The sequence below is a fragment of the Tasmannia lanceolata genome, unplaced genomic scaffold (assembly GCF_043159265.1).
Source record: "Tasmannia lanceolata isolate RefF3 unplaced genomic scaffold, GAP_Taslan_0.1 ptg000004l, whole genome shotgun sequence".
Taxonomy (NCBI): Eukaryota; Viridiplantae; Streptophyta; class Magnoliopsida; order Canellales; family Winteraceae; genus Tasmannia; species Tasmannia lanceolata.
Genome location: NW_027518681.1, coordinates 229,398 through 301,486, shown reverse-complemented (window position 1 = coordinate 301,486; position 72,089 = coordinate 229,398). Strand labels below are relative to the sequence as shown.

Here is a 72,089-nt window from a genome sequence, read left to right as displayed (position 1 = left end):
CATGCTGTGAGGGGCATTCTTCTTTCGAGAGTTCCTTGGTAGAGCTCTCCATTCACGTGGATGATCCATAGAGACTGTGTTAGCGCGTGGGGGCACGTCCCCCACCGCCTCTCTCTCTCGGATCAGGGTCCACAGAGGGGTATTACTGAACTAGCAAAATAAGTACAAGTATTTATCTATGGATAAATTATTCTTTGAAAGGCCTGAACTACCAAATAAAAAGACATAAATCATTCTCAGAAGCATGGATCATCCCCCCCTTTGTTGCACACCAGTGAAAAATTTCTAAAAATCATCTTCAGTGCACTTGCACATTCTTCTTCCCCCAAAGCTGCGACAAAAGAAGGAAAGAACTAATCTTCTCCAATTGATGCAATAAGTCATTAAAACCCATGAGAAGGAGTCTCAGAAGCAATTAAAATAGCCGATCAAGTAAATCCCAATCCAGACAGGGCAGATACATGAAAGCAAAATTAGCAGAATCAGCAAAGCCATCAAAGCTCGATCCAGACAGGGCAGTTCACAGTCAAGCAATCCAGCAGAACCAGAAATATTACCGGTGCACTGAATGAACTTCAGATGTGGTTTCCTTGAAAATAATGTACCCTTGCACCAACAGAAAATTCAATAAAATTCAAGTTTATTTCGAAAACTTTTGCAAAATCAATTTGTGCATTTTTTCTCAACAGCAAGAAACAATCAGTCAAGTTAAGTCATTACAAGATTTTTAGGGATTAAGTACATCCAGGCTATTTTCAGCTGGTCATCTAGGCCAATCCTCTTTGATTCCCGTCTCGCTGACCCCCAGTCCAGCTGGCCCCCGTCTCATTAACAGACATGCCTTTTCCGCAGACAGGTCAATTTCGCAGACAAACCAAATTCCCTTTAGCTCCCGTCTCGCTGACCCCCAGTCCCGCTGGCCCCTCGTCTCTTTAACAGGCATGCCTTTTCCGCAGACAGGTCATTTTCGTAGACAAGCTATTTTCACCCGGTCATCTAGGCCAATCCTCTTTGATTCCTGTCTCGCTGACCCCCAGTCCCCCCGTCTCTTTAACAGACAGGCCTTTTCCGCAGACAGGTCAATTTCGCTGACAAGCTATTTTTACCCAGTCATCTAGGCCAACCCTCTTTGATTCCCATCTCGCTGACCCCCAGTCCCGCTGGCCCTCGTCTTTTTAACAGACAGGCCTTTTCTCCAGACAGGTCAATTTCGTAGACAAATCAAATTTTCTTTAGCTCCCATCTCGCTAATTCATTTTGACTCATCACCCACCTGCACCTCAAAATCTGACCTGAGTTGCATCCGCACCTGCACCTACCTGCACCTCAGAATCTGACCTGAGTTGCACACGCACCCATGTGCACCTCAAAATCTGACCTGAGTTGCACCCGCACCTGCCTGCACCTCAAAATTTGACCTGAGTTGCACCCGCACCCATGTGCACCTCAAAATTTGACCTGAGTTGCACCCGCACCTGCCTGCACCTCAAAATCTGACCTGAGTTGCACCCGCATCCACCTGCACCTCAAAATCTGATCTGAGTTGCACCCGCACCCACCTGCACCTCAAAATCTGACCTGAGTTGCACCCATCACCCATTTGCACTTCAAAATCTGACCTGAGTTGCACCCAAATCTTGATTCTCTATTCCGCTGGCCCCAGTCTTACCAGCCCCTTTCGACGGGTAGGCTACTCCCCCAGACAGGCTATTCTATTTCATCCTCATCCCGCCCACTCAATCACTGTATCATTGCTTCCGAGTGGACTATTCGTTCACGAAGACCGTATCATTGCTTCCGAGTGGACTGTTCGTTCACGAAGACCGTAGCTTCCGAGTGGGCTATCTGTCCACAAGGACCATATTCCAACCCCGAATGAAATCTTCGTTCATTCGGTCAAAACTTCATCACCTTCAACCACGCTTCTATCATTCCATCTTGCATTAAAAGCATGTTGCATAAAAAAAAGGGGGTAATAAAAGTCACAAAAATTCTGCATTAGCTTGCATTAAGATAATTTGCATTAGCTTGCATTAGGTTTAGGTTGCATTTATAGTCATGAATCCTTTGTTGGCTAAAGCTACACAAAATGATATTGTCCCTTTTGGCGTTGGCATTCGGTTACTATGTACCCTCTGCCAAAGAGGGGCATCTGTAGACACCCCCATTTTGCTTTGCTTTATCCAACAAAGAGTTCCATTAGTTTTCATCATGTTGGGTCAGTTTCATAGACAATTCCATTAATTTTCCTGCACTTTCGTTTCCCTCACTTTGTCCGCGGAAAATTCAATTATTAAGGGAGTGTTAATTCGGTCAACATTGGGGATCATTTGCAATAAAACAATTTGATTTCATCGTCCAAGTTTTTAAGTGGGACCCACTATATTTTTCGGAAAATTTGATTAAATGCGTTGGGATATTTGTCCACATTGAATGAGGCCCACCATATTAATTGTTGAAGTTTATTTCCAAGGATTTTTGGCCATTGGGAAAGAGGCCCGCCATTGTCAGAAATTTAGATTTCAAATGGGGTGTGACCAACTTGGTAGGAGGGATTAGTGTTTGAAGTTTTCTAATCTTAAGGGCACGATGAATTCGGTCTCGGTCATGTAAAATTGAGAGCCTCCAACAATTTGGACGTGTGGACTTTAGAGTTATTTCTCACTTGGAAATAAATTTCCCATGTGGAGACCTGCTGCTATGTTACCTCAAGGGTGCTGAACGATCCCATATGGGGAAGATGCTCTTTGTCTCAATCAATTGTATTAGTTGTTGCCTTCAAAGAAATTTCTAAAGCTCTTGTATGGACTAATTTCCATAATTACATTGCTTGAGAGGCTGGCTAATCGGAGGGATGTTCATGCGTTTCCTTAATTAGAGTTATTGCATTCGGCAACTTAGCTGAAACGACAATTGTTAATTCCTCCCAATGTTTTTTTTTTTTAGAAAGCTGCCAAATGGAAGGAGGAATTGCCAATTTCTTATGAACGGAAGCTATCCTCACATTGCATACGTGGTAATAACAATTAGGAATACTTCAACCAAGATAGCATGTTTGTGAATTTGAAGTGTTGCATAATAGAGGAAAGTCTGCTCAATCGGTGGAGGTACAAAAAAAAAGGGGACGAATCTGTCCACCCCTCTTTTGTGGGGTTTAGAAAGAGAACAGAGTTGGGAGATTTTTAGAAGCACCAAAAATGGCAACAATAGGTTATAAATACACCTCCTCAAGACTTTCCAAAAATAAAAAATTACTTGATCCCTTCTCCTTTACACGTTTTGGGTTGTTTCCACTTTCAAAAAAACTTGTTGCCAATCTTCCTTATAATCCCAAGATATGTGTAATCATCCCCACCCTCCAAAAGATTGCTTTTCTTCTCTTATATACAATTTGGGCAATAAATCTTCATTAAAGGAATACCCAAAATATGAGGTGAATCTTGGCCATCCAATTCCCATTATTGCAAATCTTTTAAAGACGGCAACTCATGCTAACCTTTACCAATACATGCCCCCAACAGAGAAAAGACATGGGGATCAATCTCTCTTTCCCATAGAGTCAGTCCAAGCTTCCCCTCCTTCAATCCCATATCATCCAATTCATCACCCCATACAACCCATGCTCTTATACCACATCCCATATTCCATCTCCATAGAAGTAGCTATAACCCAACAACCCATCCGTCTTGTTAAATCTTGGGGAAAGTGCGTAGCCCTCATCTATTTCAACTACGGCACCCATTCAAAGGCGATATCAATCATTCCGCAACGATCGACGGGAGCACATGGAGAAGGATCTGTATTAACCGTCTCGGAAGAGGTAGACCATCTAAAAGAATTAGAATTTTTGATAATTGCACCACAAAAAAATGGAAACGATGCAAGTCCTTTCAAAATCCATGCACTGTATGCATTACAAAGATTTGCTTATGAGATGTACATGTATTTGAATCGCCCAAACTCTTTTCAATGTGCACTAGGTCAATTCTGTATACACCGAGTGCACTTTAAGGGCTGTACATGAATACATCTCCAAGCCCTATGACATGCATATGAGCAATGCACATCAAAAAAATAATAATTAAGACCATACATTGTGCACTGATTCTAAGTGTTGTGCAAGCCTCTCCAACTTAACTGGACCCACTCGGGTCCAACTCAAGTCAACCCTACCTAACCCAACCTGGCTTGACTCAACCTAGCCCCGTCAAGCTCAACCCGGTCCGAGCCGCACCCCTAACCTGGACCCTACTCAGCCATGTCTTAGAACTCAGCCACTTCGGCTCACCTATAGAACTAACTCGACCCATGTAGCGCAGCCCATGTAGCCTAACTCATCTAGTGTAACCTAGGTAACCTTACCCATCATACTTATGCACAAACCACATGCCCCATTCACCATTAGCAGACCCCACCACAATAAGCCCACGGCCAAAATTCATACTCCATCACCCATATCTCATCACCCATGGTCATTACCCCCATCACTATATCCACACACACATACTCCCACCCTCCATCTCCATGTCCATGAGGCCATCAGCCAACTATTTTATTTCATGACCATTACAGCATGCAACCATCCCATAGCTTAATCATTCCAATCAGATATACCCATCATCTTATAACTACCATGCCATCATCTCTCAGCCATCCCATCTCATCCCTCATCACCCATTTAAATATTCAGTCCGCCACCTAGCTTAATCCCATGTCTCATCTCTCCTAGCTTAAGCTACATCCCATAACCGAACACCCACACCCCAGCCTAAGCACATTCATCATCTTCAATCCCCATGGCCATCATGCCCCATGCATCAACACCCATGCCTCATATCCACATCCCTTCAGATTTAATTCCATCCAGCCAGCCCACCTAAACCAACCGAGCCATGACACCCAAACCAACTTGGATCGGTCCAACCCGGAACCAACCCGGATCAATCCAAGTTAATCCAAGTCAACCCGGACGAACCCGGTCCCGCTTAATCCGATCGGTCCAACCCCAAGTCAGCCCTTACCCAAACCTACGGCCACCCTCAACTGGCCTACTCAGTCTAGCCTAGGACCCCACACTACTCGGCCTAGCCAAGGAACCCGGTTCAATCCGATGTAATCCGGTCCAACTCGGACCCAACCTTGCTTAACCCGGTTCAGTCCCCACTCGGTCTAACCCAAGCCTCGCCCAAGCCGAGTCTAACCCGAGCCGCACCCAACCAAACCCAAGTTACACCAAACCTAATCCCTCAACCTTAAACCAGCCGGACCCAATCCGGTCCAACCTGTTCAATCTAACCCCGACCCTGGATCAGCCCTGCAAGTCCCACCCTAAAACTGTACCCTAAACCCACACCCTAAGCCGCACCCCTACGCACACCTCAACCCGCAATTCGAACCCGCAGCCCGCACCCCGAACCCAAAACCCATAACCCGATCCCATTCCCTACCCATAGCCCATCACCCCCCCGCCATTTAATACATGTCCGTCAGCCCATGTCATTTAATACATAGCCATCAGCCCCCATGGAACACTTACCATAGCTACGACCAACCACTAACCATATACCATGACCATCCCATAATTAAATACCCATGCCTCATCAACTAACCATACCCCATATCCCATATTCCCATACTCTATATGCACTCATCCCATAGATGCCCAACTAGCTCTCCCATCATATACAGTTTAATAGCAATCCCCATCCGAGCCACCCAAACAGCACTCTCTCTTTCTCATCCTCACCTTGAACCCAATATTCATCCGAACCCAGGTCCCACCTATTTAGCCCCAACCAGACTACAACTCAACCCCAACCCGAGTCCAATTCGGACCCCAACCTAAACTTTAGCCAACCCGTGTCCAAACCGAATCAGCCCGGGTCCAACCCAAGCTAAACCACTTAACTTGACCCCAACTTGACTAACCCAACCTAACCTTTACCCGAAAGTAAACCGCCCCGCGATTAGCCCCACAACTCGCACCCTAACCCGCCTCCGCATCAGCCTCACAACACGCAACCAAGACCCGCACCAGAAACTGCAACCACAACCCGCACCCCTAACTCGCACCTTAAGCTGCACCCCTAGCTCGCACCCCAAGCCCGCATGATAACCTGCACCCCTAAAGCTTAATCCTCTACCCAGCCATCATAATCCAACACAACAGACCCCATTCTACCTAATCTCTTTGTAGCCTAAATCCAACAGTAATCAAACCCATGTCTATCATAGCCATGATACCAGAGCCGCTAACCATGTTCCATGACCATTCCTTAGTTAATACCTACACCTCATCAACTGACCTCAGACCCCTATCCTATTCACCCTACCATCATGCTCATGTTGCCATGTCCCATGCCACCATTTCCATGTAATATATAGCCATGCACCGTATGCATACATATTCATCAAATCCCTGTTGAGTCAACCCGGTCCAACCTGGACCGAACCCAAAGCGAACCCGATCCGGACCTTCCCAAGCCAACCCAGATCCAACCCGGGTCAACTTGAACCAAACCGCAATCCGAGTTCAACCCGGAACCGAACCACAACCCGGACATAACCCAATTCAGCCCCGACTCAACCCGAATTAACATGGTTCAGCCCAAGCTATCCCGTGTCCAACTTTGAACCGAACCAAGTCCAACCCGGAACCGAACTGCAACCCGGTCCAACTCGGACCTAACCTGGTTCAGCCCCGACTCAACCCAAACCTAACCTGGTTCAGCTCCGACTCAATCCGATCCATCCCGGTCCAAGCCAAGTCAACCCACACTCAACCCGAGCTACCTGATTCAACCAAAAAAAGCCTACCCAACCCAACTCCTAAGCCGAACCCCAAGCTAGCCACCACAACTCATTTCTCTCACCTCAAGCTCACAACATGTTCGGCCCACTCAAATCCGTCATCCACCTATAAGGCCCACCCTATCTTGTCCAATACTCCAAACATCCAAGGCTCATCCAGACTTTGATCCAAACAGTACATATCCTCCCATTCCCCCTATCCATAACACTACAGACATGAATACATTTATTCATAGCTCATGCCTCCCACCCATAACCCAACAGTACATGCACCCTCTTCATATACCCTACCATCCCATGGCCACCATATCCATGGTGTATCCACCCCACCTCATCCCACAGACCTCTCTTATATTCACCCCCATGGTCATCAATTCACATCCCTCATGTCCATCCCATACCCAAATCAATTTATACTCTACATCACTCGGCCATTCACGTTAATCCTATCCAACCACATCTTCTCCTAAATTCAACCCAAACAAGTCACTCTAGCAGAGTCACATAATTAAATCACCTAACCCATGTCACCCCAACCGAGTTGCATCCTTATGTCCAAACCCGTTAGCCAAAACTTCATCCATTTTTATTGACCCATTGATGATTCCTCTACGATTAGCTACTTCGAGGCTCGTTCCCAATTCAAAAATCCTTTTCAAAAATCTCATTCCCGAACCTGATTCCCAATTCCCAATCCCAGTCATGATCCAAACTCCCGTGGAACTACGTGTGGCTTGATCCCCACCATGGGGTACGTAGGCAACTTGGCACTCCCAAGTTCAGTCGCACATTTTCGCACATTTCTCCATCCTTCTCGTTCCCCTACACCCTTCCTCGTCTCTTTCATTCTCCTTTTCACCCTTTCCTTTTTCCCAAACCTTTTTGCATGCTAGATGTTTCTTTTTATATTCTAGTCGCATGAGTAATTGCATGTTTAGATTTCTTTGTTTGATAATTGTTCTCATCATACGCTAGAAATAATATGTTGCTTGCTTGTTATGCTTAGAATTCGCATGCTAGGTTATTTGTTTATGTTAGAATAATTGTTTGTATGCTTAGCTATTTGTGTTGTTGAAACTCTAAAGGAATTCGAAAATCTAAAAGAACCTAAGAACTCACCTTCATTGGAAAGTCATATTCCAAAATTTTAAATTCCAAGAACATAAATACCTTAGGTTCTAAAACTTAGAAATTGCACTCTAGGTTTCACAATAGAACTTTTAGGGCCCAAACTTCACAAAAATACTAAAAATGCAAATTAGGTCCATTGCATTAGATCTAGGTTCATATAGCATAGGTCACTTCACCTCAAATCAATTAATCAAATTCAACTCTAGTCAAATCTCACCAATTTCAAAATAATCACATAAGCACATAGGCATGTAGTTGCATGTAAGATGCACTCCAGGCCCGTATGAGTCTAAACTGTGAACAGCTAAACAATTAGAATGCACTTAGGTTAATAAAACTCACATTTACCCCTTTTTAATTAAAACTTAAACAACTAAAGCATTTAAAAGGTAAAGTCTGACTTTCGTCAGGTAAGATCGATGTTGTACACTTCGTGCAGTACCCTTCCGATCTCGTAACCATGTAACTTACCCAGAATTTAAATCATAGACCATATATACAGAGTTAATCATGGGTCCTAGATCCCTAATCTAGGTGGTGACTCTGGTCAGTTGCTTCTTTCGTGAAATTAGGACTTTTATCCTAAATTTATGGAAAAAGCAACCATATTCAAATCCAATGGACAAAGGCGCTATCATCACAAGACACACACCCTCGTGGGACCACCCCCTCGGGTCGGGATCCACAAGGAGTTTGTCCTTTCTTTTAGGAATATGTTCCATGATTCAAACCTGAATTCCCAAGATCTAGAGCTTAGCCTCAATATCCAACTCTAGAATTCGAAGGATGAGGAACAATGTAAGGGCAAAAATTCTAAACTCATATATGGATCTTGTCTAAGGAATTGAAATTAGAAGGAAACGCGGCTTCCTAATGTAATAATGGAAATTTACTATGAAAACACGACAAATATACTTAGAGATATAACTAAATATGGGCTTATTGTTGTTGTGACTACTCCTAAGATTTTTTTTCTACAATTCACAATCCAAAAATGGGGAAACATTTCTAAAGATCGAGTGTTATTTAACTCTGTTCTAGAAGAATGCATGCACTTTCTGTCGTAAAGGAAGAAGGAATACTCTTATACATTGAATTCTCTTGTACAATGTTCTGAATTTTATTGTACATGGAATTTTCTTATATATCTAATTGTATTGATTTGAGTGCATTATATAGGCCTCAAATTATGGGATATGGATAGTTTTAGTCGATGTGGGACTAAACATCATATAATATATATGTAAAACAGAATCCTGGACGACGTGGGGGCACCACATTGCACCTTTTCTATACCCAGTTTCCTTTTTCCATAGAATTCACGATTAGAAAAAGTAGCTATTTTTTTGCCTAAATATTCTACAGGAATAAATACATGCAAATTGGTAGGGTTTAAGAAAATGGAAACAAAAGAGTCCTCCAGCTGTGGGATTTTAGGAAATAGAAAGAAAAAAAAGTGATGATAGTATCCAGTTTCCATAGGGGTGAACCAACCTTTTGGCTATGTGTATTGTGTAACACCGAAATTAAGGCCCCCCAATTACAAACATGTTAGTGGAGGATATTTCTTAAGATTTAATTTAAGATTTTATCGCTAAGTTGCCATTTTAGTTGGTTTAGTATAAAAGGCCCGTGCACCGCACTAGTCCGCAACTAGTTCTACCTTAATTTCGAAATTGCATAATTTTGGAAAGTTTTTCTAGAGTTTCAACCAACTTTTGAAATTACAATTTGCAGTGATTAGAGTTTCTCACATGCAAGAGCTAGCCATGAAATGGCTTTCCGCGAATTGCACTTTTGTCAACTAAATATGGATCTTTGCTTCTTTTTCTTTTTTGAACAACCATTTGTATGGTCTTAATCAGATGGTTACGCTCATTGGCTCTAGCAAGACGGGATCTAAGCTGAAAAAAGCACGGGATCCTCTATCGTTACACGTGCTCAAGAGACAAAAAGAGAGCGCGTGCATCCCCACAAATCCAAAAGAAAAAGGGTAAAAATATCCAACTCCTTCTGTTATTCTCATCCCTTCTTATTTTTTGGCACAAGATCCCATTTTGAAGTGTTTTCCAAGAGTGATTGAGATTGTCATGTGGAGTGTGTAGCATGCCATAGAGAGATTATCTTGACTCTCTTGGTTTTCAGATCCCACACGGACAACTTTGAATTGTTAGCTGGATGGATAAGTAAAATACATTTCTAACATACATGCAACTTTATCTATTTCTTTAAATAATTCAAAAATGCTAATTAGTGGAACTATTTTCTATGAGGATCTGATTGGTTGTGTGGCATGGACTTGGAGAGTAGTGGAATAAGTAGTCAACATGGAGGAGACAAGCATTGGATTTGCCTGGAATTACCTCGAAGAATAGTCGTTGAAAGTTTTTGGTTGCACAACATAGGCTCGGAGAGTAGGGGAATAAGGAGGGGGTGTCATTACCAATGCAGTGAGAGAGAGAGAGAGAGAGCACTGCTCCCAAGAAATTTAAAGCGAAATTCCACCTTTTTGGGTGTTTTTGATTGCACAAAGCCAGGATAGTTTGGGGGTTTTACTTTGCATTTGGATGCCACATCAGCAAAATCTCTTGTTTGGTTGCCAATGCAGCATCGAAATCTCTGGATACTACAAGACAAGATTCATAGGTCATTATTGCATGTCTAGTGACATGGCATCCATGTCCCATCCTTATACCTTTCAAGCCATGTCTGGTGACATGGCATCCATCTCCCCTCCTTATAACTTCCAAGCCAAATTTCTCAAAAAAGGTGGATTTTGGCTTGGAGAATAATGCCTTTTCTCTCTCTTCCCTTTTTATACTAGTAATAACACCTCTCCCACTACTCTACAAGGTTGGCAACCAAGCACTACTTATCACTATTCTAGGAGGTAAATTCTAGGTAAATCCAATGTTTGTCTCCTCCCTATTGAGTAGTTATTGTTGGAGAAAATATGTCGGTGGTGATGGTGGGAAATAAAAAAGAAAGAGATGCTTCAAAGCACGCTGTCGCTTTCCTTAAGATATATTCTCCCCCACTAGTTAGTGTGCAAGGGGTATCACGAATTTGCCTCCAACATACAATGAAGCCCGATGTTATCTATATCTAATGTTTGTTGACGCTTTGCACTAAGCGGAAACAAACTCTAAATCACCTTTGGATAAGCAAGTATTTGAGACACCGGTTACTGTTTCTGCAGAAAATAGTACACTAGAATGGATTTGTGAAAAGAAAGCAAGGAACAAAGTTGATAAACTTCCAAGAGAGTAATTTTGGCTTTGGATTTTCTCATACTCAAGTCCCACAAGTGTAATTTTTGTATTTTATTTCAAAGGTTGTTATCTACTCTTTTAATGGAGTATTTGGCAACCTTTCTGTTTGATTTGCACCCCTGCAAGGGCACCTTTTAAAAGCAGGTTGAAATCTGGCCGTTAGATCGCACCAATCCACGTTTCTACAGTCCAGAGCAATCTTGGAGTGATTAGTGGATAATCCATTGGTAGGGTTTGACGGGATTAGTATCATGGACAGCTCTGTAGTTTTTTGACGGTCTAGATTGACCAAAAGTGTCTTTGATCTAATTCTCATTTTGTAATATATATATACCTGCTGCATCTTCTTTAAATAAATAGAAAATAAATAAATAAAGGTTACACAAAATGATAAATATGAAGTCTATAAGAAGGTTATTGATGTTGGCAGTGAGACTTCCGCACTTTTTACTTGCACTAATTTACCTTGTCTTTTATTTCCTAATTTGGTTTTACGAGATTTTTTTAAACGGATTTGCTAGCGTCCATCGCAAAAGGCATTTTGCGGAGCATCTTATTCATTTAATTCATCTGAGCTGGCTGCTCCCTCATGCAAAAGACTCTCTGCGAAATACCGTCTGCAATGGACGCCAGCAAATCTCTATTTTGAAATTGTGATACCATTGACAGCTGGTAAAATTGTACATGACAATGTGAGTTAGTGAAATTATCAGAACATGGTGTGCAAATTTCAGTAGGGCTACAACTCGAGCCGGGTAAAACCCGACCCGCATCGACCCGACCCGAAAATAGCCTGGGTCGGGTTCAGGTTTCATGGGTTTCGGGTCGAGCCGGGTTCAGCATTCAAAAGCCCGCATGAATCTCGGGTCGAGCCGGGTTTGAAGGGGCCCGACCCGACCCGACCCGACCCGAGTTACATAAGTTATAGTATGTACATTTTTTTCTATTGTTAGTTAAAAGTTAAAGGGATAATTACATTTACACCCCCTCTAGTTTCTGACACATCCACTTCCACCCCTATAGTTTAAAACGTGACAAATACACCTAGTTTCAATTTGTTTAAGGTAGGCCCCCTCAGCTGAAGGTTCGTCCATAGATTGAAGGGTTAGGATGATCCGATGGAGCTGATTTTTTTGGCACACCCTAACTATGTCAGGACCCATCAAATGAACGCTTTGGATCATCCAAACAATGTGGGCCCACATTATTTGGATGATTTTTTGGTAGTGTTTGGATTCGGGTAGGGGCCCACATTATTTGGATGATCCAAAGCGTTCATTTGATGGGTCCAGACATAGATATGGTGTGCCAAAAAAATCAGCTCCATCGGATCATCCTAACCCTTCAATCTATGGACGAACCTTCAGCTGAGGGGGCAAACATTAAACAAATTGAAACTACAGGGGTGTATTTGTCACGTTTTAAACTATACGGGTGGAAGTGGATGTGTCAGAAACTAGAGGGGGTGTAAATGTAATTATTCCAAAGTTAAAAGTGAAAACCCACGCACCCATTGTTACTGTATGTGAGTGTAATTTCTGCTTCTATGAGTTGAGTTGATTCAAGTGTTTGATTCAGCATTGTTTGATTGTAATTACAACATTGTTTGATTACAGCATTGTTTGATTCAAGTGTGATGTGAGTGTAATTACATCATTGTTTGATTCAAGTGTAATGTGAGTGTAATTTCTGCTTCTATGAGTTGAGTTGCCTTGCCAAACAAGAATTTTCCTTAAAAATTTGCGTCAACGTGAAAAAACCCGACCCGACCCGAACCGACCCGAGATTTATCATGGGTAGGGCCGGGTTTGGGAATCGTGGGTTTTTCGAAAAAAAAACCCGACCCGACCCGACCCGAGATATTTCTCGGGTAGGGTTGGGTTCTCCAAAACCCGACCCGCCCGACCCGAGTTGCAGCCCTAAATTTCAGGAGCCTATCAAAATTATTGAATGTGCTACAACAAAGTCTGTGTATCATATCACATACTTAAGAGATGTTATTTGGATTGCGTATGACGGAAAACTTTTAATACAATTTGGTCGAATTTAATTTTAACAGTGAACTTTTGGGTCTTGCACACATAGCATGAGGGGTGCCATGGCCCCCACTGACTGGCAAAATCTCTTTTATGATGCATGGTTAGCTAGTTTAGTGGTCATGTCCCCCAACGACCAATGCAGCCAAGTGTAAATTAGTCCGGCCCCCAAGTGTAAATTCCTGTCCAAATCGTTGTATCTTATAGATTAATGGATATGAAAATTAATGTTTTAATTTTTCTCCTCCCAACTCTGAACAAGGATACATGGATCACCAAGCCAATTTGAGACGGAAAGATGGGGCCGACCCTAATGGATGGTCCAGATTAATCAAAGGTGAAACTCACCACGGTGCACGTCTCCTAACCTACCGATGGATAATCCATCGGTAGGTTTGACGGGATTAGTATCATGGACAGCTCTGTAGTTTTTTGACGGTTTAGATTGACCAAAAGTGTCTTTGATCTAATTCTCATTTTGTAATATATATATATATATATATATATACCTGCATCTTCTTTAAATAAATAGAAAATAAATAAATAAAGGTTACACAAAATGATAATGAGTGTGAGACTTACCATCTTTTAATTATTGATGAGTGATTTAGAGTGTGAGGCACGGGGTGGAAGTATTCTCTTGGCTCTCATGTTAGACGGATAGCAAGCCATTAAATAAAGAGACCACCTTTCCTGTCACACTTGTGGGTCTCACTCTTCATGAGATGTCACTATTAGTATGGCGTTTTTCCTTTCATTTTCAGTTGGGTGCCATATAGTTCTACTAGTCATAAGCCATCAACGAGGGAATACTTGGCTAAATAGTTTATAAGATAGTACTTACTGAATTTTATTGAAAGTTAAAATTTAACCATAAGGAATTAAAAAAACCTAAAATACTTTTCCCTTTAAATACATCTGCTTGGCCCCATCCTGCTAGCTGGCACCCTGTTTTTGCTCTGTCCCATACAAATTTTGTATAACTGAACAAATAGGAAATTTATTATGAAAACATGGTTCTAAATTTTAAATATGATGTCTGTGCTTAGATATTAGTATTTTTCAAAAAAAGTCGGTCCCGCTTTGTTCAAAGATCCAAACCCTTCATATGGATTACCGTAACATAAATATGTTGTGCCTCAATAATCCTAACCCCGGATCAACAGAACGACGACATTACAGAAAATGATACAGATCGGAGGGTTAGGATGATCCTAAGGGGATGAATTTTGAGGCACAACCTACTTACATTAAGGTTACCCAAACGAATTATTTAAATCTAGAGTAATGATAGATGCAAGGGCAAGGATGCCCTTGCATAAAGAGCTGGAAAGGGCCCTTGATTTGATCCACATCTAGAGGAATGATAGATGCAAGGACGCCCTTGCATCTATCATTCCTCATAAATCTGTAAACAAACTTCGGCTCAACTATTTGTTTTTAAAATAAAAACAAAAATAAATAAGGCACAGCTACTCCTTTAATGTAAGGTGAAGGAATTATTGATGAGTGATTTAGAGTGTGAGGCACGCGGTGGAAGTATTCTCTTGACTCTCATGTTAGACGGATAGAAAAAGAGACGACCTTTCTTGTCACAGGTGTGGGTCTCACTCCTTATGAGATGTCACTATTACTACGCGTTTTTCTCTTATATGACACGACATTGACTATTAAATTTTAATTGTTTAAATCTCTACAACATGACTGCTTTTCCACTAGAAGACATTAAATACAGTCCGACCCGCACTCCACACTAGACAAAACCGTCTCAATTACTCATAATCTTCCTTCCAAGGATGATAGGTCCTACAAATTAAGATTTTTCGATCTTTTGGGAGATGATAAATTCACCTCCTGGTAGAATATAACACTTTTTTACGTGTATTAGGGGTGTGAATCATCCTACAAGGGGTGCGAATTTAGCATCGCCCTTCTCTTATCCTTTTAATAGGAGTGAGAGTCGTCCACAGGAGATGTCGTGTCATTTTCAGTTGGGTCCCATATGCTTTTACTAGTCATAAACCATCAACGAGCTGGAGGAATGATAGATGCAACGACGCCCTTGCATAAAGAGCTGGCAAGGTCCTTTGATTTGACCCAAATCATTAAGTAAACAGAATTTACTTTTTTCAACCGATTTGGACGGTAATAAAAAAGATGTGATGCAATCAAGGGCCCTTTTTCCAGCTCTTTATGCAAGGCCGCCCTTGCATCTATCATTCCTCATAAATCTGTAGACAAACTTCGGGTCAACTATTCATCATATTCAATAGTTTAATTCAGGAAAAAACGAAAAAAGTAGGCTTGTGGGCCCCTCTGCTACTCTTTTCCAGCCTATTCCGATGGCTCTCGCAATTTTCCACGGACATGGAAAAAGCAAGAGGTTTCGTAGTTTCTTTGACGACGAGGTCCGGTAGTTGGGCCCACTCAGGGATATTTCCTCAGTGCTTCCGATTTTATGGGAGATTATTTTTTTCGCCCCCCTGTAGGATAATGCGCCCCATGTTAATTGGAACAGGGGCAGACTTTAACGGTTTTTGACGTCAAATCACGTGACAAGCGGGGCGCATTATCCTACAGTGGGGCGATAAAATCATGATCGCTTTCTTTGTTTTCTTATTTTTCTTATTATTTATATTATGGGAAATGATATCAGCACAACCATGTTTGAACAATTGCTCCTACCTAACTTGTCTTTTTATTTATTTTTTATTGGCTTGTCTTTTTCTTTTTTAATAGACTTGAAAATCTTTTTTAATAGCTCTGCTGTTTTTTGACGGTCTAGATTGACCAAAAGTGTCTTTGATCTAATTCTCATTTGTAATATATATACCTGCATCTTCTTTAAATAAATAGAAAATAAATAAATAAAGGTTACACAAAATGCCATCCATTAATGTAAGGTGAAGGAATTATTGATGAGTGATTTAGAGTGTGAGGTAAGCTGTGGAAGTATTCTCTTGACTCTCATGTTAGACGGATAGAAAAAGAAACGAACTTTCCTGTCACAATTGTGGGTCTCACTCTTTATGAGATGTCATTATTAGTACGCGTTTTTCCCTTATTTGTGACCTCAGCTTCTACTTTAGACATTTGGACGGTCTAGATTTATGAACGGTGAGGTGGCGAAGACGGGGAAGACTTTGGATCCACCTTCCACCTTTCCTTCTCTACATGGCTTTACATGCATGGTTAGCTAGTTTAGTGGTCATGTCCCCCAAACTACCAATGCAGCCAAGTGAAAGGAGAGCATCCCTGCAATCCTAATAGAGCCTATATTCAAACATATCCTAACGGTCTCTTTTGTGGATAATCATTTGGTAGGGTTTGATGGGATTATTATCATGGACAGCTCTGTAGTTTTTTTACGGTCTAGATTGACCAAAAGTGTCTTTGAATAAATAGAAAATAAATAAAGAAAATGATAATGAGTGTGAGACCTACCATCCTTTAATTATTGATGAGTGATTTAGAGTGTGGGGCACGCAGTGGAAGTATTCTCTTGACTCTCGTGTTAAACGGATAGAGAAAGAGACGACCTTTCCTGTCACAGTTGTGGGTCTCACTCTTTATGAGATGTCACTATTAGTACTCGTTTTTCCCTTATTTGTGAGCTCAGCTTCTACTTTAGACGTTTGGACCGTTTGGATTTATGAACGGTGAGGTGGCGAAGACTGGGAAGACTTTGGATCCACCTTCCACCTTTCCAAGCCAAATTTCTCGAAAAATGTGGATTTTGGCTCGGAGAATAATGCCTTTTCTCTTTCTTTCTCTCTCTTTCCTTTTTATACTAGTAATGACACCCCTCCCATTACTCTACAAGGTTGCAACCATGCACTACTTATCACTATTCTAAAAGGTAAATTCTAGGTAAATCAAATGTTTGTCTCCTCCCTATTGAGTAGTTATTGCTGGAGAGAATATGTCGGTGGTGATGGTGGGAAATAGAAAAGAAAGAGATGCTTCAAAGCGCGCTGTCGCTTTCCTTTAGATAATATTCGCCCCCACTAGTTAGTGTGCAAGGGGTATCAAGAATTTGCCTCCACAATACAATGAAGCTCGGTGTTATCTATATTTAATGTTTGTTGACGCTTTGCACTAAGCAGAAACAAGCTCTAAATCACCTTTGGATAAACAAGTATTCGAGACACCGGTTACTGTTTCTGCAGAAAACAGTACACTAGAATAGATTTGTGAAAAGAAAGCAAAGAACAAAGTTGATAAACTTCCAAGAGAGTAATTTTGGCTATGGATTTACTCAAACTCAAGTCCCACAAGTGTAATTTTTGTATTTTATTTCAAAGGCTGTTATTTACTCTTTTAATAGAGTATTTGGCAACCTTTCTATTTGATTTGCACCCCTACAAGGGTACCTTTTAAAAGCAGGTTGAAATCTGGCCGTTAGATCGCTCCAATCCACGATTCTACAGTCCAGAGCAATCTTGGAGTGATTATTGGTTTGTGTAAAACCTCCGTCCTCCCCTGTAATTGCTAGGTCAATGATCCACGGTGCGGATTGCACCCTTTGGCTTTTGATCATTAGGATGCGACGGGACATAATCCAACAATCCTCATCACACCTTATCACCCACTAGTTGTTACACCATGATCTGACGCTTTGGATCGCACCCGCTCAAGCACTAGCCGTTGGAGCGTGTTGGACCACAAGATCAACCACCCATATGACCACAACCATGGCCCAACCCGACCGAGTGGGACCTTGACCGATCCAACGGTTCATTCGGCCACCTACACGACTGATCCATGGTCAATCCGACCGATCAACTGATCTTGATCAGACAGCTCATATCAAATTTGAAAAATGCCCAAAGCAACTCTTTCATGACAAAAATACTCATATCTCATTAAAATAACCAAAGTACAGCTCGTTAAAAAAATGTAAAACCATGTGGGTTGTCCTCATTATCAAAACATTGTCGTGGAGATATCAGTCCCACCAGTTTTAAATATGCAGTTTATAAGAAGGCTATTGATTTTGGCACTGCTGTGTTTTAATATTTGCACTAGGTTACCTTGTCTTTTATTTCATAATTTGCTTCTATAGCATATTTTGAAATTGTCATAGCCATTCACAGCTGGTTGAATAGTACAAGACAATATGAGTTAGTGAAATTATCAAAACATTTTCCCAACCGAAATCTTTCTTGCATGCATGTATTACAATCAAGGTTTTAAATTTCAGTTTCGTTACCGGTTTCGGACCCCACAAAAATCGAAATTTCGCTCGAAATCCCGACGGACAATTAAAAAGTATATTTTATTCTTATTGAAATCCCTGAAATTTCGGGATAATTATAAAATAGTTATAAAATAAAAAAATGGTCGAAATCCCTAAAATTTAGAACGAAATTTCGGAAATAACGAAATTACGACCGAAATCTCGAAATTTCGGTCGAAATAAGAACACGTTTCAGTTATGTACCATTTCGGTTTCAGTCTCCACCGAAACCCGAAATTTTGGATTTCGGTTGAAATTTAAACCATGATTACAATATGTATATGCCATCCACCTTGTTCAATCTGAACCAAATCATCATGGCCCGGTTTGGACTTTGGATTGCAGGAATTTTATGAAAAATGAAAGTAAACAGTCATCCAATTTTTCCTTCTTTTCCATTGTTTGATTTTATATGAAAAAAATAAGTTGAACCTGTTCAATTTTTGGTGAAAAACAAACTTTCAATTTGTGGATAATCCATCGGTAGGTTTGACGGGATTAGTATCATGGACAGCTCTGTAGTTTTTTGACGGTCTAGATTGACCAAAAGTGTCTTTGATCTAATTCTCATTTAGAGTGTGAGGCACGCAGTGGAAGTATTCTCTTGACTCTCATGTTAGACGGATAGAAAAAGAGACGACCTTTCCTGTCACACTTGTGGGTCTCACTCTTTATGAGATGTCATTATTAGTACGCGTTTTTCCCTTATTTGTGAGCTCAGCTTCTACTTTAGACATTTGGACGGTCCAGATTTATGAACGGTGAGGTGGCGAAGACTGGGAAGACTTTGGATCCACCTTCCACCTTTCCTTCTCTCTCTCTCTCTCTCTCTCTCTCTCTCTCTCTCTCTCTATATATATATATATATATATATATATATATATATATATGAGGGCTTTTAGTTTGGAGATTAACTTGTTAAAAATATGAGGGGTTTACACGCGTATAGTATTGTTGGGGTGTTGTTGTCTGTGAGTGTGTTGTAAATACCCGAATTTACCCCTTCCTTTAAAATTCGTCCCCCCTTGTTAATCATTCGGTCATTAAGAATTTAATTAGAATTAGGGCTTCTTTAGAAAGCCTATAAATAACCTCTTAAGGATAATTTCACAACCATTAAGAAACCCTAAACCGTTTGCTCCAGCCGTAAGAGGAGATTTGCGTGAAGAAGAAGAAGAAGAATGTGATTTGGAAAGAGAGATCTCGGATCGAGGTAAGACTAATGATCTTTATTGATTAGTTGAATAAAAAGAACCCTAAAATGAGGATCTAATTAGACTTGTTATTATAATTTAGATTGTTAGGTTTGTTGTAAAGAATCATATATGAATTTATGTATAGATTTATGATCCCTATGAAACTAAGAATTTAGTTTGGAAACTCTAAGAAACTAGGTTTGGGTTATGCCCTAAAAGCTTAGATTAAATATGGTAATTAGATTTGAGGATTTTAGAGCGTGAAATTGGGCTCTATGGACTCCTCTCGTCGATACGAATCCAACCTCGCGCGAATCGGATGTCAAACAAAGCAGTTATGGCCGTTTTAGTGCAAAAATGGTGAAAAATCGTGTTTTTGAGAAATCTGAGTTCGCGCGTGGGGCAGACGTCCTGAAAATGGCAGACGTCCGTGATTACCATGTTTTTGAGAAATCTGGGTCCCATATGCTTTTACTAGTCATAAACCATCAACGAGCTGGAGGAATGATAGATGCAAGGACGCCCTTGCATAAAGAGCTGGAAAGGTCCCTTGATTTGACTCAAATCATTAAGTAGAACTGAATTTACTTTTTTCAACCGATTTGGACGGTAATAAAAAATGATGTGATGCAATCAAGGGCCCTTTTTCCAGCTCTTTATGCAAGGCCGCCCTTGCATCTATCATTCCTCATAAATCTGTAGACAAACTTTGGCTCAACTATATGTTTGAACGATCTGAGGGAAAACCCAATTAATTTGGATCCGCTTTGAAACAGATCCGAGCAGATTGCCAGTTTTGAGCCAAGCGCGAAAGGAAGAAATTTTGAGCCATTGGTAGGGTTTGACGGGATTAGTATCATGGTCGAGCAATCAAGACCATCGTTTTTTCTTTGTGGGATCCACCTATTCATCATATTCAATAGTTTAATTCAGGAAAAAACGAAAAAAGTAGGCTTGTGGGCCCCCCTGCTACTCTTTTCCAGCCTATTCCTATGCCTCTCGCAATTTTCCACGGACAGGGAAAAAGCAAGAGGTTTCGTAGTTTCTCTGACGAGGAGGTCCGGTAGTTGGGCCCACTCAGGGATCCGCGTGCCGGCCACCACGCGTGACAAATTCGTGGACTGAGGTGGTGCGAAGTCACGATATTTCCTCAGGTATTTCGGTTTTATGGGAGATTATTTTTTTCGCCCCCCCTGTAGGATAATGCGCCCCATGTTAATTGGAGACTTTAACGCTTTTTTACGTCAAATCACGTGACAAGCGGGGCGCATTATCCTACAGTGGGGCGATAAAATCATCATCGCTTTCTTTGTTTTCTTATTTTTCTTATTATTTATATTATGGGAAATGATATCAGCACAACCATGTTTGAACAATTGCTCCTACCTAACTTGTCTTTTTATTTATTTTTTATTGGCTTGTCTTTTTCTTTTTTAATAGACTTGAAAATCTTTTTTAATAGCTCTGCAGTTTTTTGACCGTCTAGATTGACCAAAAGTGTCTTTAATCTAATTCTCATTTGTAATATATACAGAGAGAACATTTCCTACACACTTGTGTAGGTAAGTTACCTACACACTACCTTAAAATACAGTGGGGGCCCACATTGTTTGGGTGATCCAAACCATTCATTTGAATGGTCCTCACATAGATAGGTGGCCACAAAAAATCAGATCCATAGGATCATCCTAACCATTCAAACTATGGAGGCAAAAAATGGACTAATTTGTGAATGTTTATACATGTCCATTTTACCTCCACAAATCGTAGGGTTGGGATGATCCTATGGATCTGATTTTTTGTTGACACCCTATCTATGTGAGGACCATTCAAATGAATGGTTTGGATCACCCAAACAATGTGGGCCCCCACTGTATTTTAAGGTAGTGTGTAGGTAACTTACCTACACAAGTGTGTAGGAAATGTTCTCTCATATATATATACCTGCATCTTCTTTAAATAAATAGAAAATAAATAAATAAAGGTTACACAAAATGATAATGAGTGTGAGACCTACCATCCTTTAATTATTGATGAGTGATTTAGAGTGTGAGACCTACCATCCTTTAATTATTGATACCTGCACTGAAGTATTCTCTTGACTCTCATGTTAGACGGATAGAAAAAGAGACCACCTTTCTTGTCAAAGTTGTGGGTCTCACTCTTTATGAGATGTCACTATTACTACACGTTTTTCCCTTATTTGTGAGCTCAGCTTCTACTTTAGACATTTGGACAGTCCAGATTTATGAATGGTGAGGTGGCGAAGACCGGGAAGACTTTGGATCCACCTTCCACCTTCCACCTTTCCTTCTCTACATATAGAGTGAAACTACAACCGAGCTTTTAGTTTGGAGATAAACTTGCTAAAAATATGAGGGGTTTACATGCGTATAGTATTGTTGGGGTGTTGTGGTTTGTGAGTGTGTGTTGCTGCTTTTATGGGGGCCAAGCATGTTTGGAGGAAGAGAGAAAAGCTCTCTTACAATTGAAAGACTCCATCAACGACTATCCAAATAATGCAACTTATTCTGTCTTGGAAGATTGGGTTGGGGAGGATTGCTGTCAATGGGATAGTAAGATATCATGCTCTACTTCTTCATCTCGCGTGATAGAAATCTACCTTGCATTGGAAAGGGATCCTTCATTAGGAGTGTGGTATCCTAATGCTACTCTGTTTGCCCAATTCAAAGAATTGGAGTCACTATATTTGGCGTTTAATCAGATCGGTGGATGGGTTATGCCAGAAGGTAATGCTCGTTTCCTCCAATTTTATAAAATACTTCCTCAAATTGCATAAAAACCCTCCATCTCTTTTCTTAGGCAATTCAAAGATATTGATGGATGCTTAGCAAATCAGGTTTTTCTTTTAGTTCAACAAAGACCTAAAATGGATTCACCGTCTATATATTTTCTGGAATTCTCCAAAAGGAAAAAAGAACAAAAACAACAATGGACAAATGGTAATTTGAAAGCAGTGGTATCCAACAATCATTCCTGCCATGAGGCCCATATATGTTTTAGTATTATTATAAAAGGGGAGGAAATATAGTCATCAGCACCTCACTCTCTCATCGTCTCTTCCTTTTGCTGGGTTCATTCAAATGAAAAACTTAAAGACGTTGAATCTTGGGGGAAATATGCTAAAACAAAGCAGCCAATCCTTGTCAGGTATAGAGTCTAGATCGAATCTTACAAACAGTCGATAGAATCATATTCTAACGACCTGCTTTGGATGGAAATTGAACTACGTTTATGATTTGTATGAAACATCTTCTACTCTTTTCTTCTTTGTTTTGTCATTTGTAAAATGCTTGTTTTCACTATAATTTGCTCATTTCTTGCATGATTATGTGGTTTGAAAAGCCTACTATATTTGGGTCTTAGCTACAACAATTTTGAAGCACTTCCACCGTATCTGCTAAGCAAGCTCTCTCCATTGGAAGTGTTGTTCTTATATACGAATAACCTGAAAGGAGACTTACCTGGTATTCTGCATTTTGACATTTCATTTCTGTGTTAGTTGAAGCAGTGTCAAAAATCAAAGAGTAGATTTTTTCCATTTAGAATTAGTGATGTGGAATAGGTGAGTAGGAAATGGGTCTTAAGTTGAAAAACTTTAATCTCTATAGACTGAGCTGTTTAGGTCAAAATTCAAGTTTAATTTTTAGAGAAACAGCACACTCTATCTTGGAACATTGTTATGAATGAGGATTTATCAATAACAACTCAAAACCGATCGGCCGGAAAGAAACACTTAAAATAGAACGTTAACTCCAACTCATGAAAGAACATGTTTCTATTTTTCTTGGCCCACTGACCGCTTAGAGAAATGATCGGATCTGATCACTATGGATGCAGAACTGATTTAGTAGGTGGAAGTTAAAGGAGATTCCTTAATTTCTCTTCACACTTGTCATCTGAGCATAGAGATGACATGAGATGGGAAAGACCCTTGCAGATTCAAAGTTGACATGAAAGATAAATTTTACAAGCGTGGGACTGATTACATTCAAAGCAATTCAAGATAAAGGAGATGAAATGGAGCACCTTACCTTTGAAAACTGCCAAAAATGAAACTCCTCTCCTTTATTTATAGAGGAAGAGAAGTCTACTAGAAGCTGCTGCCATCTTATGACAGCTCAAGCCAGCAGGCTTGCTGAAGTGGCATTGCACATGGCTTCTTGTAAGGCTCTCAATCATGTGGTCCCTTCTTGCTCAAAGGCCCCTCTTCTCGCCTTCTCTAAGCTCCCAATTGAGTGACACATGGTGTGTTATTGTGCTTTAACACTTTTTAACAATCAGTCCTCCCAACCGACTATGCCCTACCATCCTTTCTACCCGATATTGCCTCTCATATGACAACATTGACATTACAACATTTAACCCCCTGTACGCATAAAGGAAAGTAAAAATACGACTACTCTATGCTAAAAAGAAACCCACACTCCTCGAACTCTCCCCCTTCAAAAGAACATTCCCTCAAGCTCACGTCTTTCTCCAGGCAGACTCGACACAGGTTCTAGGAGGCCCTTTGCCCGGGGCCGATCCATGTCAACACCTTGCCTCGTTGTCAATGGTGTATCGCACCACCTGCCTACTTCTAATGGTGCCTTGTCTTTATCTCCATCTTGAATTTCAAGTAAGTTTTATGTCCCAAGGCTATCCTCACGAATCAAATGTTTCTGCCATAATGTTCTATCATGATCTAGAAAAGGATCGTGAATGAAAAGCTCTATTAAGTCAAAATGGTCCCTTGTCATCTCAAGATCTAGGCCGGCCACTGCCCACACCCTTGGGCACAATATTGTCATCCTCTGCAAATGCCATCCACTCTCCATCATCCTCTATGAAGTGTTCCTTGTATCTACGACGTCAGACTGACAATCCTCCCAAATCTCATTTTGTGTGTCAAACTCCCCTTTCTCCACACAAGAATCTATCATCAACCAGCTCATGTACACACATCAATTGATGTAGATCACCACGTTTAGATCAAATTGTCATGCTAGTTCCCAAAGGTTAGCGGAAAACTCTGAAGATCTGATCTTCAAGACTTGGATCTAAATGCAAAGCTTTCAACAACAGTGATGAAGTTCGATCTACTCACTCTTCAGAAATGAGTTTTAGAATTCTGGTCAGGTTGAGGCTTCACTATCACTATATTCTTTGTGAAATTAATGCTCGTGAATGTATACTGCTACTCAGATTGAAGATTCTTCTAACCAAGGACTTTTGATTCTTTGGGATTCAGTTGTGTTTCAGTGATGAAAGCTGCAAAGCAATCTCAGATTTGCAAGCTCCAGGTTGAAACAAACTCCTACAATGATTGCTCCTTAGTAAACTCAATTTGGCCAGATCCTCTCACTTGTTGTTTGACAATAGCTCGTTGGATTGGAGTTCAGCAAGGTTTCCTTCACTCACTGAACTGGTTCGAGTTTATTGTGAAGAGGAGAAGTAGATCCAGAGAAGATATTAAAAAGTATCAAATTGGTAATTGAATACCTTCAGCTCTGAGTTCTCCTGTTCTAGGAAACTCAGATCTATCACTTGAACCCAAGTATTGGAGGGGGAAAATACAAATCAGAGAGAAGGACCAATAGGACCTAGAGCTTGTAGAATTCTAGAGTGGAGAGCCGGAACTTGTAGATCCAGAATGCCTTTGTATTCAGGAGGACCGAAGCTCAGCTTCAGAAAATTATCGCCTCAAGCCAGGATACGACAAGCAAGTGGCAGCTCAAGCTCCACATAGTTGATTTTCATGATAACATAGCACGATGTCTTTTCTCCTTCCAGTTCAAAATGGATCAAAGGTTCATCAATACCAATTCTCAAATACCTGTTTGGATCGAACAACCAGAAAGCATAGAATTTTCTCAAAAACAGAGTGTCGGTGGTACTTTGTTTCTGTGTTCTTCTAGAATATAAGAAACAAAAGTTGAATCCTTGAAGATCAAGTGGATTTGTTGTTTTGTAGAGATGTAAGAAGATAATAAGTATAGGATCCACAATACTTGTTGTTAACAGTTGACACTCTGTATTCCATTAAGACGAATGATCAGTTTTCCCAAAGACGAATTATCTGCCATGAAGTAGTGTAAAAACACAGTGGTTTTATTGCCTCCTAGATGACTCCTTTCCCGATTTCAATTCTGTTCAAGGAAGGCTTTCGAAATTTCATGAAAAACGTGAATAGATTCATGCATTTTCTATTTTGATCTATTAGATCTTTATGAGGAAAGATCTCAGAGATGAAGTCCAGCAATGAAGGCAGAGAGGACGGAATGGATTGCACATCCAGAACAAAGCGAAAAAGAACACTCAAGGATATGGAATCGAACAACGAGGCTCTCCTCCAATTGCTAAATCTCTAAAACTCCAAGTCTCATGAAAACAAAGAGCATTCCTCAAGTATCCTAATAACCTGCAGTTCGTGTGACGGGGATGGTTTTTCCTGGTATGATCCAAGGAAAAAAAACAATGGAGGCAGAGCAATGTGTGATGCTCTGTTTTTTTATTCTGTGAATAAATTCAATGGAAAACTGTAAAACTCTCAATGGAGGAAATATCAGCGACCAAAGAAGGACTTTGTCACTCCTTGATGTGCTTGTCATGAGGCTTTCCATTTGAGTTGCTTGTGGAGTAATCTCATATTGACCTGAACTTAATCCACAATACGAACAAGCGAATCATTAGATTATAAATTTCAATCAATTTGGGTTTGGGATCAATCAAAACAGGGGTGATCGTTGAACCACTGAGCTTACAAAATTTCCGCAAATTTGGTGTACTTTTCGACAATTTCTATGGACATCTTTAAAATTTCAATGGGAATATTTAAAATCTGGGTGGAAATCTTATAAATAAGCATGAAAATGAAATTTTGGAATTTCAATGAAACCGTGTAAAACAAATGACTCATTGTGAATTTTGTTTCGGTCTTGGCCGAATTCTGAAATTTCGGCTGAAATTTAAAACCATGCCACCAGTCTGATGTCTTGGAAAGCAGCCCTCACTTCCGCTTTGTTAGATTCCTTGATACCAAAAGGCCCAGGGAAGGCTCGCTTAGAATCACCAGTCTTGTCTCTAATAAGGCCTCTGATGCCGGTCAAACCTGGGTTGCCAAAGCTTGAACCATCGAAATTTAGCTTCAAACAACTGGGGTGTGGGTGACATTTTTAGCATTTTTCATAGAAGTGATATAGAAATTTGTGTTAGTATCTAAGTCAAATAAAAAATGTGGAAAATTGATCGTACCTCTTGCCATGATGATCATATTGACATTGCTTTATGATATGTGCTACTATTGAAAATGCTCCTATCTTCGAGTATTGTTGATCACTGGAATGATTTTGCAATATAGCCAAGTTATGATGCTCAAGTCAATAGAGTCTTTGGCCTTACCTTTGGTATATCAAAGAAAAATCATAATAAAATCCTGAGATCTAAATATCTCTTGCTCCCATCAATCAAAAACCCATATTAATAAAAGAGATTAGGGTTAACCATCCTAGTGAAAGACACCTTCCTTCTTAAAGTTGAACTTCTAATAGATTTAATCTTTAATTTATCTAAAATCCATTTTAGCAAAAATCCTAAACATGGATTAATAAAAAATCTAAGTGGCAATGTCGGCTACCCTATTAGATCTCACGAGAGATTATTCCAGTATTCTCCCAGCGGTCCATATTGACACTGCTATGTTCTGGGTAAAAAAAGACCGGGCTTTGGACACTTTAAATTTCTGAAGTATGGGCATACATCATTTCCTTTAACAAATAATCTCTTTAGTCTAGTCTTTCAGGGAAAATATACTTTCATGTAAAGAGAACTAAATATATAGATCATGGCAGCAAATACCCAAATAATGAGCATTACATTCCATATATCACGGAAATAATGATTTCCTTTTATGAGTACTTAATGTGGTGCACTCTTTATGATACGACTAACTAATATCCATTCCATTCCAACTTTATGTTGTGCTCGTGGTTAATCTTCCTTTGACTATATCCAAATGTATAAACTTTACCTATGATACGAATCATCAAACTTTGTTTCAACATTAAAGTTAAAAGTGTCTCGTAATCACGATCAAACACTAAGGCCATGTTTGTTTTAGATTTTGAGAAAGGATTGTGAGTTCAAAACTGATTACTGGACTAAAAATTAAATGTAATTTTGATTCCAATAATCAGTTTGGGACTCACAAACGATTCTTAAAATCCAAAACAAACAGGGCCTAAATGAACTAATCAATCTCATATGCTCTACATGCCCCTTATGTGATATGTATGGAAGCCTTTCTTTGTCACTTGGTATGCGGCTATCATCACAATGTATATGTGCTTCACAGTAGGGGTGGACATGGTTCCGGTTCGAACCGAAGAACCGAACCGAACCAGCACATTTGGTTCTGTTCGGTTCGGTTCCATTTCTATATTGTTCGGTTTCGGATCAGAAATCCAAGAACCGGTGCAAATTCGGTTCGGTTCTGGGTTTGGGATCCCGGAACCGAGAACCGAATTGGTTTAATGTGATTTTTGCTTTGGATATTAGGGACTGTTTGCTTTGAATATTAGGGCCTTATTATTTCCCAAATTTGTAGTTCGTGGCTTCATGCATTGCCAAAATTTGTGCATGATTATCCCACTTGTTTGTACTTCTTCATACTTCATATAAGTTTTGCATTGCCCAAATTTGCGCCTGTTACTGTTACTGTTACTGTTAGTGCTTGTAATTCATATATAAACAGGGCCATTGGTGAAGGTTGGGTAAACCCAGAACCGAACCGAACCAAACCGATTATATATGGTTCTGGTTCGGTTTGGTTCCACACATATGGTTCGGTGCTGGTTCCAATTTCAGGGAACCGATTATATATGGTTCGGTCCTGAGTTTAGCCCAAAACCGGACCATGTCCACCCCTACTTAATACCCAAATGATGATCCCTAACGTTCTCCCTAACAATATGATACTTTAAGTAATTATGCTTATTGTCGTTGTCACTCTTCTTTCTCCTTAGAGAAGAAACCTACTGTAGCATTATCCCAATAAATAACATATAGCCTAGAGATATGAGTGCACGACTCCAAGCCTTGTGATAAAATTCTGCAACCATAGTGCCTGTATCGCAGTCTTGTAGCATGGAACAAACTCTGCCTCAATACTAGAAGAAAAGATCTGACACTAATGCTTCATGTTTTGTATGAGATGAGATTTCCCTCCTTCCACATAAGTAGGAGGACATCCCTAAGGTAGACTTAATCGAGGTATTGTATTTATAAGAGAAAATTAGCAGGTTAGCCTTTTGTGAATGATCCTTAAACAGAACATCGCTCAAACAAAACCTCAAATGAGTCTTACGATCAAGCCTAGCGTCAACATCATGTCATACATAGGGACAAGGGTGTGGAATCAAGATCATTGATCTGGTGAAACATGATGAGGAAAACCCATATGGTTCTAGTCCCGTACCTAATGGACATCCCATTCACCCAATTAACTGCTATAAATAATCAAAGCTTTAGCTTCTGATAGAGAAAACCTTAACGAAGCCTAATACTCAAGTGCTAGGATCATTCAATCAAGGTTGGGCAAACAATATGTGCCACGTTTAAGTTCGCCAGTTAGTTAACAAAACAGATCACGTCCACAGGGCACAAGTGGAGGGCCCAGGATGTGAGCCCACGAAGTTACATGTCTTCAAGGATGCGAAGAATTGATAATGACTATTTATCTCGTAGAGTATGAAAATATAATAAAACAAAGTTAACTTTTTTTTTTGGAAACCTTAAAATGAGGGTTGGTTAAAGAACCTAGTATCATGTCTCTTGGCAAAAGTAACAAATTTTCCTTCTTGCAATTGACTAATCGGTTTTAGCTAAAACAACATATTTTTGTTGTAAGGTGGGGTCCATTTTTTGGCTATCCATGTCATTCAACTCATGCTCATATGTTGGTAGATCAATGCTATTAAAAAGAATTTTATTCTTGGACAAATTATGCAAAAAAAGAAAAAGAAAAAAGGGAATATAAGGGGAAGAAACGGAAATTGTTTTTTGCATTATTCCTTTGCATTGAAAGGAATTTGTTTTTTGGTAATAAATGAAATGTGCTCATACTTTTTTGTCTTCATCATTTTCTTGTAGGTTTATGCAGCTTGAAGAGACTCAAGCAACTAGATCTCTCGGATAACCAACTCGATGATCGAAGTCTTCCATCATGTCTAGGAAACCTTTCGTCCCTGGAAGATTTAAATTTAAGGGATAATAATCTTAGAAACCCAATTGGCATCTCAACAGGTACGGAGTGGCAATAGTATTTTTCTCATCCGAAATGATGATGGTTGAAGTAGTTTTTCTCTTCACTTTCACTTATCTCATAATTTCAAAGATAAGATGATGCATATAATACGCTTTTGGTATAGGCCTTAGGGTATCTGGGGATCTTCAGTAGCTGCACCCTTTTTCAATTTTCGAAAGGCAACTGATCAAGATAATGACTGTCGTTGGCGAAATTTCTTCCTTTTCCATTGACTGATTACAAAGTTTTATTTATTAGGACTTTCTTTTTATAATGGTGCCCCTCTAAATAAACCGTAACCATATGATTCCCCTCTAAATTGTGAAATAAAAAAAAAATCAAACAAAATATTTGCTGCGAGAAATGTTTTTCTGCAATCCAAACAGGGCTGAAACAAATCTCATATGTTTTTCTGCAATCCAAACAGGGCTAACAAATCTCATAGGATGAATACTAGGCCACGATCAGATACATTGCACATTGGCACAAGGGTGTGCGTAACCAAGGCCCTTGATATGGCAAACCATCATGAGGCAAGCATATGGCCCTAGCACCACACCCAACGGCCATCCCATTAGTAAGGGCCCATTTGGATACCCAGAAGATTTTGATTTGGATTTCTCACATTTGCAGCCCTTTTTGTGTTGTGATTTGGATCCGGATCAAATCCTTGGATTTCCAAATCAGCTACTGACAGTGAAAAAAAATTAGATTTCCAAATATGCTGTGGTAATAAGTAATTGGAAATCCACAAATCTGTCTCCCTCAACATGAGCTGCCGGATCTATTCATTTTGTATTCAAAACTCAATTCCAAATCCAAATACACAATATCAACTATCCAAACGGACCCTAAGATTATTTGTTGAATACAAATATGAAAGCTTTAGCGGCTTTTGGTGTGAGACCTACTAAATCAAGGCTTAGGATCATCTGATCAAGATTGGGAAAATGATAAAGAGCCACTTTTGTGGCTGTCTTCTAAATCAACAGAATTGATCATCTCCGCATGGCACAAGTGTGCCCAGAAAGTGATGAATAAGGAAAAAAATTCTAAGGGTGATTTTTTTTAGCATTTTTCATATAAGTCATATAAAACTTTGAGATTTCTCCATTGCATTGAGAGCAATTTATTGTTTTAGTAATAAATGAAATGGGTTTTGGGTTTTTACGTCTTGTTGGTTTTAGTTGGGACTAATTGACATTTGGCGCCATCTCAACAGGTATGGAGTATTTTTTGACAGGATTTTGTTAATTTTCTGTCATAATACCCCTTTAAGAAAAGTAAACTATAAATTTTATAAAGAAAATGGGAAATGATATTCCCACCCTCTCTTTTAAGATCTTTGGATCTCCACATGTTTACATAATGGAATGTTTTTTCATTTTCGGAACTTCTTTCACGATTTTCTCAAACATAACGAAATGTTTTATCATTTTCCTAACAAGAGGGATATTTTTGTCTTAAAAAATAATTATGACGGTAACATTACCCACATGAGATGAGATAACCCACCTTCCACATAAGTAGGACATACCCTAAAGTAGACTTCATATACTCGAGGTACTATATTTATAAGAGAAACTTAGCAAGTTAGCCTTTTGAGACCGGTCCTTAAACAGTACATCACTCAAACAAAACCTCAAATGAGTCTTACGATCAAGCCTAGGGTCAACATCATGTCATACATAGGGACAGGGGTGTGAAACATGATGAGGAAAACCCATATGGTTCTAGTTCCGTACGTAATGGACATCCCATTTACCCTATTTACTACTATAAATATCAAAGCTTTAGCTTCTGATAGGGAAATCCTTAATGAAGCATAATGCTCCACAAGGCAAACAATAATGGGCAAGGTTAGTGAAATTCCAAGGGTGGTCCCGAGTACGACAACTTATCAGGAGTGAGAAATTAGGTTGCTAACGAGTTTTAATCTTTTAAAAAACTTCAACCCAATATTTAGAAGATTAAGAGATCAAGAATTATGTTCAAGCACACAAGTTAAATCTAAAGTGCAAATGCAAATAAAAAGCAAGAGTAAGAGAGATTGCACCCGAGATTTAAAGTGGTTCGGTTCTCAAAACGCGAGGCCTACTCCACTCCACCAACCAAACCCGTTGATGGCTTCACTATGTGATCTTCTTAACTTCGGCGAAGATCGGTGCCGATTACAAATTCCGATTACCTTTAACCTTGGTGGTAATCTTCACCACGGAGAGTGGACTACGCTTCTCCGAACACTCGCCCGATACAAAGTTCTTGATAAGAAAGAAAGAACAAAAAAACCCTCACAAGGGTTTACAAGAATTGTAGAGGATGTACAAATTTAGCCTATGATTCAAATCCTAAGCTTTAGAGGATGAGAGGCATAATCAAGTTTGATTCACTCTTTGAATGTTCAAGTAAGGTTTTAAGAGTGTTAGAATTGATAATTGGAATGTTTGGAATGCCCATATATATAGGAAAAACCAAATATGACCGTTCAATGGCATTGTTGTAATTCCTAGAAAATTCGCAACGGCTAAAAATCCGACCGTTGTAGTGTTCTCGGAGTTCAGAGAATATTTCTCGGAGTTTCGAGAAAAAATCTCGGAGTTCCGGGAATACAAACAGAAGTTGGAAAAAAGTCTACTGGACCATTTCTCGGAGTTCCAAGAATATTTCTCGGAGTTCCGAGAATATTTCTCGAAGTTCCGAGAATTTCTCTCGGAGTTCCGAGAAGCCTATTTCAAGCAGATTTTCATTTCTTGTTTTTAGGCTTCCAACTTAACACCAAGTTGGGATTGCTATGAGGGTTCCAAGGTGTTGGAACTCCACAAAGACAATCACTTATATATTTAGGGTGTTTGTTTATTTACTTAATTATGCCTCTAAAATCTAAAACTAAGATTGGATCTTTTACAATCTAAATATGACTTTTGGTCTTCAATGGATTCTTTAAGTCTTCATTTGTCTTGGACTTCGATGTCTTTGGCCTTCATGATGTAGTCCAATGAGATCTTCTTTGCCTCAATCCAAGCAATGTTGTCTTAGCACCAATGTGATCTACAACTTAGACAATCAAACACATTAGTGATCATAAATCACTTGTGTATTGGAATCATCAAAATAAGATGGAAATGCCAAGGTGGAAACCATTGGGCTTACAGTTTGTGTTCGTCAGTTAGTTAACAAAACAGATCACATCCACAGGGCACAAGTGGCGGGTACAGGAAGTGATATGCCTTCATGGATGCGAAGATTGGATAATGACTATTTATCATGTAGGCTATGAAAATATAATAATACAAAGTTAACTTTTTCTTTTTCGGAAACCTTAAAAACGAGGGTTATGAGTCACACCTTTGATTGATCTAATCCGTTTATTTCGTCAGCATTGCTTTAGTTCTCCAAAAACCCAAGTCTCACTCCAAACGGACACTCCTAACATCTCATAATGTCTCTATCCAAAAGAAAACAAGGCCTGAGAATCACTTTTTTAGCTATTTTCTTTTAAGTAATATAGAAATCTGATTTTTTTTCCTTTGCATTGAAAGGAATTTGTTTTTTGGTAATAAATTAAATGTGCTCATATGTTTTTGTCTTCATCATTTTCTTGTAGGTTTATGCAGCTTGAAGAGACTCAAGCAACTAGATCTCTCGGGTAACCAACTTGATGATCGAAGTCTTCCATCATGTCTAGGAAACCTTTCGTCCCTGGAAGAGTTATATTTATCAGATAATAATCTTAGAAACCCAATTGGCATGTCAACAGGTACGGAGTGGCAATAGTATTTTTCTCATCCGAAATGATGATGGTTGAAGTAGTTTTTCTTTTCACTTTCACTTATCTCATAATTTCAATGATAAGATGAAGCATAAAATACGATTTTGGTATAGTCCTTACGGTATCTTGGGATCTTCAGCAGCTGCATCCATTTTCAATTTTCGAAAGGCAAACTGATCACGGCATATAATGACTGTCATAGGCCTATGAAAAATATAATAATAAAAAGTTAACCTGTTTTTTCTTTTTGGAGAAACCATAAAAACGAGGATTGATTGATCAATAGGGTAGTATCATGTCTCTTGGGGAAAGTAACAAATTTTCCTTCCTTCAATTTTTAAAATAACACAAATACACATTAGATTAATTGTCTATTCGGTTTTAGCAAAAACAACATATTTTTGTTGCAAGGTGGGGTCCATTGTTTGGTTATCCAAGCCATTCAACTCATGTCTTCAAGGATGCGAAGAATTGATATTGACTATTTATCTCGTAGACTATGAAAACAAGGCCGAAGAATCACTTTTTTAGCTTTTTTCTTATAAGTAATATAGAAATCTGATTTTTTTCCTTTGCATTGAAAGGAATTTGTTTTTTGGTAATAAATTAAATGTGCTCATATGTTTTTGTCTTCATCATTTTCTTGTAGGTTTATGCAGCTTAAAGAGACTCAAGACCCTAGAACTCAGTGATAACCAACTTGATGATCGAAGTCTAGGAAACCTTTCGTCTCTGGAAGATTTAGATTTATCATAGGAAGCCCTAACCCAGGTTTTGCAAACAGACAAAAACACCCACTTTGTCTAAAGAGGAGAACGAATTTGGTTAGGGTACTTTCAGGCTTTCGGTTAGGATAAGACTAGGCTCAACTTCTAATCCCATTAAAAAGGGCGGTGATAAATTCGCCCATTGGAGTCGGCATTCGCCCCCTTTATCGCCTCTCTAATGCAAGCTAAAGCTTTTATGTGGCCCATTTCCTCGTCCCCAATAGAAGCTAAAGCTTTGATAGTTGTAGGTCTTAAATCTGACATATGTGATCTCTGATTGGACTATATGGGTTGCCTCATGTAGGAATTTTTCGCATATGGCTCTTTTGGATTGCAGGAATTTTCTTAAAAAGTTTGGGAAAGAAATTTTTTATAAATTTCTTCCTTTTCCATTGACTGATTACAAAGTTTTATTTATTAGGACTTTCTTTTTGTATTGGTACCCCTCTAAATAAACCGTAACCATATGATTCCCCTCTAAATTGTGAAATAAAAAAAAAATCAAAGAAAATATTTTCTGCGAGAAATGTTTTTCTGCAATCCAAACAGGGCTGAAACAAATCTCATATGTTTTTCTGCAATCCAAACAGGGCTTAAACAAATCTCATAGGATGAATATTAGGCCAAGATCAGATACATTGTACATAGGCACAAGGGTGTGCGTAACCAAGGCCCTTGATATGGCAAACTATCATGAGGCAACGCATATGGCCCTAGCACCACACCCAACGGCCATCCCATCAGTAAGGGCCCATTTGGATACCTAGAAGATTTTGATTTGGATTTCTCACATTTGCAGCCCTTTTTGTGTTGTGATTTGGATCCGGATCAAATCCTTGGATTTCCAAATCAGCTACTGACAGTGAAAAAAATCAGATTTCCAAATATGCTGTGGTAATAAGTAATTGGAAATCCACAAATCTGTCTCCCTCAACATGAGCTGCCGGATCTATTCATTTTGTATTCAAAACTCAATTCCAAATCCAAATACACAATATCAACTATCCAAACGGGCCCTAAGATTATGTCTTGTTCATTTTTCTTGTAGGTTTATGTGGCTTGAAGAGACTCACGCAGCTAGATCTCAGCTATAACAATCTTCACGATCAAAGTCTTGCATCATGTCTAGGCAACCTCTCCTCCCTTCAAAACCTGTATTTATCAGGGAATAATCTGACATTCACATTTGGCGACATCTCAACAGGTACGGGGCTATTAGCATTCCCTCGCCCAAAATGATGATGTGTGGAGTATTTCTTGACAGGATTTTATTATTTTTCTTGACAGGATTTTATCATTTAAGAAAAGTAAACTATACATTTAATAAAGAAAATAGCATCTGATCAAGATTGGGAAAATGATAAAGAGGCCATTTTTGTGGCTGTCAGCTAAATCAACAGAATTGATCAACTTCCACATGGCACCAGTGGGCACAGAAAGTGATCAATAGGAGAAAAAAAATCTAAGGGTGATTTTTTTAGCATTTTTCATATAAGTAATATAAAACTTTTCTGTGATATAGTATAACTAAGGCAGACTGGCAGACCATATTTGGATAATGCCATTACTCACTTTGTTTTTCACCTTTTATGAGTGACATGTTTATACCATCTTGAATATTGTAGTGTCATTATCAAAATACGGTAGTGCAGATATCAGTCCCCCTAAAATAATCTTCCAACCTTGTGACAATAGAATTTGGCACTACTCTGTTTTCATAATTGCAGAATCTCAGCTTGTCTTTTCTTCCTTAATTGCTTTGAGTGCTTTTGGGGAACTATAATAACCTTTGACAGCTATTTAAATGATAAAAGACAAGATGAGTTAGTGCAATTATCAAAACATGGGAGTGCCAACATTAGTAGCCTAGAATATACACTAATACAATACCTATGATGGAAGTTCAATTTTTGCACCCATAGATCAGAAAAGAATATATAACAATAATGCAGGGAAATAAACCACACTAAAAAGGGGAAAGAAGAAAAAAGAAAAAAAATGAAAGATTTTAGTTGGGCTTTTGTTGATGTATATTACGCAAACACTACGCAAATCACGCACCACTCTTACTCCAAGGCTTGATGACAACAACGACAATGATAACCACGATTATGAGAAGGAGTATAATAGCAAAGCACGTCCATTTCCGTTTGTTCCTTTGCAATTTCTTAGCCTTTTGGAGAGCAACCGTCCCAGATGAAACGTGATCCACCGGGCTCGAAACCTAAGTTAAAAGCGTACTTAGCAAAACGTGGTTCGGCACCACAAAAAGGACGGGGATGGGGAAAATTCGAGTTTAATACATTATTGGTTCAAAAAATGTAGTAAAAAATGAAAACACAAAAAAATGCATTAAAAATTTTGTCATTTACAAAAATATAGTGGGGGTAATAAAGTTGGAAAGTTGGGCTAAAAATGTATTTAATACCATCTTAAACGTGCTTAAAACATTTTCCACAGAAAATGGGGGTTTTTACTATAAAAGTTTTAAACAAAGTACTAACTCCATGCCAATAAAAAGAGATTTTTTTCAAAAAAAAAAAAACTCTCCTTAAACAGTGTTTCGTTCACTACGGTTAAAAGATACTGTGTATATGTAATGTAACAACAACTTTGAGATGATTTTTTAGCATTTTTTTAGCATTTTTAGTTTTATATTCCATTGACAGCAATTTATTGTTTAGTAATAAATGAAATGGGTTTTGAGTGTTTATGTCTTGATTATTTTTCTTGTAGGTTTATGTGGCTTGAAGAGACTCACGTATCTAGATCTCAGCGATAACAATCTTCACGATCAAAGTCTTCCATCATGTCTAGGCAACCTCTCCTCCCTTCAAACCCTGGATTTATCAGGGAATAATCTGACATTCACATCTGGCGCCATCTCAACAGGTACGGGGCAATAGATAGATTTTTAAATTTTTCTGACATAGTACCAGCTTTAAGAAAAGTAAACTATACATTTAATAAAGAAAATGGGAAATGATATTCCCACCCCCTCTTTTAAGATCTTGAGATCTCACAAGTCACGAGACAACAAATACAATGTCTGGGCCATATCTTAAGGCGGGGTCCATTGTTTGGCTATCCAATCCATTCAACTAAATATATAAAAAATATTTTTTATGAAGATAAGCAAAAAAATGAAAAAGGGAAGAAATAGCGAATGGGACCCCACGTTGGAGATTTGATGTATGAGGGCGTCATCCAGAGGAAGTTGGTGGTCTTGAGGGTCCCACCTTTGATTGATCTTATCCTTACATTTGATAGGCCTTACATTGAGTCAAGGTGTGAGAATATTATTTCCCAAAATATGACTATTTACATTTACACTAATAAGTTGGAAAAAAAAAGAAAAATAAAATTTTATTAGAAACTTGTTTTTTAGCGAAAATTTTTATCTTGCCTCATAATCATACAATGGGGCTTCCTCGTTATTATTTTGCAACATCAATCTAATTTTGTCACCATTTTCTCTCTGTCTTATTCTTACAGGGATTTGCAAACTAAGGAACCTAAGTTACTTGGATCTCATGAGCAATTCAATTGAGGGCATTCATCCATGTATGGAAGGCATGCATAACCTGCGACGGCTTGATCTCTCCGACAATCGCATTACAGGGAAGATTCCTTCATTCATTTTCAACAACCTCTCGCAACTTTCAGATGTTTACCTTTCAAATAATCAGTTCATGGGTGTGTTCTCATTTTCTAGTTTTGCCAACCTCTCGCAACTTTCAGATGTTGACCTTTCAAACAATGTCCAATTAGAAGTCGAAACCCAATACCCATATTGGGTTCCTACTTTTCAATTCCAGTGGTTGTCCTTAGAAAATTGCAACCTCAACAAACATAGCACTCGTAGCATTCCCAGCTTTCTTTCTAGCCAGGTTAAGTTATCTCAATTAAATTTGGGTCATAACTCTCTTAAAGGGATCATCCCATCTTGGCTATTGTACAATACGTCAAGTGATTCCTTGTTGTTGACGGGTAACTTGTTCGAAGGCTCAATTCCTCAGTCTACCCACAACACTAAATCATTTCTCACTGTTCTAGATATCTCTGAGAATAATCTAACCGGGTCACTTCCTACAAACATGGGCACTCTCTTCCCTCGGTTGCTTTACTTCAACCTATCCAAAAATATTTTGCAAGGTAGGATCCCCTCATCCATGGGTGAAATAGAACGCTTATCTATATTGGACCTATCTTCCAACAACTTTTCAGGAGAAATGCCACATCAACTCACCAAAAATTGCACTCAGCTGGTTTACCTCAATATATCAAGTAATAGATTGCAAGGAGACATTCTCCCAGTTGATGCTAACTTGATACGATTGCAATATTTATTTGCCAGCCACAATAACTTCACTAGAAAAATTCCATCTGGCCTGTTAAATAGCCCTGACTTGATGATTCTTGATATACGAAAAAATACCCTATCCGACACTATTCCTAGTTGGTTATTCTCCCTCTCAAAATTGGTATCAATTCTTTTAGGGAATAATTTCTTTCGAGGAAACATTCCAATACAACTGTGTCAACTAAGTAACCTCCATACCTTGGATCTCTCCAACAATTCTTTTTCTGGACATATACCTTCTTGTCTCAACAACATAAGTTCATGGAAGAAAACATATCAAATCCAAATTTCCTATGTTTCTTTAAATAGAACAGGCTTTCTTCCTAGGCCTTCAACTTCTTTCACCACAAAGGGTGTAACTTACTTTTACGAGGGCCTTCCTTTTGGCTTGATGACTGGAATTGATTTGTCCATGAATCAATTGCAGGGTGATATTCCATTCCAAACAGGAGACTTGGAAGCGCTTCACTCATTAAATTTTTCCAACAACCTGCTAACTGGCTATCTTCCACAATCCTTTCAAAACCTAAAAAGCTTGGAGAGTTTGGATCTTTCCCACAACAAGTTATTTGGGAGAATCCCTTATGAATTATCTCAACTGGATTCACTTGGTGCTTTCTCTGTCGCCTACAATAACCTATCAGGTAAGATCCCTTTTGATAAACACCTTACCACATTTGGTAAGGATAGCTATGAGGGAAATCCAAATCTTTGTGGACCACCACTAGAAAGAAATTGCTCCTTGGAAATCTCTTCACAACCTCCTAGAGATGAAGAAAAAAATTCTAGGGTTCTTGATAATCCTGTGATTTTCTACTCATTTGTGGGAATGTCATATGGTTTGGGATTTTGGGGAGTCATCGGCTTTCTCATCCTCAACAAAAATGGGAGGCATAAATACTTTAGAGTTATGGATGCATATATTGACCGGTCGATTGAGAAGCTCTCAGAATTCCGTAGTTACTTGAAAAATTGTTGTTTCAAATAATGGTACAATTTTCATTTAGTTGTAATGCAAAATGATTGTTGGAAGTAATAATAAGCTTTATCTTGAGTTTTAAGTTAATAATTTGATATTTTTGCAATGAATGGCTTATGATCACAAAGATCAAACCGCCTACCCAAAGCAATGGTGTTGATCACTCCATATCAACAATTATAAGGTTGGGATGGCACAAAAAAAATAACTGCTTGAACTTTTAATAAATTATTGTTAGATAATCATCACCTGCATTGTGAGGATGTCCCAGATTGTGTTGGTTGTTCCTAGCAATCTCTTTAGACTATAACATCCTCTTAGAGTGATAGCTGAGATATCTTCACTATATATATAGACATTTTACTAAGTAATTACTCAAAGTTTCTGAATTTCTGGATGAATGGTAGTTTAAAAACTTTTGACCTAGGAGGCGTGTCTCACGGTTCGAAAGACCATTTTGTCATCTTCTTCTCATATAATTTTTCCTATCTTTTCATCTCCTGCAATGTGTTCGTTGCACCACCGACCACCAATGAAACCCAAAAGTGGAAGAAGAGGAGGAAATAGTAACATGTAGCCAATGGGTGCATATATCTAGTCCTAGACAATAAACAATTGACATTTAGTTTTTTTGTTTTAAAGTAGAAATTTTGAAAAAATAAAATTTGATACTTTCTTTTCATAGGGCTTTATAAACCTTGTAAAAATTTCTTTTGATAGAGCTCAATTTCCTCATATCAAAAGTTTCCAAGTACGAAGAAAAGATTACTGTGTAAAATAGGGCTTTATAAACCTTGTTCTCGTCATGTTCCACAAATTGCCACATCCAATGTGGATGTTGTGTGTCAGATATATCGACTGATTATATATGGCACATCATACACACTAAAGAGAGGTAATATATGGTGAAAACAAGGCCCCATGTATGATCTATCATCACACTCAAAAGTAGCTTCATATCACATAATACATATCTATAACAAACAATATGGAATACCTTGCTCAAAACATTCTACTATATAGTTAATCAATATAACACAAACTCATCACGATATATATCATTTACCTTAGTCATTGGAATATAGAAAAGGGAGATGATAAATTCGCACACCCTATAGGATGATTCGCACCCATTTAAGGTGAATTGACGTCAAAAAGTGTCAAAAAGCATAAACAAGCATCAGCCTTTAACGCTTTTTTTACCTCAATTCACGTTAAAGGGTTTGAATTATCCTACAGGGGGTGCGGATTTATCATCACCCCATAGTAAATCCATAAAATATGCCAAAATGGTTGAGGTCAAACTGTTAACTATCTACAGCCATCAGAATATAGTATATCCACAACTGCACAAGATAACTTAGAGGTCGGCAGTTCAATCCCAGCTTACCTAGCGAAAAAAGGAAAGTAATAAGCTTTGCTTGCTTGTGAAAACTTTCTAAAACTTACATAAGACTTCAAGGTCTTGCTAGCAGACTTGGAATCCTTTAGGCCCTATTTAGATGGCAAGAATTTTGAGGAAAAGTTTGGAAAGGAAAAATATTTCAAAGATTTCGTACTTGTTTTACACATGAAAAAGCTAATTGGAACCACCACTATTCAAATTTTATTAAGAGGAACTTACAATTTATAATAATATCCTTCCAAATTAACCATAATCATATCATTTCCATCTAAATTGTGGAAAGATGAAAATTTTCCAAGAAAGTTTTTTCCATTTGAAAATTTTTTCTTGCAACTCAAACAAGGCCTTAAGGTAGACCTGAAAAGGAATCTTAATGACTAGTTTAATACATTCCAAAGGAGGACTTCAAGGCACCTAAAAAATACAACACTTGCTTAAGACTAGCATTAGTCCGCTAACTAATGCTGGTTGTTGAAGGGTCAGAAATGCTACACTCTCTAAACACCAGACATTATTACTGAAAGGATATTCCAAATCAAACCATATGAAACAAAGAATCATGATCATGGAGAGCTCAAGATTAATATCGAAGGAGCTGGAATTGGTGGAATTCTTCAACATGACGAAAGAATGATTCTTGGTTTATTCTCCATTGAAATCATGAAAGAAAAGTTTTTTGGACTAGAGCTCTCATCCATTTTCACAAAATGGTGCAAAAATGGGGAACCCCAAATCTATAGATTAGAGCCGATTAATTATTTGCAGTAGATGTAATTACAGGGAAAATTCAAGCCCCCATGGAAAATATCCGAATGATAACCCACATTCGAAAAATCCTCAACACTTTCAGAGACTGGTGCATAACTCACATGCCTCAGCCGCAGACTTCCTCTCAAAGTCAGGTTGCCCATGCAAGGGAGAAGATATCACTCTTCTCCTCATCCCTCCAATGCTCATGGAAATAATCCAGTCAGATAGGGAAAGAAAATTGTACTCTTGTTTGTAATTTGTTCTCTAGTTTCATCTGTTCTTCTTGTATTCTTTCCTTCTATTCAATGCACTGGTAGGGGTTCCGCCAAATCCCAGCTCACCCATAAAAAAATCTAGTTACAATTCATTGTGGCTATCCATACCTTATCCAGCATGGTTTTCTTAGTGTGGAGATCCACACCTAAGACATACTTTCATTGTAGTTATCCACACTAGCATATATGATAGCCATCCTCACTAGCTTAGCTTTTCTCACTGAATCCATCCGCACTTTATAAAATACTCAGTGTAGGTGTCCACACTATCATAAATTTTCGGTGTGATTATCCATACTAATAACATTTTAAGTATAACTATTCACTATAGTACATATTTTCAGTATGATTATTCACATTTATGGGGTTTTCTTTTTTAAATGTAGTTTTCTACACCTATAGTGAAAGTTTTACTGCCTATAAGGTCCTACTTGTGATTGAAAATAAGCATGGGCTTTAGGATTATACTAATAAACGGCAGAAATGAAGTAATTGATTACAAGAAAGTAATGTAAGAATCAAATGGTAAAGAAGTGACTTATTGACTGAGTTGAGGCATGAATATGGATATGCTATCCATAAGGCAAATATTGCCCTCATAAACGACTAATCGATGGTACATATGGGATCTCCAATGTATGCCTCCAGGATACAACAACTCCGCTCCAAGATTGTGCATTCACACAACCTGGACGCCTTGGGAAAATGATTATGTTTGCCATGATAAAAAAAATAGAACAGAAAAGGGAACAAACTTTACAGGGTAAGAAGGGAGAGAACAAATATATTCTAAAATAACTTTTACGTATTCTCGATCGAATATTTCAAAAAGTTAAAGAGACGTGATTAATGAAAAGTTATGTTGAAAACTGTTTTCATAACGATAGCTTATGCTAAATTAACCTGACCCGGCCCGGCCCAGCCCGGCTCGGAAAACTCGCTACTCAAGCCCCGGAATGATATTCCAAATCAAAGTAATTTAAAACACGCTACCCAAGCCCCGAAAAACGCGCTACCCTTGGAGATGATGTGCCCCCTTCTGCACTGGGTGGATCGGCGTTCGGCTCCCAAGATACAACAATCCATTGGGTCTCTTCTAGAATCGATCTGTGTGGACGCGGGTAGAACTCACGCTTAAAAGCTAGCCGTTAAGGGGAGGGTGCCCATTCCCTTATAAAGTCCATCCACATCTATTACACTTCCGATGTGGGATCTTTGCTTTCATGTGGATCCCCCAACAATCTCCCCCTCCATGTGGAGACCACATGGGAACTACGAGATCTTCCCCGAGAGATATTTTAGCATACCGGGGTTACTGAGATCTTCCCTGAGGGATTTTTCGTCCTCAGAGTCACACCAGAGTTACCACGGCCAGGCATTGATACCACTGGTTGTTTGACATGGTATCGGATGCAAGGGTCCCGAGTTCAAACCTTCTTGATAACAAAAATCCATATGCAATGGCCAAATCCAAAAGAGAGGACACATGTGCCACATGTAGGCCAACCCTAAAAGAGGGGCCACAAGTGAGGGGGTGTTAAAGTATAAAAGATTAAATAATGCCATCTCTAGCCGCTTAAGCTTTTGAAGCAACTGGTTGTTTGACACGATCCCTCGAACTCGTCACCACCCGTGTTACAAAAGATGATAAAAGATGTAACCAAAAATACATCAATGGAGTTTCTGGAGAAGAAAACAATCTTCACGATCATACATTTTTCTTCATAAAAGAAGAAATCAAAAATAATTTTTCTTATAGGTTTATGTTTCTTGAAGAGGCTCACGCAACTAGATCTCAGCTATAACAATCTTCACGATCAAAGTCTTGCATCATGTCTAGGCAACCTCTCCTCCCTTCAAACCCTGGATTTATCAGGGAATAATCTGACATTCACATTTGGCGCCATCTCAACAGGTTCGGGGCCATTAGCATTTCCTGTTTAAGAAAAGTAAACTATACATTTAATAAAGAAAATAGCATCTGATCAAGATTGGGAAAATGATAAAGAGCCCATTTTTGTGGCTGTCAGCTAAATCAACAGAATTGATCAACTTCCACATGGCACCAGTGGGCCCAGAAAGTGATCCATAGGAAAAAATTCTAAGGGTGATATTTTTAGCATTTTTCATATAAGTAATACATCCAAACATAGCTTATATAAGTTTGTAACATGCGGGCGGTGTTTTTGCTTCTTTAACCAAGTACAGTGACATGTGATATAGTATAACTAAGGCAGACTGGCAGACCATATTTGGATAATGCCATTACTCACTTTGTTTTGCACCTTTTATGAGTGGATGTTTATACCATCTTGAATATTGTAGTGTCATTAACAAAATACGGTAGTGCAGATATCAGTCCCCCTAAAATAATCTTCTAACCTTGTGACAATAGAATTTGGCACTACTCTGTTTTCATAATTGCAGAATCTCAGCTTGTCTTTTCTTCCTTAATTGCTTTGAGTGCTTTTGGGGAACTATAATAACCTTTGACAGCTATTTAAATGATAAAAGACAAGATGAGTTAGTGCAATTATCAAAACATGGGAGTGTCAACATTAGTAGCCTAGAATATACACTAATACAATACCTAAGATGGAAGTTCAATTTTTGCACCTTTCAATTTTATTGAACAATATAAAGACAATTGCAAATTCATATTTCAAAATAAAAGATCTGTTTTTCTCAGAATAAAGTACACAAACATAGATCAGAAAAGAATATATAACAATAAACCACACTAAAAAGGGGAAAGAAGAAAAAAGAAAAAAAATGAAAGATTTTAGTTGGGCTTTTGTTGATGTATATTACACAAACACTACGCAAATCACGCACCACTCTTACTCCAAGGCTTGATGACAACAACGACAATGATAACCACAATTATGAGAAGGCTTATAATAGCAAAGCACATCCATTTCCGTTTGTTCCTTTGCAATTTCTTAGCCTTTTGGAGAGCAACCGTCCCAGATGAAACGTGATCCACCGCGCTCGAAACCTAAGTTAAAAGCGTACTTAGCAAAACGTGGTTCGGCACCACAAAAAGGACGGGGATGGGGAAAATTCGAGTTTAATACATTATTGGTTCAAAAAATGCAGTAAAAAATGAAAACACAAAAAAATGCATTAAAAATTTTGTCATTTACAAAAATATAGTGGGGGTAATAAAGTTGGAAAGTTGGGCAAAAAATGTATTTAATACCATCTTAAACGTGCTTAAAACATTTTCCATAGAAAATGGGGGTTTTTACTATAAAAGTTTTAAACAAAGTACTAACTCCATGCCAATAAAAAGAGATTTTTTTCAGAAAAAAAACTCTCCTTAAACAGTGTTTCGTTCACTACGGTTACAAGATACTATGTATATGTAATGTAACAACAACCACCCGATAACAACAACTTTGAGATGATTTTTTAGCATTTTTTTAGCATTTTTAGTTTTATATTCCATTGAGAGCAATTTATTGTTTAGTAATAAATGAAATGGGTTTTGGGTGTTTATGTCTTGATCATTTTTCTTGTAGGTTTATGTGGCTTGAAGAGACTCACATATCTACGTCTCAGAGATAACAATCTTCACGATCAAAGTCTTCCATCATGTCTAGGCAACCTCTCCTCCCTTCAAACCCTGGATTTATCAGGGAATAATCTAACATTCACATCTGGCGCCATCTCAACAGGTATTTTTTGACAGGATTTTGTTATCTTTCTAGCATAGTACCCGCTTTAAGAAAATTAAACTATACATTTAATAAAGAAAATGTGAAAGGATATTCCCACCCCCTCTTTTAAGATCTTTGGATCTCACAACCCAGAGCCAACCAACACAATGACTGGGCCAAATCTTATAGTTATATCATCTCCACATGTTTACAGGACTAATTATGTTATTACTTTGAGTGGTCATGGTTAGGATGAAGCCTAGGGTCAAAATTAAGTTCCACATATGGTCAGGGGTGTAATCAAGACCGTTGATCAAGTTGACCATCATAAGTCAACCCATACTGTCCCTTCCATTGAGAGCAATTTATTGTTTAGTAATAAATGAAATGGGTTTTGGGTGTTTATGTCTTGATCATTTTTCTTGTAGGTTTATGTGGCTTGAAGAGACTCACGAATCTATATCTCAGCAATAACAATCTTGACGATCAAAGTCTTGCATCATGTCTAGGCAACCTTTCCTCTCTTCAAACCCTGGATTTATCATGGAATAATCTGACATCTACATTTGTCATCTCAACAGGTACGGGGCAGTAGGATTTCCTCACCCACAATGATGATGTGTGGAGTATTTTTTGACTGGATTTTGTTATTTTTCTGTCATAATACCCCTTTAAGAAAAATAAACTATGAATTTTATAAAGAAAATGGGAAATGATATTCCCACCCTCTCTTTTAAGATCTCTGGATCTCACAGGTCACAACCCAGAGACAACCGATAACTGGGTCTTAAACAGTACATCACTCAAACAAAACCTCAAATGAGTCTTACGATCAAGCCTAGGGTCAACATCATGTCATACATAGGGACAGGGGTGTGAAACATGATGAGGAAAACCCATATGGTTCTAGCCCCGTACGTAATGGACATCCCATTCACCCTATTAACTACTATAAATATCAAAGCTTTAGCTTCTGATAGGGAAATCCTTAATGAAGCATAATGCTCCACAGGGCAAACAATAATGGGCCAGGTTTGTATTCGTCAGTTAGTTATCAAAACAGATCACATCCACAGGGCACAAGTGGCGGGCACAGGAAGTGATATGCCTTCATGGATGCGAAGATTGGATAATGACTATTTATCATGTAGGCTATGAAAATATAATAATACAAACTTTTTCTTTTTCGGAAACCTTAAAAACGAGGGTTATGAGTCACACCTTTGATTGATCTAATCCGTTTATTTCATCAGCATTGCTTTAGTTCTCCAAAAGAAATCTTATGAAACTATGAGGGGATAAAATAAAAATACTCTAAAGTTGCATGATCTCCTTACAAGATGGAACGGGACATGGTGTCCCTTCACGAGATCAAGTATCTCAAGTTCTCAACAATGAACTCTGAAATTCTCCATGGAGAGGGAGATCTCCCATCCAGCTCATCGAGCCACCTGATAACAATTAGGGAATCAAATTTACCCTTTTTTGGCATGCTAATTGGATAAAAAATTTATCATTTTTTACAAAACCCATCGTATCACATGTGCAACCTGAATAGGTTTAAAGGGAACACAGTAAAAGACGGTCTTACCGGATTGTGTCCATCTATCCCAACTAGTGCAAGAGTCCTTTTGTTCCCAACAGGCTAGCCTACATAGTTATAAACAGTTTCTAAACAGTCACTAGTCACCGAGAAACCAACCCTTGCCTTCATCAATAGCAGTCATCGTAGGAAGATGGGCACCCTCTGCCCACCTGGGATGATCGTCCAACCCCAACGTCTCCTTGTACTTTCTATTGATGCCAGAATCCAGACTCGAGACTAGGGTGTTACTTCAAAATGAACGAGTACGAACACCCTTTCTTGGCTCAAGTATCAATTTTCGTTCCATTAGTCGAATAACACACAATTTCACAGAGGGAGGTCCGCAAACTCCAAAGCGGATGCTTTGGCAAAGACCGGAGTGAACCGTAACGATACCATTATTGGGGACGTGGCTCTGGTGGGGGATCATACATTGTAAACATTATCCTGAATATCGGGTAAATTTGTAATACTTAGGGGCCGTTTGGATATACGGATTTTAGAATCCAGGTTTTAGTTTGAAAACCGTGTAAAAGAGGGTCATGATCAAGCTGCTGGTATGCTGTCCTGGCAGCGTTTCTTGGATTTTTAGTAAGAAAACCAGGTTTTAGAAATCTTTCCTGCGTCCTCCGATTTCTAAAACTTGGAAACATGGGACGATCGCCAGCTCTCTTGCTGTTGGAAAGAAGGGCTAGAAATCATAAAACAACGGCTGCTCTCTTTCTTCTCTTGTCTCCCAACTACAATTTTGAGGAACTCCAGGATTCTAAAATAAGTGTATCCAAACTGTCCCTTAGTGTTTTGGGGACGTCTCGTCCCTGGCACTTGTGTTTTGGGTATTAATAAAATTCATTACCTTTTCAAAAAAAAAAAAAGTCAAATAAAACAAATACATGGGCCACGTTTGGATACCTCATGTTTTTGTATTTGGATTTGGATTTGAGTTTTGGATACAAAATACATCAATCATCCTCATGCTCATGTTGTATGAATTCGATTGAGAGAGTTAGAGAGGGAGGGAAGGAGGGACGTATGGCTGCAGCTGCAGCAAGGTCGAGGAGCAGCGAGGGTGAAGGTAGCTGCCACAAATATTGATTTCCAAATAAAGTCTTGCAGAATAGATTTGAAAATCGGATTTTTTTTCATTGTTACAGCTGTTTTAGAAATCTAAGGATCTCATCCAGTTCCAAATCTCAACTGCAAATGTGAGAAATCCAAATCTAAATCTCATGGGTATCCAAACGCGGCCATATGTCAATTGCCTTCTTTGTAAGGCGGGGTCCATTTTTTGGCTATCCAATCCATTCAACTAAATATATAAAAAATATTTTTTATGGAGAAGATAGGCAAAAAAAAAAAAAAAGGGAAGAAATAGCGAAAGGGACCCCATGTTGGAGATTTGATGTATGAGGGCTTCATCCAGAAGAAGTTGGTGGTCTTGAGGTCCCACTTTTGATTGATCTTATCCATAATTTGATAGGCCTTACTGAGTCAAGGTGTGAGAATATTATTTCCCAAAATTTGACTATTTACATTCACACTAATAAATTGAAAAAAAAAGGAAATTTTTTTTTTATGAGAAACTTATTTTTCAACGAAGAATTTTATTTTGCCTCATAATCATACAACCGGGCTTCCTCGTTATCATTTTGTGACATCAATCTAATTTTGTCACCATTTTCTCTGTCTTATTCTTACACAGATTTGCAAACTAAGGAACTTAAGTCACTTGTATCTCATGAGCAATTCAATTGAGGGTGGTCTTCATCCATGTATGGAAGACATGCATAACCTGCAAGTGCTTTTTCTCTCCGACAATCGCTTTACAGGGAAGATTCCTTCATTCGTTTTCAAGAACCTAACGAAGATACAATTTATTGATCTTTCAAATAATCAGTTCATGGGTGTGTTCTCACTTTCTATTTTTGCCAACCTCTCGCAGCTTTCAGATGTTGACCTTTCAAACAATGTCCAATTAGAGGTCGAAACCCAACACCCACATTGGGTTCCTACTCTTCCACTCTTGTCGTTGTCCGTAGAAAATTGCAACCTCAACCAACTGAGCACTCGCACCATTCCTAGCTTCCTTTCAACTCAGATTTATTTGCACTATTTAAATTTGGGTCATAACTCTCTTAAAGGGATCATCCCATCTTGGCTATTGTACAATACATCAGGTGAGACCTTGTTGTTGAGCGGTAACTTGTTCGAAGGCTCAATTCCTCAGTCTACCCACAACACTACATCGTTCGTCAAATTTCTAGATATCTCTGAGAACAATCTATTTGGGCCACTTCCTACAAACATCGGCACACTCTTCCCTCATTTGAATTACTTCAACCTATCCAAAAATATTTTGCAAGGTAGGATCCCGTCATCCATGGGTGAAATAAAAAGCTTAAAGGTATTGGATCTATCTTGCAACAACCTTTCAGGAGAAATGCCACATCAACTCACCAAAAAATGCACTCAGCTGGTTTACGTAAACGTATCAAGTAATAGATTGCAAGGAGACATTCTCCCAATTGATGCTAACTTGGCACGATTGCAATATTTACTTGTCAGCCACAATAATTTCACTGGAGTAATTCCAACTGGCCTGTTAAATAGCCTTGACTTGATGATTCTTGATATGCGAAAAAAATACCCTATCTGATACAATTCCTAGTTGGTTATTCTCCCTCTCAAAATTGGTATCAATTCTTTTAGGGCATAATTTCTTTCAATGACACATTCCAATACAACTGTGTCAACTAAGTAACCTCCATATCTTGGATCTCTCCAACAATTCTTTTTCTGGAAATATACCTTCTTGTCTCGATCGCATAATTTCATGGAAGAAAGTAGATCAAATCCAAATTTCCGATCTTTTTATAAATTATACACCCTTTCATCCTAGGCCAAACGGTGTAACTTACTCGTATACTACATCCTTTCTTCCTAGGCCTTCAACTTCTTTCACCACAAAGGGTGTAACTTACACTTACGAGGGTGTTCCTTTTACCTTGATGACTGGAATCGATTTGTCCATGAATCAGTTGGAGGGTGACATTCCATTACAAATAGGAGACTTGGGAGAGCTTCTCTCATTAAATTTTTCCAACAACCTGCTAACTGATCATCTTCCACGAACCTTTCAAAACCTAAAAAGCTTGGAGAGTTTAGATCTTTCTCACAACAAGTTAGTTGGGAAAATCCCTTATGAATTATCTCAACTGGATTTTCTTGGCGTTTTCTCCGTCGCCTACAACAACCTATCAGGTAAGATCCCTTATGAGAAACACTTTACCACATTTGGTAACGATAGCTACGAGGGAAATCCAGTTCTTTGTGGACCACCACTAAAAAGAAATTGCTCCTTGGACATCCCTCCACAACCTCCTAGAGATGAGGGGGAAAATTCTAGGGTTCTTGATAATCCTGTGATTTTCTACTCATTTGTGGCAATGTCATATGCTTTGGGATTTTGGGGAGTCATCGGCTTTCTCATCCTCAACAAAAATTGGAGGCATAAACACTTCAGAGCTATGGATGCATATATTGACCGGTCGACCGAGAAGCTCGCAGAATTCCGTAGTTACTTGAAAAATTATTGTTTCCAATAATGGTACAATTTTCCTTTAGTTGTAATGCAAAATGATTGTCGGAACTAATCATAAGCTTTATTTTGAGTTTTAAGTTAATAATTTGTTATTTTTGCAATGAATGAGAAAGATCAAACCGCCTACCCAAAGCAATGGTGTTGATCACTCCATATAAACAATTATATGGTTGGGATGGCACAAAAAAGTAACTGATTGAACTTTTAATAAATTATTGCTAGATAATGATCACATGCATTGTGAGGATCTCCCAGATTGTGTTGGATGTTCCTAGCAATCTCTTTAGACTAGAACATCCTCTCTAAAGTGATAGCTGAGATATCTTCTATAATATATAGTCATTTTACTACGTAATTACACAAAGTTTCTGAATTTCTGGATGAATGGTAGTTTAAAAACTATTGACCTAGGAGGCGTGTCTCACTGTTCAAAAGACCATTTTGTCCTCTTCTTCTCACATAATCCTATATCTATTATCTATCTATAATAAAGAGGAAAGGTCTTTTTACTGTTCATGCTAACGTGTCAGCCTCCCCTTTTGTCTTAGCATCTATTTTCTAGGTTTTTGCTTATTTTTTTAAAAAAAAGAAACTTTGTTTTTGCTTAATTAAAAAAGAGAAACTTTGCTTACGTGTCAGCCCAACTTTGCTTCATTTTTGCTTAATTAAAATTGCACGCGATATTTTTGAGATTTTCTCTCTATATTTGCTTACGTCTCGCCCTGATATTTTTTATATTTTAAGCTGGGGTGGGGTGTCTTTGTTTTTGCTTAATTGAAATTGCACATGATGTTTTCGAGATTTTCTGTCGATATTTGCTTACGTCTCTCCCCGATATTTGCCTAATTAAAAGGGTTGTTTATAGTTCACGCCCACGTGACAGCCCCTCCTTCTCTCTTGAATCTACGTGGCATCAATTTTTCCAACGTGGCATTTTTTCCATTGCAAATTTCAGGGTAATTAATTCCATTTAACGTAATGAATTCCGTCGGTTTAGCATTTCTCTACAAGTCGTTTCTATCATGAATGCATGTCTACCTATCGAGAATACTTGTCTAAAGAAGCCATCTGGAAACCCTTCTTTATCTAAGAGGAATTCCAAAAGTTGAGAAAATGGCAACCCTTCTTTATCTAAGAGGAATTCCAAAAGTTGAGAAAATGGCAACCCTTCTTTATCTAAGAGGAATTCCAAAAGTTGAAAATACAAAAAGTCTGTTCTATACCACGTGGCAGCCCCTCCTCTATCCCGTATCTATATGCAGTCTAAGTGGCGCATAATTTCTAATGTGGCATCAGATATTCTTAATGAATATATTTCCCCTTCATTAACGCCTTTCCCGCTTGATATGTTTTTGTAGCATCCTTTAATATAGGCGTTTTTTCTGATTGGTATTTCCGAATTTATGGCCTATAATCCCACTATTTATGCAAAATATGAAACGAAGCGTCCATTTCTCTCCATAACTTTTCCAGCCAGTTTCCATATACTCAAAAAATCCCTAATAAGCATATCATAAATCCCTTAAAATCAGATCCAACTTCATAATTTACCCAGACTCAAATCTAAACTTTCCAATAACACCATGATTTACTCAGACACATTCAATTAATTATCTATTTATGCAAATAATTTCCAGAGTTTCCGTTTCGTAAAAGGCCTACCATCAGTACGTTTCCAATTCTATCGGAGTTATTCCTTTCTGTTTCTGTTTCTTTTTCTTCATTCCATTTTTATTGCCCGAGTTAGGAAACGTAGGTGCAAACTCCATTTCCATCCACTGCTGTTTCGATTTCTTTGCTGGCAGAGGTTTCAGCCATCATAATATTCCAACATGGCACATTGTATTATTCAGCCATGATATTTTTATCACATGCAAGCCATGTTCCAAGCCGTGTTGTTTACAGGTGGGACCCGTCAGCTAAACGCATATCTTAATGTATGGTTCTTAAGGTTTTTCTTGAAAGGGATATGGGTGATTTCAGTTGCTTTTTGGAATCGGCCTTTCAGTTTTCAATTTCTCTTCTATGTCTGTTTAATGGATTTTTTGAAGTTTTTGTTACTGTTTTCATTTATCTTCCAGAATGCCCTAAATTATCTTCTGTTACCATCTTAGTTGTTTTTCTTTGCATGGTGCCACAGGATGGTCCCTAGAGAAACATCCATTTTTCCCCAATTATTTTGTTCCTATAGGACCAAATGGATCAATATTCTTCTGTTCAAACAACATGTTCTCAGCATCTATAGACTCAAAAAATATACCCTCACATAACAAGGGAGCATCAGGTTAGTTGTATTTTTTTTAGTGTTTTTCTCTTCCTTTTGATTGTTGTTTTGATTTCTCTGCTACTTGGGTTTGTGGATTTTAATTGCATATGTATACTGCTAGATTTTTGGCAATCTTGTGGAATTTCAAGTTTTTATAACAATTTTTTACATCCAATAGTTTTCAGCAAAAAGGAGCTCTCTTTATTTGTCTAACTTTTGTCTCTATTTTTCTGAATTGGGTTTACTTTTTATTCATACAGGTTGTTCTTTTTTTGTTCTCTATATGTATAGTAAAGTAATAAAGTATAGACCTAAGTAATTGAGGATAGTTTTTTTTTCCATCACAATGGGGTCGGTGGAGGAGGCTCTTTCAGCTCTACGTGATCTCGATTCATATTTTTCATTCATTTTCAATTATTTTTCCCTCTCGATTGAGTTTTTTTTCCTATGGTTTTCGTTGGTATTCAATTTAGGTATGATTTTTCTTTATTTTGATTAGAATAATATATTTGAAAAACTAGGTTCCCATCACCTACGCATTGTGTTGCAAGTTTCATTCCTACCTGTTTTTCCCACTTTCTTAGCAGTCTTTCAATCAGGATTGTTTTGTTTTTGTATGGTTTCTAGGGAAACATTGCGACATTGCGTTATTTCAAAAAAAGGATGTATTACACAGATGGTTGAAGGAACAATGTACTTTCCTACGCATCCGTGAAGAAGTAGAGGTTCTAATTTAAAGTTATGCTATCTTTTGCTCAAATTTACCTTTGCCAGAGTGCTACAAGTCCATCCCCTTTCTTTTTCCAAGGAAGTTTTTTAATCTAGGTTTGAAATGTGATGACTGATCTGCCTCTCAATTTTTCATTTTCCAAGATCAATGTCAATTTCCCACCCAAGGCCTCCAAAGTAGCAAACCATCCCCTAAAGGTATAAAAATGCTTACCCCAGGATTCTAAGTTTTAATTTATAAGAAACATCAATCTTTTCTTTTTTTTTATATATTTTAGGGCCTACCTGCATTTCCAATTTTCATTTTTTGTACTAATGTATATCCTTTTTTTTTAGTAATTGGACTCTTTTGATTCTAAAATATATGCTAAAATATCTCTCTTCTCTATCTGTAAACGGAATCCAACTTAAATTTACGTAATTTTGTGTTTATGTTTAATTTCGATTAAAATTCTTCTTTTTCTGAACAGTTTTGATGCATTCTTTAATTATTTTCTTTTTCTGAACTAGTTTTTCGTATATTTTCATCTCCTGCAATTGTGTTTGTTGCACCGCCGGCTAGCAATGAAACCTGGAAGTGGAAGAAGAGGAGGAAATAGTAATATGCAGCCAACGGGTGCATTTATCTAGTCCTAGACAATAAACAATTGACATTTAGTTTTTTTGTTTTAATGTAGAAATTTTGAAAAAATAAAATTTGATACTTTCTTTTGATAGTCTAAGGAAGAAAGCTATTATTTTTCTCAAATATTTGAGAAAAGAGAGCTCAATTTCCTCATATAAAAATTTTCCGAGAATGAAGAAAAGATCAATGTGTAAAATACGGCTTTATAAACCTTGTTCTCGTCATGTTCCATAGATTGCCACATCCAATGTGGATGTTATGTGTCAGATATATCGACTGATTATATCTGGCAACATCATACACACTAAAGAGAGATAATATATGATGAAAACAAGGCCCCATGTATGATCTATCATCACACCCAAAAGTAGCAAAATATCACATAATACATATCTACTATTTGCATACTCGTGCGTTGCACGGGGCGACTAAAAATGAAAATGATTCATAAAAATTTGTGGGAACCATGTTGAAAAGTTATTTTATAAATCCTAATTTTTAATATTAAAATTTAAAAAGAAAAATAAACACTACAAAGACTTCCCCTTCATTTGTGATAGCCCTTTTTAGATTCTTCTACAGTTATTTTGCCATCACACACATTGAAGATTATTATCTCAGGGTAAAATTGATTCTAAAATTTTCTTCTTCTATTAATAAATTCTTTATAGTCGTATTTTTGAAGTCTTTGAGTGTTGATGGGGCTAGAAATTACACCTTCGCTGTTTTGATATGTACAACCCTTTCTCTTTATTTAAAACTTTTCTTCCCGAGTCCTAAAATTCTAAATTACTTCCAATAGTGAAAAGAGTTAAGAATAAAGAAGAGATATATGTTACCCACAAAATGGCGTAAAAATTATCAACTACTATTGAATCACAATATTGGGCGTAAGGTAAGAATATTGAATCACCATGGTAGAAATATGGTTAAGATTCGTGGTTCGCCCCTCTGCACAGAATATATATAACTATCTTGTACACAAATCTAATGGTAGAAATGACCTAAAGGGAAATGTTATTGTTATGGTTCATTTCAACGATTTAAGGGAATTGATTTAGGTCTTTTAGCAATTCCTCAATTGTATGTACTTTAAAAGTACCCATTAGGTTTGTATTTTAACCACAAACCATTCCTCTAAAATACAGGACAAATGAAGACATGTGCACAGATATGAGCAGCAACTGCATACCATAGAGAGAACTAATGGTAACTCACTCAATGGTACAACAGGAGATGGTGCATTTTATACTGTTAGATTTTCTTTACAATCTTTTGAATGACAAAATCTCTTCTTTCTCCTTTTTTTCGAATGCTATCATAACATTTCTAAGTGATGAATATTGCTCATGGTTAGATTTTTATGGTAAACCACAAATTTAGTAAGTGTACTGCGGAGTTCTAAAAAATGGTGGGAATAAAAAGGAAAATAAGACTAAAGAAAACCAACCTTCTTGGTGAGAATTTTATCATGTACCTTTCCAAGAATAATTTCATGTGACATGTACTCTACTAATCTGCACATGGAGTTTGACCTTGCATCTCCTCAAATTGCTTTGCCAAGCCAAAGTCAGTCAGGATAGCCTAATCAGAACAAAAGCAAGTTATCAAAAAACTGCATGCATCTATGCTGGTGATCGGAAATGAGAAGCATAAACATAAAAATTCTATTTTTAACCTACTATTTCTATTGGCTCTGAAACTACTTCATGGAATACCTTTGGAAGCTCGTTCACTTAGAGAGAGAGAGAGAGAGAGAGAGATGATAACGTCTCCTTCCAAAGCGTGTAGAGATAGAATAAATAGAAAGTCTTGTTTTTGGGTATTTATTAAGAGAAGACGTGAAGATTTTTTGAAATTGGCTTTTGAAATTCCGATTATAGGACTCTTTTCTATTTCCAACTTTTCTACTTCTGTTGTTGCAGTACCTATTTAGAGTGGAAAATATGTGTCCCTATATTTTACTTGAGACAACCCCATTTAGTGTAAAAGAGTAGTCATAAATAAACTATAGGGGGGTGTCCTAATTAAAAATAGGCCCAAATAAATACCTTCACATTAAAATACTGTGGAGAGGGAGAGATAGCGATTGAAAAAATCGGGTTATGGGTCTCTTTCCGTAGAAAATATGGTTTGCAAAGATTCGTAAAAAGCAACCTAGCTAGAGAGAAATTATAGGAGATTTATTGCCACGTTAGAGAGAGAGAGAGAGATTAAAAAGGATAATTAACTGGGGCGTAATAAAAAATCATTCTATCATTGCTCATGGGATACGTTTATGGTTTTTAAGAGAGAATATATGGGATACGTTTACAAAGAAAATAGGTGTAGAGGAAATTATGGAGGAATAAATACCGAGGAAAAAACGTTTGGATTTCTAATCTATCTATATAAGTAAAATTGTGCTTGTGAATGGCCACATTGTATAATTGAGCACTAGAATGCACCAAACTGTAGCATGGCCCAGTGCAAAAGGCGAATATAAGTGCATGGCATCAACCAGAACTGAACTTACATGGATATGACATCTCCTACACGAACTGCATTGGAAGTTGCATATATAACCTCTTTTGTGCAACAATCAAAGTGCAATCAAGATGTCCAAAACTTCATTCTCCGTGCTAGAACCAAATACATCAAGATTGACTATTACCTTGTTCAAAAGTAAGTTGGTAGCAGTGGAGTGCTTCCTTTAAATGTATCTAGTCAAGATCCGCTTGGCGATGCATTCACAAAAGGGGGCAACTCAAAGTCGGCCTGTTTCGAAGTGAAAGAAAGAAGGAAAGCTTGTAAAATGGAGGGATGAGGGAAGAGGATTGGCAATGCCCTAATTGTCGCTATCATAACTTTGGATGGCGATTTAGATGCAGAAGATGCTCACAGGCTAGATCGATTTCCTCCCTTCCTTCCCTTTGGGGTAAAGGAGTATCTCTAGGGAGACCCAAGCATGTCCTAGATAAAAGGCTTGGGGCATGGCTCTGTTCTCCTTGTCAATACCTAAACTATAAATGGCGGGTTGAATGTCGATGGTGTCATTCAACCAAGTCATCATTAAAATGGATTCCTCGACCTCCTAAGGTGCAATCTAAGAATGATGAAGATAGTCTGTGGCCTGACTCGGGTAAAATCTACCGGAACAAAAATTCCGTGATTCCAACTTCATCTATTTCGGGGCAGGAATTAGATGTGTGATTAAAATCTCTTAGATCCTGTTTGATCGGGTAAAAGAAAAACCATAATGAGTCTTTACAGGAGTTGTGGAAGTGGGCACAAGTGTCTTGGGAACTCCCATCGTTGCAATGCCCTTCTTTTCTTGCAAAGGATGAAGTTATTTTTATCTTTGACTCGGAATTGCAGGCTTCACAGATTATTGCTAAGGGACCTGTGGCCTTGGGCAACCATCTGCTCTCCCTCTCACCATGGACAAAGGATTTTGTTCAAGGAGAGAAGGCGCTTTGGATTCATTTTTTTGGCATTCCTTTGCATGCCTGGGCTGTTTCTACGGTAGAGGCTTTAGGGGGCCTCTTTGGCAAGGTGGTCGAAACTAAGATGGAGGGCAACCATCAAAATTGTATGATTTTCGTATCGGCTAAGATTCTAGCCCCTCGATGGCTCTTCCCTAGTTTTGGTGTCAAACTCAAAATCTTTGACCAGGTTTACCCCATCGAGGTTAAGCTTTCAAAGGAAATTCCTGATTCTCCCGTCCAAGAATTTGGTTCCTCCCTAGCAATAGACCGATCTCCGGTGACCTCAAGGCCATTACCCGATGAACCGTTGGGCCCCATTGGGAATTCAAATTCAAATTCAAGTTCCAAATTTCTTGCTAGGAAACCTGAGATGGAGCCGTTAGCCATTCCATCAAAAGGCATGATGGGACCTGAGCAGAGGCATGAAGACTTTTTGGGACCGTCAGCAAACCCCAAGAAACCTACCCCTCACTTCAGACGGAAGTTTGCTCCACACGTCAGGAAGAACCTCATCAATCGTGCCCCTGGCGGCTTTTCAACTTTGCCTGTTAGGGGTTTCAGTTCCCAAGATCATTTAATTTTGACTAAGATCAGCTCTATCTTGAGTTCCAATCCGGGCGTTAAGAAAAGATTTAGCAGATTATTTAGACTCTTAAAGCTCTTTCCCAAGCCTCCTAGTTTTGGTCCTATTTATAAATAAATCTATAGTTGGGGTTCCCGGGGTTGGAAAAGCTATAATAATTAAAAGCAGCTGGATGTTTTGACTTCTGTATTTATGGGTGACTAGGGAGGCGAACTGTCATACTTATATCTCTACTCCCTAGGAGCGGAAGTTTCAAGGCTCTCCTCTCGTTTGCTTTAAAAAAGGACCTTTCCATCTAGCTTTGGTCACAGGATTCTTAACATAATAAGAATGGATTCCCTTGAGGATCTGGGAAGACCAACATCCCTAAGTAGTCAGCTCTCCCTCTCTATTTTGTTTTGGGACACCGCCAGGACCTTGGGGATCGTTCTTTATAATGGAGTCGATTTCGGATGGAGACAAAATCGCTTCCATATCGAGACGGTGGGTTGCCGCTTGGTGGAGGATGTTTTGACGATCAGCGACCCTTTGGTAGTCCTGATCCTGCATTATGGGCTTGTATATCTGCTAGAGACCCAAATTCAACATAGCATGGCTGAGTCTCCTCCGGTATTTATGGCTTGTATAGATCACCAAACTAAATGAATATCTAATTGGTGATGACATGTCTGTTTTAAGGAAAGCATTGCATGAGAGGCCCCAAATATGGCACTTATTATTGGATTCGATCGGATGGAGGCCTTCGAGTAGTGCTTTGAAGGATTGGGGAGTGATGAAGGCTCTCTTGACTGTGTTTTTAGATAGTTGGGGAGGCAAATCAGATATTCGGAAGGAGGATAGTGCTTTGACGGGTGGTCCTTATTGGAGCAGATGTACTAGTAGATTTTCTCTTTGGTTTTAACTGGTCTAGGAGTATGCTCCTGATCATTCTTAATTAATTATATGTATTGCAAGCTGGGACCGACATCATAGTATCAATAAAATTGTCAATTTAAAAAAAAAAGGGGGGGGGGGGGGGGGGTCAACTCAGACCGACATCATAACCTGATTAGCAAGCTGAGAGTGTTCAAAGGAACATTTCAGCTTGAGGAATGTAAAAAAATACCACAAAGGAGTATTTTAGATATTTTACAGAGTATTGTATATAAGTCATTGTATGTCTTATCTTCGAAATTAATGAGTCACTCTCCCCACGTGAGATGGTATCTCTCTTCTTTTCTCCTCCACAGTATCATTTTATCTAAATTTAGTATTTGACTAACCACGTGCTTTGGACTTATCACCACGTATCGCATTACCAGCTCAAGTTCTTGTACTTCTAGCAACCTTAAACAATCCAAGGGTAAAGAATACACCATCGACCACACCACTCTCAATCAACTTTCTAGGTTGTGTGTGAAATACAGAAAAATACAATGGGACCTGTGTGGCTGCCTACAAATACAAGAAAACAAGGTCATAGTCACCTATCAGCACAATTAGTTTTTTTAATATAGAAAGGTGAATGCTTTATTAAAAGAAGAAATGTGATACAGAAACTGAAATTTGTATTCTGAATTTTCAGAGAAATAGGAAGTAGAAGACAGAGATAGAGAGGGAGAGAGAAAGAAAGATAGAGAAATAGAGATTAGAAGAAGGAATTTTCTTATTCGTTCCTTTCTCTGATGGTGCTCGCTCTTATATAGAAAGATGTCACTATCAGTTTGTTACATTTGTCAGAGTTCAGGACAACTAATTGGCATTTTCCTCCCTTTTACAGCTAATGTAAACAAACTAGAATTTTAACAAGTAATTGCTAACTAATCCCTCTATTACTCCTTAAGTTTGATTACACATAATCCCTCATCCACGCTGGTTTACGTTTGGCTCTGTTTCTCTTATCAGGGACTTGATCATCATCCTTTCCGTCCATCCGATGCTCTGATTCTGAATCTTGTGTTCCCTGTTGCTCAAGATCGCTATCAAAATGTATAGCCCAACGACCGAGATGATTTAAAGGCACAATCCAATAATAAAGAGAACAGGAAAAGAAGGAAAGATGGTTATTTGTCACCAAACTATACACTCTCAAGCTGATAAGTTGTATGAAAATGGGGTCTCCTCTCAGCTAACTCCCGATCGCAATAGCGAATCAGCCATAGTATCTCAGTATCAAGTCCTTCCAAAGAATCCTTAATCTCCTCTATGGCATCCACGAAGCTCCATGGGTAGTTAATCTCGTCTCTCACCTATTTGACCACATTGAGGGAGTCTCCTTCAATGATCATATGTTGAATCTGCTCCTAAGAAGCGTATTGAATCCTAAATTACCTCTTTGTTTGCATTTCTCAACAGCTCCCCAATGCATGTTAGACCAACATTACCAATACTCGAACCATCAAAAGTATAGTCTTAACCTCCCATGAGGTGGAGGGGTCCATTGGGCTTGGGGCGCTTCAAGTGAATGCTGCTTAGCCTAATCACCTCCCATGACATATGCAAAGATGTTATCAAACTCCACTGAACATAGAAAGGATTGATGCCCACAGAACAATTACCGAGAAAATTTGTCTGTGTAAACTCTGCATGCCTCTGAAAGTACCTTTAAAGAACTCTCACGTTTCTTTCCTTCCATACCAGCCAGAAAGTGGCAGCTAGGAATAGGATTTATAAAGTCCTACATCTGGAGGGTCAAGGGGCAAAACTCCATGACTCAATATGATATGGGAGAACCCAACAAACTCTAAAGAGACACGGATAAATTACCACAACTCACGAGCAAATTGACAGTGAAGAAGAAGGTGGTCAATGGAGTCGACTGAACGACAAATGGCAGAATGGTTAACTATAATATTTTGTCTATTAACAAGCTGATCCACAATGAGGATTTTATTGAAACAAGTGGACCAATAGAATACATTCATTCTCGAAGGGGTTCTAAATTCCCAAACTAGCTGCGCTAGTGATGAATTATGACTCAGGAACAAGTGTTTATAGAAAGATCTGAAGGTCAACATGCCCATCGAGGTCCATTGCCAAACTCTTTTGTTCTTCTTCCCATGTTTTATTTAGATTGAGTTAATTCTTCATTGAAAGGATGTAACTTCTCTCATTTCTTGCTCAAAGATATTCCTTCTGAATCTGAAATTACAATCTAGTATATCATTAACCCTGCACAAAGATTTAACCACCAAAATATCATTGCAAAATGCTGCCTTAAATAAAGTTGGAAAGTCCTCCATTAATGTTCCATCCGCACACAAGTTATCTAACCAAAATCTAATCATTTCCCCATCTCCTATCCTGAATCATAATCCTTTTTTAATGAAACTCGAGAATTTCATAATCTCCATATAGTGTAGTCCCGATAGATCTATACTCATCTAAGGGGCACTACTCTCTGGAGCCAGAACCATATTTTGCCTTAATAACCCTTCTCCATTGCATATCTCTGTCATTGCCAAAATTTTAGAGTCATTTCCCAATTAACACCTTGTTCATTGCTTTCAGCCTTCTAATACCAAGTATTCCCTATCTACAAGGTCTACACACCACATCCAAACTGACCAAATCATAGTTCCTACTTTCTTCCTTATTGATCTATAAAAAATTCCTTTGAAGTTGTTCAGTTCTATTATCGATGGAAGTCGGACAGAGGAGGTCAACATAAAATAGAGTGGAAGGCGAGCCATGACTCCCCCCCCCCCCCTAAAGACAACAATCCTTTTTTTCCAAGAAGAGAGTCTCCTTTCCACGCGTTCGATCACTGTTCCCAAAGCCTTTTTGACAATCTTCATGTACATGGAGGAAGGCCTAAGTATGTATTAGGGATAGAACCCATCTTGCAACCCAATATTTTAGCCCAATACTCTAGCTATGAAATTTCCCAGCACAACTCCCATGACCAACGATTTGGCAAAGTTCACTCTTTGACCAGATATTATTTCGTAGCATCTGATCACTGCCATAAAGTTTTTAAAATTGCAGGGGTGGGTCTACACTGCTGAATAATAATGTACTCAGGGGCGATGCCACTTGAAAGGAAAGGGGGACAATTGCCCCCCTTAATTTTTTGGAAAAAAAATATATCCCTTTATTTTTTAATAATTTTTTATACTTACCCCCTTTTTAAAAAAATATGCCCCCCTTTCCAATCATCCCTTAGATAGAAAATAAGTTTAAAATTTTAATTTTACCATTTTTATCTCCCTTGTGCAAAATTTACTATAATTTTTGCCCTCTAGTGCAAAATTTCAGATAGAAATTTTTTGTATCTTAATTTTAAGATAGATAAAAAATTACTATAATTTTTGCCCCCCTTGTGCAAAATTTCTGGCATTGCCCCTGAATGTAATCACAGCATATCAGCAATCAGCACAAGCAGATGTAGCATAATTTTGCTTGGATATTAAATTATTAATGTTAAATATTTTAGTAGATCAGATATACATATGTGATATAAACTTGTACACCTTAAAGACTACAAAAATCTCAACCTTCCCAAAGAACTAAGATGAACGTCTAATACAAAGAGAAAAATGCAACACTAGCAACATAAACTCAAAAAGCACGAAGAACTTCTAGTCCATTTAGAATCTTGAAAACACCAAATTAGTGAAGGCTAAGCAGTAAGCATGGAATCAACCCACCTAAATATATTCCCAAAGCAGCTAATTGAACACTAGTTTCAAGAAGGAAACAATAATATAAATTGGCAAAGCCAAAGCAAAGAACTAGCCCACCAAATATTATAATCTTGAAGCAGCTAATTAAACAATAGTTTCTCGAAGAAAACAACAAAATAAAACAAAAGATCTTTCAAGGGAAAAATTAATTTTATACCCTTCATCAAGTAATTCACAACAAAGGCAAGTAATTCACAACAAAGGCCAAATGGGTATTCTTCAAATGAGGGTTTGAGAAATGAAAGAAAATCTGACCTGGGTCTGAAAATCTACAAGCTTAGCTTCTGTTTTATAAAGCTTATTAGCAGTCTCTTCAAATGAGGGTTTGACAGGGAGAGATTTCTCAACCCAAACCCCATTAACGAAAGAGATACGGGGCCCACTACTCTGAGATGCGTCAGTGAAGATGAGAGCAAGGAGCTGAGAAGAGAAGGGTGTTGAGTTCTTCGTTGCTTTCTGATCTTAAAAATGAAAGGAACTGTTCTAGGGTTTTTCCCTTCGACCCTGCAGAGATCAAACTCAATACGATATGGATCGATGATGGAGAAAACACGAGATTGTTCCCTTCTTTCAGCAGGATGTGCTTTGCGATTCTCAGAGAAAAATCTGTTTGGTTGCCTATTGATTTTCTTAGATCCATTGAAGGAAATTTTCAGAGGGTTTAGAATCAAAGCAAAAAGGTATTGTATTTAGCTTTCTTCTTCTTTATGTTACTATGTTTTTTGAAAGGAAAATAATGGAGTGGCAAAGGAATTCCTCCTGAATCTGAAATTACAATCTACTATATCATTAACCCTGCACAAAGATTTAACCACCAAAATATCATTGCGAGATACTGCCTTAAATAATGTTGGAAAGTCCTCCATTAATGTTCCATCCCCACACAAGTTATCTAACCAAAATTCTAATCATTTCCCCATCGCCTATCCTGAATCACAATCCTTTTCTAATGAAACTCGAGAATTTCATAATCTCTCCATAGTGTAGTCCCGATAGATCTATACTCATGTAAAGGGGACTACTCTCTCGAGCCAGAACCATATTCTGCCTTAATAACCCTTCTCCATTGCATATCTCTATCATTGCCAAATTTTTAGAGCCATTTTCCCAATTAACGCCTTGTTCATTGCTTTCAGCCTTCTAATCCCAAGACTTACCTAGCTACAAGGCCTACACACCACATCCAAACTGACCAAATGATAGTTCCAACTTTCTTCCTTATTGATCTATAAAAAATTCCTTTGAAGTTGTTCAGTTATATTATCGATGGAAGTGGGACAGAGGAGGTCAACATAAAATAGAGTGGAAGGCTAGCCAAGACTGCCTTGAGTAAGGTGATTCTCCCCCCTAAAGGCAACAATCCTTTTTTTCCAAGAGGAGAGTCTCCTTTCCACGCGTTCAATTATTGTTCCCAAAGCCTTTTTGACAGTCTTCATGTACATGGAGGAAGGCCTAAGTATGTATTACCCATCTTGCAACCCAATATTTTAGCCCAATACTCTAGCTATGAAATTCAGCATCTCAGCACAATAAGCAATACTAAATTGTACATGTTCGAGAATCTAGTCCAACCAGATGTGGCATAATTTTGCTTGGATATTAAATTATTAATGTTAAATATTTTAGTAGATCATATATACATATGTGATATAAACTTGTACACCTTAAAGACTACAAAAATCTCAACCTTCCAAAGAACTCAAATGAATATTTAATACAAAGGGGAAAATGCAATACTAGCAATATAGACTATAAAAGCAAAGACCTAAGCAGTAAGTATGGAATCAACCCACATAAATATAACCCCAAAGCAGCTAATTGAACACTAGTTTCAAGAAGGAAACAAACAACAATATAAATTTGCAAAGCCAAAGCAAAGAACTAGCCCACCAAATATTATAATCTTGAAGCAGCTAATTAAACAATAGTTTCTCGAAGAAAACAACAATCTAAAACAAAAGATCTTTCAAGGGAAAAATTAATTATCAAAACATGATACTGCCAATATCGTTAGCCTTCCTTTTTTCACTCGCTTATTTAACTTTCAAAAAATTAGAGTGACATAGAGAAGAAAGCTACATACAATACCTTTTTGCTTTGATTCTAAACCCTATGAAAGAAGGGACCGAAGGGAAAAACCCTAGAACAGTTGCTTTCCTTTTTAAGATCAGAAAGCAACCAAGAACTCAACACCCTTATCTCTTTCGTTAATGGGGTTTGGGTTGAGAAATCTTTCCCTCTCAAACCCTCATTTGAAGAGACTGCTAATAAGCTTGTAGATTTTCAGACCCAGGTCAGATTTTCTTTCATTTCTCAAACCCTCATTTGAAGAATACCCATTTGGCCTTTGTTGTGAATTACTTGCCTTTGTTATGAATTACTTGATGAAGGGTATATAGTTCTCCATTAATGTTCCATCCCCACACAAATTATCTAAACAAAATCTAATCATTTCCCCATCTCCTATCTTGAATCATAATCCTTTTTTAATGAAGCTCGAGAATTTCATAATCTCACCGTAGTGTAGTCCCGATAGATCTATACTCATCTAAAGGGGACTACTCTCTGGAGCCAAAACCATATTTTGCCTTAATATCCCTTCTCCATTGCATATCTCTATCATTGCCAAATTTTTAGAGCCTTTTCCCAATTAACACCTTGGTCATTGCTTTCATCCTTCTAATCCCAAGACTTCCCTAGCTACAAGGCCTACACACCACATCCAAACTGACCAAATGATAGTTCCTACTTTCTTCCTTATTGATCTATAAAAAATTCCTTTGAAGTTGTTCAGTTATACTATCGACGGAAGTCGGATAGAGGAGGTCAACATAAAATAGAATCGAAGGCTAGATTCCTCCCTCCCCCCCCCCCCCCCCCCCTCTCTCTCTCTAAAGACAACAATCCTTTTTTCCCAAGAGGAGAGTCTCCTTTCCACGCGTTCAATCACTGTTCCCAAAGCCTTTTTGACAGTCTTCATGTACATGGAGGAAGGCCTAAGTATGTATTAGGGATAGAACCCATCTCGCAACCCAATATTTTAGCCCAATACTCTAGCTATGAAATTTCCCAGCACAATTCCCATGACCACCGATTTGGCAAAGTTCACTCTTTGACTAGATATTATTTCGTAGCATCTGATCACTGCCATAAAGTTTTTAAAATTGCAGGGGTACTAACAGCATATCAGCACAGTAAGTGCTACTAAAATTGTATATGTTCGACAGTCTAGTCCAAGCAGATGTAGCATAACAAACGTGTTTAGTCCTAAATATATTCCCAAAGCAGCCAATTAAACACTAGTTTCAACAAGGAAACAGCAATATAAATTTGCAAAGCCAAAGCAAAGAACTAGCCCACCAAATATTATAACCTTAAAGCAGCTAATTAAACAATAGTTTCAAGTAGAAAACACCAATCTAAAACCAAAGATCTTTCAAGGGAAAAATTACGTTTTATACCCTTCATCAAGTAATTCACAACAAAGGCCATATGGGTATTCTTCAAATGAGGATTTGAGAAATGAAAGAAAATCTGACCTGGGTCTGAAAGTCTACTCGCTTAGCTTTTGTTTTATAAAGCTTATTAGCAGTCTCTTGAAATGAGGGTTTGAGAGGGAGATATTTCTCGACCCAAACCCCATTAACGAAAGAGATACGTCAGTGAAGATGAGAGCAACGAGCTGAGAAGAGACTCAAGACTATATGGATCAATGATGGAGAAAACACGAGATTGGTCCCTTCTTTTTGCGATTCTCAGAGAAAAATCTGTTTGGTTGCCGATTGATTTTCTTAGATCCATTGCCGGAAATTTTCAGAGGGTTTAGAATCAAAGCAAAAAGGTATTGTATTTAGCTTTCTCCTTTATGTCACTCTGTTTTTGAAAGTTAAGTAAGGAAGTGAAAAAAGGAAGGCTAATGATATTGGCACTATCATGTTTTGATAGTTATACGAACTCACCTTGTCTTTTATAATTTAAGTAGCTGTCAAATGTTAAGACAGTTCCCAAAAGGCTCTCAATAGCCCATTTAAAAAAGACAAGCTGGGTTTGTGCAATTATTAAAATATGATAGTGCCGTTGTCATTAGCCAAAAAAGAAAGGAGGGTTTATCTGGAATATACTTCGAAAGTGTCCCTTTACCAAGGGGGAAGAGCTCCTCGATTGGTGGACAGTGGTCCTTATTATGGGAAGTAATTTATGCATGCATCTTCACTTGAAGTTATTTTCAAATCAATAGGGCAGTGATGTACCCCCTCCCCCTTCTACTCCACAGCCGGTACGAGTTACGGCATCACTCCAACCGGCCTTCGGCTCAACAATTAATTTGTGGAGATCTTTGAACAAGGTAGGCTCCACCCATATTTTTCAAAATGATCTGTATGTCCACACCATAGGACGATCCAACCGTCCATTTGATGGACCACAACGTAAATAGGTTGCCCCTCAAAATATCATTTCCATAGGATGATCCTAGCCCTCTGATCTAAACAAAAATGGCATATTATGAAAACCTCTATAGAGTGGAGGGTTGTGATCATCCTATGGAAATGATTTTGGGGGCACAACCTATTTTTGTTGTGGCCCATGGACGGCTTGGATCATCCTATGGTGTGGGTTCTGCAGTAACATTAAGGCCCAATTGTAGGCCCCACCCATATCTTTCAAAATGAAGTGCACGGTCCATACCATAGGATGTTCTGAGCTGTCCATTTGATGGGCCACAACGTAAATAGGTCGTGCTCCAAAATCATTTCCATAGGATGATCGCAACCCTCCGATCTATAGATGTTTCCATAATATGCAGTTTCTCATTTGATCAAAGGGCTAGGATCATCCTGTGGAAATGATTTTTTGGACATAACCTATTGACGGTGTGGCCCATCAAATAGACACTTTGGAGCATCCTATGGTGTGGTACGGTTCATTTTGAAAAACAAATGTGGATATCCATACCTTATTTAGTATGGTTTTCTTAGCGTGGAGATCCACACCTAGGACATATTTTCATTGTAGTTATCGACACTAGAACATATGATAGCCATCCTCACTAACTTAGCTTTTCTCAGTGAGTCTATACGCACTTTATAAAATACTCAGGTGTCCACACTACTGTAATTTTTCAGTGTGATTATCCATACTAATAACATTTTAAGTATAGCTATTCAGTATAGTACATATTATCAGTGTGATTATTTACATTTATGGTAGGGGTGCAACTCAGGCAGGCTCAAAACCCGGAAAAAAGTCGGGTTGGGTTGAGTTCAGGGCAGGTACAAGTACAGGTTGGGTTTTCGAGTTCAGGTTGGGTTCGGGTTGAGGGCTTGGGCAACCCAACCCGAGTTCAACCTGACATATTTAATATTTTTTTTGTTTTTTAAGCTTAAAATCTCGGGTTGGGTCGGGTTGAACTCAGGTTCGGGTTCGGGTTGGCAAAACGGGTTCCTCAGGTCAGGTCGGGTTGAGTAAATGGTTGGTCGGGTCGGGTCGGGTTCGGGTTGGCCTCAACCCGACCCGAGTTGCAACCTTAATTTATGGGGTTTTCTTCTGTAAATGCAGCTTTCTACAGCTATAGTGAAAATTTTACTCCCTAGCTTAGCTTCTGGGATTTTACTAATCAATGGCGAAAATGAAGTAATTGATCGCAAGAAAGTAATGGTATACTGATGCGGGCATTCATACTAAATTGTTCTAATGCCATATGTGATCATGAATAGCTAAAAGATTGTGATCCTAACTCTAGAATGCTTTCATTCTTTATTGAATTAAGCCTAATTGAATAAAACTGACCAAATAGACATGTAATTGAACATAGAAAATCCATCATTGTACCCACCATTCTATCTATCCAATGTGAATTTAACAAATTTTTTTGGCTACATCTGATTCCATCTAAGGCTCTCCAGGCCCGTTTCCTCCGACTCAGAGCCAAATCGACCTGGCCGTCAGAAGCAGGAGAAACTTGTGTTCGTGTGGTGACTGGCTCTCTCATGTATGCACTCAAGGTGTTTGAGATAAGGCCTGTTCTACATTCTCATAATTGAAGTCTTATAGAGACCTTTGTGTTAAACTTCTTTTGAGTATAGATTAAAAACTTTGTCAGGGTTTTAATTAATATTCAGCTAGTGAGCCTTTTTACCTTCACTTTTCATGGTTGATGGCAGCTGAAATCTGCTATCTTGATATAGGAGTTGTTACAAATTGATTTTTTTTATGTGACTTACCAAACGTGATTCGGTGTTTTAAAATCACAATCAGAATTAAAAACTAGATCAAAATCAAGAAACAGAATTAGAATTAGAATTGTTGCCAAACGCACCCTCACTTCCTAATGTAATAATGGAAATTCACTATTGAAAACGCAGCAAATACACTTATAGCTAAATATGGGCTTATTATTGTAGTGACTACTCTTGGAAGGAAGAAGGAATGCTCTCATACATTGGATTCTCTTATACAACGTTCTGAATTTTATTGTACATGGATTCATGGAATTTTCTTATATATCTAATTGTATTGATTTGAGTGCGATATATAGGCCTCAAATTATGGAATATGGATAGTTTCCTTAATTTCGAAATTGCAGAATTTTGGATAGTTTTGCTAGACTTTCAACCAACTTTTGAAATTACAATTTGCAGTAATTAGAGTTTCTCATATGCAAAAGCCAGCCGCGAAATGGGTTTCTGCGAAATTGCCTAGCCAAAAATATACTTTTTTCAACTAAATATGGATCTTTGCTTCTTTTTCTTTTGTTGATCATCCATTTGTACGGTCTTAATTAGATGGTTAGGGTTATTGGCTCTATGTGCTTTTGGATGGTTCAGGCCAAGGTGGGCCTATGACAATGTGACCGTCTAGATTGACCAAAGGTGAGTTTTAAAGTTAGTCTCCACAGTTTCTTTACATAATTATTTTGGGAAATGATATTATAATCCCCTTTTCTACCTTGGTCAAACCCCTTCTATTGTATTTAGCCATTTAGGACCTAGGACTTAAATTTCAGTTTCGGGGTTAATTTCGGTCCTCACCGAAACCGAAATTTCAGCTGAAATCCTGAAATTTCAGCCGAAATTTGATAAAGGAACTTGAAATTTCATTTTTTTTTACCGAAATTTCGGTAATTCAGCTGAAATTTGGTAAAGAATTTAAAAATTAATATTTTATCCGAAATTTCAGTGAAATTTCGCTGAAATTTCCAAAATTTCGGCCCTTTTGGTTTCGGTCTTGACCGCAGCCGAAATTTAAAACCTTGTTTAGGACTACTCTTTTTTCACTAGGAGGGTGTGGCCCAAGGACGAAAAGGGGGTGAAAATATCACTTCGCTTAAAAAAAATATGGGATGCACCAAATGCTAGTTATTGGGACTATCATCCGTGAGGGTAAGATGAAGGCAATATAAAAAGTGATGGGGGTTGTTAGCAAGACGGGATCCTGTGCTGAAAAAAGCACAAGATCCTCTATCGTTACACGTGCGCAAGAGAGAAAAAGAGAGAGCGTGCATCCCCACAAATAAAAAAAAGGATAAAAAAATCCAAATCCTTCGGTGATTCTCATCTCTTTATGTTTGGCACAGGATCCCGTTTTGAAGTGTTTTCCAAGAATGATTGAGATTGTCACTTGAGTGTGTAGCACGCCATAGAGAGATTATCTTGACTCTCTTGGTTTCTAGATCCCACACGGACAATTTTGAATTGCTAAGTAAGATACATTTCTAACATACATGCAAGTTTATCTAATTCTTTAGATAATTCAAAAATGCTAATTCGTGGAACTATTTTCTATGAGGGATTTGTTTGGTTGCATGGACTCATAGAGTAGTGGAAAAGGTAGCCAATATGGAGGAGACAAGCATTGGATTTGCCTAGAATTACCTTGGAGAATAGTCGTTAAAAGTTTTTGGTTACGCGGCATAGGCTCGGAGAGTAGGGGAGTAAGTAGGGGGTGTCATTACGAATGCAGTGAGAGAGAGAAAGCACTGCTCCCAAGAAATTTAAAGTGAAATTCTACCTTTTTGGGTGTGTTTGGTTGCACAAAGCCAGGATAGTTTAGGGGTTTTATTTTGCATTTGGGTATCTGTACTTGAGGAGTTCTTTTATTATCTTTGATTTTGGCTTTCTTTGGACAAAATCCTCTACATTTCATTCCCAACCTTGTCTTGGATTTATATTTGACCTAAGGGTTTTAATCTTAATGGGATTGACAAAATTAGGTCCAAAGTTAAATATTTTTAAGGCGAATTTAACTTTGGACATGGCATCCTTATACCTTCCTTATACCTTCCATGTCCCCTCCTTATAACTTTTAAGGCAAATTTCTCAGAAAAGGTGTATTTTGGCCTGGAGAATAATGCCTTCTCTCTCTCTCTCTCTCTCTCTCTCTCTCTCTCTCTCTCTCTCGCTCTCTCTCTCTCCTTTATATACTAGTAATGTCACCCACTCCCAATACTCTACAAGGTTGGAAACCAAACACTACTTATCGCTATTCTAGGAGGTAAATTCTAGGTAAATCAAAATGTTTGTCTCCTCCCTATTGGCTAGTTATTGTTGGAGAAAATGTTGGTGGTGATGGTGGGAAATAGAAAAGAAAGAGATACTTCAAGGCGCGTTGTC

At 38.3% G+C, this 72,089-nt stretch overlaps 2 long non-coding RNA genes across 2 annotated transcripts; both read left to right on the top strand.

Annotated features, from left to right (window-relative positions):
* Positions 1-33,598: 33,598 nt before the first annotated feature.
* Positions 33,599-37,409, top strand: LOC143875679 (uncharacterized). Its single transcript, XR_013250166.1, has 3 exons — positions 33,599-33,747; positions 35,575-35,730; positions 37,263-37,409. It is a non-coding gene; the product is annotated as an uncharacterized LOC143875679 (long non-coding RNA).
* A 15,929-nt stretch (positions 37,410-53,338) lies between these two features.
* On the top strand, positions 53,339-55,036 carry LOC143875678 (uncharacterized). Its single transcript, XR_013250165.1, has 3 exons — positions 53,339-53,430; positions 54,040-54,339; positions 54,652-55,036. It is a non-coding gene; the product is annotated as an uncharacterized LOC143875678 (long non-coding RNA).
* The last annotated feature ends 17,053 nt before the right edge of the window (positions 55,037-72,089 follow it).